Raw genomic sequence first — 71,775 nt, 5'->3', positions numbered from 1 at the left:
GTGGTTCTCAACCTGGGGCAGTTTTGCCCTCCAAGGGACTTTTGGCAATGTCTGGAGACACTTTTTGGTTGTCACCACTGGGTAGGAGGGGGATGCTACTGGCATCTGGTGTACAAAGGCCACAGGGATCCTCCTAATTATTCTAAGTGCACAGAACAGCCTTCCACAACAAAGAGTTGTCAGTAGTTGAAAATGTCAGTAGTGCTGAGGTTTAGAAACCCTGATTAAAATGAAAGAATCTTGAGCATGATTCTCAGATTTCAAAAGTTGGTGAGGTAACTCAATACATTGGGAAGCAGAAATAATATTCAAAAGACAGGCAGTGAACAATAATCAATGAAATAATGTAAACTCTTACATTGCAAGGAGATAAGAGAGAGGGGAGGGGAGGGACAAAAACATACTTAGAATTTGAAGGGGATTTAGCTCGACAGCAGATATGAAAAGGCTAGAGGATTTTATTTCATCAGAATCCTATGTAGCAGTATGCTGTAACTGCTACAGATACAATCTTAGGCTACTTTAAAGATCAGAATAGTTCGCAGATCCATGATAATAGTACAGTGGTTCAAGCCCAGCGATGGCAATAGCAAGTTCTCAATATGTATTGATATTTGTAGGATGAATGAATCAGTCAAGCTATATTTCAGTTCAGTATTGTGTTCAGTTCTGTATACTTCATTTTTGTAAACAAAACCAGTTTGCTGCTTGTGGACAGTCAGGATTGTGAAGGAACTGAGATGTTTAACCCAGATACATGAGTGTTAACTTACATAGAAGAATAATATTAGAACCAATGGATAGAGGTTTCAAGGATGTATGTAGCAGTTCAATTCAAAGGATGATCATAGTTAGAGCTATCCAACACTGAGAAAGCATGTTTCACTTAGTGGTTATTTAGCACCCCAATACAGAGAATATTCAGAAAGGTCAAAGTTCTTGCCATCAGGGAGCTCACAGCACAGTGGACATGTAATAGCTAACCGCTTACATAAAACTTTACCATATGCCAAGCACTATTCTATATACTTTACATTTATTAACTCAGTTAATCCTCACAGCAACCCTCTAAGGTCATATTCTTTGTTCCTACTTTACTTTAGAGAAATCAGAGACTACAAAAGCATAAATTAAAATTTGAACCCAGATAGTCTCGCTGCAGAGTCTGTGTTCTTACATAATTCATTGCTAGTAATAGACATATAAAGTGCTAGACAGATGACCCGTAAGACTTAACAGAAGGGATTCTAGTATTGGGTAGAAGGTTACATACAGCTTTAAGTAAGTTGTTTCCCCTTATCACACAGCTAATTATGGGACCCTAACCTTCCTGTTCTTGGTCTGTTCTGTTCCCATTAAGACAGTGGGAAACAGCCTCAATCCTCATCCCTATTTGTTCTTTTCTACAGTTGTTCATACATTGTGTTCTCTTTAAAGAATAGGCTTTAAATTTGTGTAATTCCTACCTGTAGGGTATTGCAGGCAACAAGGATCTTTCACAAAGGGCAGCCAAGTCTTGCCCCTGTACCACCTCTTCCTGAATATGGAGGAAAAGTTCGTTTTGGGCTGATCCCTGAGGAATTTTTCCAGTTCCTTTATCCTAAAACTGGTGTAACAGGTGAGCATTTGCCCAATGTTTGATAGTATGTTTAGATGGTATGGTTTATGTTAATCTAGCGTTTTAGTGGTCTCTTAACCTCTTCCACGTGTACCAGAAAAATCAAGTCAGTTGTTTTTAAAGTAAAGTGTGGAAGTGATTCAATATAAGAATTGATTTGGTTGCTTTAACTTGTCTTTGGAATAAATTTGTTTGGGATTTTAACTTGATTTTATAACATTGTCTCCATTTCTTGTTACGCCAAATTTATTGACTGCCTGCTGTATGCTAGGCACTGTTCTAGGCATACAGTGGTGAACTGAAGTGCCTGCCATCATGAAACATACATTCTTTTGTAGGATAGACAATAAGAAAATGAGTAACTGGGGAATTCCCTGGCGGTCCAGTGGTTAGGACTCGGTGCTTTCACTGCAGGGGCCCGGCTTCCATCCCTGGTCAAGGAACTAAGATCCTGCAAGCCGCACAGAGCGGCCAAAAAAACCAAAATTGAGTAACTGTATAATACATTTTCAGGTAATGATAGAAAGAGCTGTGGATTAAAATAAAGCCAGGTAAGGCAATAGAGACTCTGTGTTGTATGTATAATTACGAAAAAAGAGCTGGGCCATGTTAATCAGGTTTTTTTTTTCCTTTTAAAAAGGCATAGGGACTTACCTGGTGCCGCAGTCGTTAAGAATCCGCCTGCCAATGCAGGGGACACAGGTTCAAGCCCTAGTCCGGGAAGATCCCACATGCCACGGAGCAACTAAACCCGTGTGCCACAACTACTGAGCCTGTGCTCTGAAGCCTGCACACCTAGAGCCCTGCTCCGCAACAAGAGAAGCCACCGCAGTGAGAAGCCTGCGTGCCGCAACTAGAGAAAGCCCGCGCACAGCAACGAAGACCCAACGCAGCCAAATGAATAAATAAATAATTTTATTTAAAATAAATAAATAAAAAGGCATAAACTGTACTGAAACCTTACATTTTTATAATACTATATGCTTTCACTTTATTTAATCCATACAACAGTTCTATGAAGACTTTTTTTTTTTTTTTTTTTTTTTTTTTGCTGTACTGTCTGGAGCACAGGCTCCAGACGCGCAGGCTTAGCGGCCATGGCTCACGGGCCCAGCCGCTCCACGGCATGTGGGATCTTCCCAGACCAGGGCACAAACCCGTGTCCCCTGCATCGGCAGGCGGACTCTCAACCACTGCGCCACCAGGGAAGCCCGAGACTTTCTTTTTTTTAATAAATTTATTTATTTATTTTTGGCTGCGTTGGGTCTTCATTACTGCTTGCAGGCTTTCTCTAGTTGTGGTGAGCAGGGGCTACTCCTTGTTGCGGTGCGCCAGCTTCTCACTGTGGCGGCTTCTCTTGTTGCAGAGCATGGGCTCTAGGCACACAGGCTCAGTAGTTGTGGCTCGCAGGCTGTAGAGCACAAGCCCAGTAGTTGTGGCGCACGGGCTTAGTTGTTCCGCGGCATGTGGGATCTTCCCGGACCAGGGCTCGAACCAGTGTCCCCTTCGTTGGCAGGTGGATTCTCAACCACTGTGCCACCAGGAAGCCCTATGAAGACATTTTTATTACCCGGAACTAGAAAACAAAGAATTTGCTGAGATTTATTCTCTCTTTAGTGACTGAGTTGGACTTAAACACAGGTTCTACAGTTAAGTTTAGTGTTCTTTCTACTACATGCACTGCCTCTCTTGCTGTTTCCAAATATTGCTATGACCATGAAACATTGAAAACCAAAGTTTTTTTTTTTTTAATCTCTCCAGGGAGTGGCCTAAGGTAGACTAAAATTGCAAGAAACATTAATTTCCTCAGACCTCCATAGCTGATAAAAATGCTACATGTGATAGGCCTTTCTTATCAATTCACATTTAAAATTTATACATTGAAGGCAAATTTTTTTTAAAAAATGAACTGTTGAAACTTTGTATGGGAAACTGGGTAAAATATATTTGAGAATGTAACCCTTTTATTCTCATAGTACATCCTAACATCCTTTGGTACCTGTATTGCTCAAAAACATTGTAAACTGCTTCCCCAAAGACCTGCTTTGACCTTACCTAGCATCTAATGAGGCATAGAGGAAAATCCTAAAGAAATGTACTTATGGTTTGTGTCCTTTCAGAATTCATGGCCTGGTTAAAGAAAAAGATGGCTATATTTGAAGCATTATAATAAGACACTACAGGAGTTGAGAATCCTGTTATTTAGTTCTTTTACATACATGCTTCATAGTTGTATCTGTTTTGTTTGCTTATTTCCAGTGTCAGGTTCCTATTCAGTAAATAGGCAAGAGTGGATAAATTTTATTCTGACCAATGTCCCCACTCAATAAATAGTATATTTTGCTGCACAAATTACTTCTGGAAGTAACTTGACATCTTTATAAAATACTTCCTGTTAGTTGAGCAATTGTACCAGATACTTAATATACATTATTTCTCAATTTCATCAACCCTATGAGGAAGGTACTATTCCCATATTACAGTTAAGGAAACTAAGCTCAGAGATCATCTATATTGCTCAGTGTTTTATAAGTTGCAGAGTCAGATTTCCATGGGTCCAGATCCTTGTTCTTGCAACCCTACCATACTGGTTCTCATCTAGTGTTCCGTCTTTGAATCTGATTATTTAAAATCATGATTAACTTTGCCTTCAACTAATTAAGTACGGAAGTATCTCTGTCTTCCCCTTTTAGACATAGTATATCCATCATAAAATAACTTTTTCTTCTTTTAGGACCCTACGTGCTCGGAACTGGGCTTATCTTATATTTACTCTCCAAAGAAATATATGTGATAACTGCAGAGACCTTCTCTGCCATTTCAGCAATAGGGGTGCTTATCTATGTAGTTAAAAAATATGGTGCCTCTATTGGTGAATTTGCTGATAAACTCAATGAGGTAAGAACCATAAACCTTATTTCCTATTTTAGACCGTAGTAATCGTGTCAAAGCCATCAAGTGATGTTTTTGGTACGAATGATAGGGGCAGAGCATATAGAAATGAATCTAATTATAATGATTTCGGTTATAAGTGTTAATGTTATTACTAACTTGAGATCAAGTTTTAAAAATCTACCAAACTTTCTCCAGCTTTTCCATAGTGTTGTTCATTCAACAAGATACTGCATAGCTATTTTTGGCAACTCTTTTCACGGATTTGTATAGTTCTCCCTATGTGTGGGTGTTTTCACAAATGAGGGGTATGACTTCGAGGAAGCATAAAATGAAACTTTTTTATTACCCTTGGTACTTTCACTGATCTTTGTTGTAAATATCATAATTGCAGCAAAAAATTGCCGAACTGGAAGAAGTGAAACAGGCTTCCATCAGACAAATCCAAGATGCAATTGATCTGGAGAAGTCACATCAGGCACTGGTTCAAAAGCGCCATTACCTTTTTGATGTCCAGAGGGTAGGTTTCAGAACTTTCTAAGGCAAGTGAAGTTACTCATTTGTGTGCATTTAACACAAAAAATTAGAATCTTATGAGGAATAGTTGGATAAGTTGAGCATATTTTGTTTAGAAAAGAGAATATTTGGGTGGGGGTCTAAATAGCAGTTACAGATATTAACTATACAGTGGACCTATCCAGTAGAAAAATAACTAGAATTATTACTCTAAAACTAGAAAGAGTAAAAAGTATAAAAGGACACATTTTGAGTCCACACAGAGGGAAAATAATTCATTAAGTTATAGCAGATTAAAAAATGGCATTCACTGTAAAATACAGTAGGTGAAATACATGCTGTGCATTTCATACATGCTCACTATAAGAAAGTCTTACTTAACATACTTGCTATAAGAAAATCTGATACCTTACATTCCAGATTCACAAAGCAGATTCAGATGGCCGGAGAGCTTTTTACTATGATCAAAGCATAACTAGATTCTAAAGTATTTAGTTTCTAAAACAACTTTAGGAACGTGTTCAAGCATTTTGTTGTTAATTACTTTGAGCCCAGTACTTTATGCCTGATATTTAAAGTGAGATGAGCTTATATTGAAATTTTATGTATAGAAACACCTATGAAATGAAAAATTAGGTGCTAAGGTAAAATAAGTATCTGAAATATTAAGGGTTTGGGCCAGTATTTCCTAGTGTAGTCTCGGTACCATGTGCACCAGTCATCTTTGATGCAAATTTTTGGACCCATTCCAAGACCTGTGAGATTAGAACCTCTGTTAGGAGCTATCCAAGAGTCTGTATTTTTTTTAAAATAGGATCCTGAGAGATTCTTAAGCACATAAATGTTTGAAATCCTCAGAAATTTTTAAAATATCTTTCCGTGCAGATTTAGGTTACAATCTAAATGCTTCCTGCCTCATAGAAACTATGTATGCACAAACAAAATCTGGCTTTTGAAGATGTAGCTTTTTTATAAGATTCAAATGATAGTCATTAAAATTTTTATTTATTTATGAAATATTTAATAGGTATATTTTATATGTGGACACTGGTCAAGGCAAGGTGCTGGGAATACAGCAGAGAGCAAAACAAAGTCTGCCTTCCTGGGGTCTCTCTCCTAGCCAGAGGTTGAGAGAAGGACAGGAGAAAAATAATTAAGCAGATGTGAATGTCAACTGGTATGAAGTACATGTAGAATAATGAACTTATGTTAAAGGAAAAGAGATTTTAGAAGGAGGGAGTTACTGTTTTTATTGGGCAGGCTAGAAAGGCTTCTAATGTGATATTTGAATAGAGACCTGTCAAAGTGATGGTTCAGGCTGTGTGGATTTCTGAGGAAATAGTATTCCAGGCAGAGGGAAGAACAATTGCAAGGGCCCTAATCCTGGAAGCTTGCTTGGTATAGACAAGGAAAAGTAAGGAAGCCACTGTAGCTGAAGTGGAATGAGTGAGGAGGAAGGTAAAGGAAGCAAGGCAGGGAGTGGCCAAGGGCTAGGTCATGTAAAGTCTTACAGGCTTCTATGAGAACTTTGACTTGTACTCAGAATGAGAGAGAAAGTCATTGAATCTTTTAGGCAGAGGAGTGATATGATCTTGCTCGTGTTTTGAAGGGCGACTCTGATTGCCTTGTTGAAAGTAGCCTTCAATCTTGTATGCATTGGTTCGAAATGCCAGTGAGTTAGCCAAATAGAGTTGTTAGGTAGACCATTCGATATATGAGTCTGGAATCACTGGGAAGAATTCCAGACTGGAGATGAGGGAATCATGAGCTTACAAGAGGCACAGCTGTAAGACTGGAACATGAAAGAAAATAACTGGAGGAAACAAGGATTATTTTAATTTGTAGTTGCCCTACTTATGGTCAAGTAGTACGGTTCTAAGAATTTGGCATCGGATTTAGCAACATGGAGGTTGGTGACCTTGGTAAGGGCTATTTGAGTAAGTTGAAGGAAAAAAAAAATGGAAGAAAAGAAATTGGAGTCTGAGTATAGATCACTGTCAAAATTGTGAAGGAGTTTTACTGTATTGGGCAAAGAAATGACTCAGTAGCTCAGAAGGTAGGATGTAGTAATCAAGAGAGATTTTTTAAAAGATGGAAAGTATAACTACATGTTAGCATCTGATAGAAGTTAGTAGAGAGAGAAAAATTGATGCAAGAAAGGGGTGGGAGTAGGGAGGAATTTGCTGGAGCCATGTCCTTCAGTAGGCCAGAGAGTTTAGAATACACAGGTGGAAGGGTTGGCTTCAAGAGCAGAGACAGTTCAGCCATAGTTAAAGGAAGGCAAAGTATGTGAGTATGGGTCCAGGTAGATTGGTTTATATGGTGGTAGAAGTTTGTGAAGTTCTTTGTTTCCTTTTTCTCAGTGAAATAGGAAGGTAGGTCATTTGTTGAAAAGGAAAGTAGTCAAGGAGATATACTAGAGATTTCAGGAGAAAGAAGAACAGGAGAGTGAATGGACTAAAAAAAAAAAAAAAGATGTACCTAGAAGTATTAAGGGCCTACTTGAGATTAATATCTGAAGCCTTTATATAAAATAGGCAGACCTATAAGCATTCTCATTACAGACTAGAAGATGACAATATACCGGTCACCATTACTAAATCAATGTTATTCTGGCAGTAGTAGCTGATATTAGAGAAGAGAAAGAAATAAGAAGTATAAAAATTAGATAACATAAAGTTATCCTACTTACAGATTACCTGATTATATACCTCAGAAAGCTGAGAGAATCAACGTAACTCTTAAAACCATAAGCAAATCAGTAAGGTATTTGGGTACAAAATTAATATCTAATAAACAAAATCAGTAGCCTTCTGTATATAAATATCAGTTAGAAAATATAAGAGAAAAAGGTAAACCATTTAGGAAGAGATACCTAGGAGTAACTTAACTAGAAATAGAGTCTTTTTACTTTGAAAAATGTGAAATGCTTGTGAGGTATAAGGTTCTGAGAACCTAGACTCAATAATATAAGGATATCAAATTCTCCCTACTTTAATCTCTAAATTTTACACATTCCTAGAAAGAAAATACTAATAGACTAGGAGTAGGGGGTGTTGGGACTTGAACAACTTGATTATTACTAGAAAAAGTAAAAAATATTCAGGAGTATTCTGAAAAAGAGAAGTAGTGAACAGTCCTACCAAATATTAAAGCTCAAAATTGTAAAGGAACTTTAAATAAATAGCTTGGCACACTACATGAATAGAAAGTCAGATTGGCACAGCACTTGAGAGAGAGGGTCTAGAGATAGACCTAAACTCATAAGGTAGTTTAGATCGGTGGCATTTTCATCTTAGAGGGGAAAGACAAACGGGTATCTTTGTAGGTACAGAGTTGTTTTCCTACTTTTTGCCTTATACCAAAACAAATTTAAGATGAATTAAAGATCTTTAGATAAGAAATGAAACCATAAAAGTAGAAAAAGAGAACATGAAAAACAATACAATACCCTTGGAATGGCAAAGCCTTTCTAATAAAGACAACAAAATGCAGAAACTTGTGTGGTGACGCATGTTAACTAGACCCATTGTGGTGATCATTTCACAATATATACAAATACCGAATCATTGTGTTTGTATGCCTGAAATTAATGTAATATTGTATGTCAGTTATACTTCAATTTTTAAAAATCCAGGAACTATAAGAGGAAAAATTAAGTTGATCTCATTAAAAATTTAAGTTTTACATGTAGAAGTTACCATAAACAAAGTTAAGAGACAAACTAGGAAGAACACATGCATTCCATATGACACAAAAGGGTAGTTACCTTAGGATAGACCAACATCCCAGTAGAAAACTAGGTGTAGGACATGCACAATTTATAAAGATGTAAGTAAATGTAAATGGCTTCTAAATATGTAAATTTTCTCCTTAGAGAATGACAATTAAAATTGATATTTTTTTCTGCTTATCAGAATAGTCGAGAGTAAAATGTTTTATAAACACCATTGGCCAGGGTTTAGAGTAACAAGCATTTGTGTTGCTGGTGAGAGTATGAAGCAGTACAACTTTTCTGTGGAATTGGACAGTGTTAATCACAAGTTAAAATGGATCTTTAAGAGCCTGGGCTTTGTAGCCTGACTCCTTGTAGTCAAGTCTTGGCTTCACAGTTCATTTGCTCTATAACCTTGGACAAATTCCTTAGCATCTGCCTCTGTTTCCTCCTCACTGTAAAATGAGTATAATAATAGTAACTATCCCATGGTGTGATTTTAAGATTTAATTGAATTGACACACAGTGTTTAGAACATAGTAGGTACTCAACAGTTATTAGCTATTATTTGACCCAGCAAGTATTCACACATAAGTGCAAAGACACATACAATATACGCAGCAGCATTATTTGTTAAAGAATTGGAAGCAACCTAATCTATTAATAGAGCTTAAATAAATTATGGATTATGAGACACCAAAATAGTAGAATCCAATGTAACTTTTAAAATTAAGGTGGGTCTTTGTGTCATAATCAGTAAAAGTGATGTTTGTGTGTGTACATATACCTATGTTTTGTTTATTAAATATTTCTGGGAGAAAATACAAGAAATAGAGGAAGATGGTAGCCTATGGAGGGGCTGGAGGAGACTTATTTTTTACTGCATATACTTTTAAATATATTTTTACTATATGCTGTTAGAATTTTTCTACCACATGCATGTGTTACCTATTCATATTAAACAAATGAATTTTGCATAAAATACAGGTAATGATGGGTATTCTAATGGGCAGAATCCTCAGAATGGAAGTGATCCTTTAACTGTGCAAACAGTTTTCATCACTTCTTAATTTTCTTCAGAATAACATTGCCATGGCTTTGGAAGTTGCTTACCGGGAACGACTGCATAGAGTATACAAGGAGGTAAAGAATCGCCTGGACTATCACATCTCTGTGCAGAATATGACACGTCAGAAGGAACAAGAGCACATGATAAACTGGGTGGAGAAGAACGTGGTACAGAGCATCTCTGCGCAGCAGGTACATGATGTTTTGAAGCTTCTGGAGTTGTATTGATATCTCTGACAGGATAAAAATAGCTCGTAAGGAGTCTTTAGCCTAGAGACATTGGGGTGGTCCTGGTTCACTTTTCTGGTTAGTGGTAACCTAGAAGATGCTGTACAACTGCCTTGGTAGGTTGCCTCCCTCCTCAAAGTTTGGCTTCCAAAGAGTCTCTCACCTCATGGATCAAGAGGAGTGGAAGGATGGTTGAGAACACTCGTTGAACAGACGTATGTTCAAGTTCCAACATTTGGGAAATATTAAGCAACATATTTCATTTCTCTGTAAAACAGAGGCTGGACAAGTCTTCTTCTGAGCCTCTTCCATTTTCTGAATAATTCCATGATTTCCATTCCATGCCATTTCCTCTTCCCAGCCACTTAATTCATTGGTCTTGAACAGAAATGTTTTCTATTTTTTACCTAAATGTGATTTCCTTTTTAAATTTTATGTTCTTTATTTACTTTTGACTTTATGTCTTCTTTCCTAGATTTATAGTATACTTAGGCATTTCTGATCATTTTCTGCATAACCATGCAGGACTAGAAAAACAGGGTCTGTCAACATTTAATGCCTTGGGTTTTTTAAAATAAACTGTCTTTTACATAAAAGTTATATACTTATTTAAGAAACTTGAAAAGACAAAAGTATACAAAAGAGACTAAAAGTTATTTTTATTCTTTCTTAACATTTCTCTATTACTAATGTTTGTTAGGTTGGTCTTTTTTAAGCAGCTGTTAGCTGTAAAACCTAACATCAGTGGCACATGGTTACAGGAGTATCTAGCTTCAACCTCTAAACAGGTTTCACTGATGAAAGCTATGAGCCAGGGGACTTTAAATTCCCTCCATTTGCTTAGAATAAATTTTGCATCTCCCCCATGTTAAATAATTAAATAATTTTTTGTAGTCTATCATATTAAGCCAGTACTCCATCTTGAGATTCCGAGGAACCTCTTATAGGAGGTATCCTTTAGAATTACAGTGTTTATACCCTTCCATGATTTGAAAAGTTCTAACCAGCTTTCTCTTTCCTTATCACAGGAGAAGGAGACAATTGCCAAGTGCATTGCAGATCTAAAGCTGCTTGCAAAGAAGGCTCAAGCACAGCCAGTTCTGTAAATGCATCTGTCCCAATTGAGACAGCTAGAAACAGTTGACTGACTAAATGGAAACTAGTCTATGTGACAGAATCTTTCTGTATTGCTCTATACTGAAGTTAGTTTCCCTTTCCTAAAAATGAAAAGTTTGAGTTTCATGTAATGAGAGAATTAAAACAATCTGTTGGCCAGGAAGATGTTTCTCTCATCCTTCTTGCTCTGCATTTTGAGTTGTTCCATGATCACTTTTGAATAAGCAGTTTGCTTTGAATAAAGTTTGGTACCTGACTAAAAATTGTCAAGTTAGAGTTTAAATTTGAATTAATTCAGCCATCTTACAATAAAATGACGGTTGAAACAAAGTTTTTCAAGATGCATAATTTTCTGAAATGTTATTTCAACATTTATTATATGGGTAAAAATTAAAGATGTCATTGAGCTGATAATATTGTTTATAAAACTTAGTGGTAAGCTATTTCTTGCTGACAGGTTATGGAGAATTTAAAACTTTTCAGTATTCTTAAAATAACTAAAGGAAATCTTGTATATCAAATTATATCATTGACTTTATTTTCATTTTAGTAGTATGTCAACAGAAAATATTATGGACTCAATGTGTCATAAAATCACTGTGAAGAATCCAGCAGATAGTTAGAAGATTCTGCCCTTCCATTGGTTTGTCTATATTTAATTCTCCCATACTTGTATAAGGATTTACTTGTAAACAGATGGATAACTTACATAATAGGAAATATTTGAAAATACGTACCATATGGATAATTGCCATTTTCATTGACTTCCTAAGGTTTTAATTATATAACAATCATTTAAGTCAGTATTTATTTATTGATGGCTAATGTATTCATCTTATATAGAAATCAGACTGATATTATTAAGATGTTACTTAAAGGAGATTTTGATAGGGTCAGCAGAGATGTTCCAGATTATTCATTATACAAAGAATTGCCGTGCTAAGCACAATCCTGCACTGGTCATACAGAGATAAAAAGTTCCTACTTCAGGGAGTTAAATATCTACTGGAGAGGCAGTAAGAATATGTGAAACAGTACAGATTTTAGGTGTTTTGAGAGTGTAATGACAAGCACCATTTTAGGTAGTCTCAATAACCTCGTCAGTGTCCTTGTACATAACTATCGGTCAGCATTCAGTCAGAGAAGCAGAGCTACTAGGATATATGTTTATAGGTAAGGGATTTGACTTTATGCTGTCACGGGAGCTGGTTAAGCCACCTCTGTAAGCTCTTAATCTTTGTTTCTGATGAAGGAGCTTGACGTGCATGGAGCAGGCATTTAAGAAGGGAAGGTGGATGTGAAATGGGAGCAGGTAGGAACAAGTGGAAATCACAAGCACGGACTGAAACCCTTGTCAGTTTTTATTACCTCAGGTCTTCATGGTATGATTGTCCTGCAAAACCCCAAGCCTTTCCTCACACACCTGGTCCAAAGGTTAGAGAAGCTGAAGGATGACCCAGAGAAGGGTTGGGAAGTTATAGGCCCAGCTACAACTGGTGAGTTAACAGATTAGCACCAGTATGTATAAGCCACAAAGTTGCTTCTTTGCATTCGCAAAGGCAGCTAGGCTAGGCATGAGGCTGTCAAAGTCCTCTGGCCAGTCACTTCATAATGAGAACAGTTTCATCTGGGTCTCCTCATAAGGCTATCAGATCCAAGCAGAGACTGACAGTGTGCCCCATAGTCCCCAGAACCAGGGAGCCAGATGAATGACATCCTGTACTCACAGCAACACTTACAACATGTTTGTATGGATAGCCAACACGATGCTGTGACACCTGGACTTTACTGTTGCAGCCAGCTGTAGAGCATATGCTGCTCCTTTTGGACAAGGATGTGCTGGAGGAGTTTGTTTACCTGTGCCCAAGGAGCATGGTATCACAACCCAAAGTGAAGCCAGTCAGGAATGAAAAGGAGGTAATAAGCTGAGCAGGTTTCCTAGAGGGGAAACGCCAGATCTTTACCTTCAGAATACCAGAAATTCATTTCTATGTGGTGGATGTGGTTTGGTATGTACAAATTGGCTGCATGGTAATTGGTTGTGCAGTCTCAAGAGTATGACAGTTATTTTTTAAATGTATGGTATGAAAAAGTTCAATTGATTTGAAGTATTTTCGTATTAGCAAAAGAAATGGATTACATTTGTCAATGATAAAAGGGAAATGTTGGGTTCTTTTGTCATAAATTTTGTAATGACCGTAAAAATAATTTCTAATCCATGATAACTAATAAGAATCTGAAGATCATTCCATCAAGTGGTCAGTTAAGTAATTCACTGGCTATTCTTAGCATCATTCATGGTGGAATAACCAGATATCTTTCCTGATCTGCTGAAATACGAAGTAGACAGTATCACCTGTGATGTAATCTAGCCAGACGTATTTAACCTGAATCTCTCAGGACTTAAGATGTAAATTCCAGTTTCCAGGAAATGCAGGAGATAGAGGGACATTATAAATGACACCAGGGGAAGTAATTAAATTAGGGATTATGCTTCCATTTATTGGGTCATAGTGTTTTTCATTAAAATTTTTAATGTTCTCTGTTAAGGTCCTGTACCTTTTTTTGTAAGATTTATTCTAAAGACTTTCTATTCTTTGTTAAGATTATAAAACGTACGTGGCTTAAAAGTAAATTTTCTGTTTGTTGGAGTAAGAAAATTAAGATTCAGATTCCTGCAACTTTGTTGCTGAGGTTAAATGCAATTAAGATGCAAAATGCTGTAACATTTGCTTCCAGTCATGGTAGACTAGGTAATTCAGACCAACTCTCCTACTGAAGAAATTTTTCACATCTGGGTGAAATATAAAACATATCTTAAAAATATTAAAGCACCGGATGGCCCTAGAGATTGTCATACTGAGTAAAGTAAGTCAGACAAGGACAAATATCATATGATATCGCTTATATGTGGAATCTAAAAAAATGGTACAAATGAACCTATTTACAAAACAGAAATAGAGTCACAGATGCAGAAAACGAACTCATGGTTACCCAGGGGGAAAGGGGGCGGGAGGGGGGGGATAAATTGGGAGGTTGGGATTGACATACACACACTACTATATATAAAATAGATAACTAATAAGAACCTACTATGTAGCATGGGGAACTCTACTCAATACTTTGTAATGGCCTATATGAGAAAAGAACCTAAAACGAGTGGCTATATGTATATGTATAACTGATTCACTGCTGTACACCTGAAGCTAAAAACACTGTAAATCAACTATACTCCATTAAAAATTAAAAAAAAAAAAATCTCTGCCTAACCTAGAAGTTTTGTAATTTTAGCTCCCACCGTAAGGATATGTTACATAATTTGTAGATGGTGTGAAATAAAGAGTTTAAGACTTTTTTGTTTTTCATATGAATTCCCAGTTGTTTCAGCACAGTCTACTAAAAAGATTATCTTGCCCCCCCAAAAAAAATAGAATAAAATAAAATAGATAATAACATACTGTATGGCACAGGGAACTCTACTCACTTCTCCATAATGACCTATACGGGAATAGAATCTAAAAAAGAGGGGACATATGTATATGTATAACTGATTCACTTTGCTGTACAGCAGAAACTAACAACATTGGGAATCATCTATACTCCAATAAAAATTAAAAAATGTTAAAGCACCAAGAGATCATGAGAAATCATCAGATCAAGAACTGAGAGAGAGTGGAAATTCAGAGAGGTGAGGTTAGCCCTCAGGACCATTTTTGTCCTGGGAGCATTTGCCCATCTGAAAGACATGGCTAAGACACTTAGTCGTGTTTTTGGTCGTTTCACAGGGCTAGAGGAACAAAAGATGGAGTTCAGGACCCATCAAGAATAGAGACCCTACATCATTAATCATTAGAGAAATGCAAATCAAAACTACAATGAGATATTATCTCACACCAGTCAGAATGGCCATCATCAAAAAATCTAGGAACAATAAATGCTGGAGAGGGTGTGGAGAAAAGGGAACACTCTTGCACTGCTGGTGGGAATGTGAATTGGTTCAGCCACTATGGAGAACAGTATGGAGGTTCCTTAAAAAACTACAAATAGAACTACCATATGACCCAGCAATCCCACTACTGGGCATATACCCTGAGAAAACCAAAATTCAAAAAGAGTCATGTACCAAAATGTTCATTGCAGCTCTATTTACAATAGCCCGGAGATGGAAACAACCTAAGTGCCCATCATCGGATGAATGGATAAAGAAGATGTGGCACATATATACAATGGAATATTACTCAGCCATAAAAAGAAACGAAATTGAGCTATTTGTAATGAGGTGGATAGACCTAGAGTCTGTCATACAGAGTGAAGTAAGTCAGAAAGAGACAAATACCGTATGCTAACACATATATATGGAATTTAAGAAAAAAAAATGTCATGAAGAACCTAGGGGTAAGGCAGGAATAAAGACGCAGACCTCCTAGAGAACGGACTTGAGGTTATGGGGAGGGGGAAGGGTGAGCTGTGACAGGGCGAGAGAGAGTCATGGACATATACACACTAACAAACGTAGTAAGGTAGATAGCTAGTGGGAAGCAGCCGCATGGCACAGGGATACTGGCTCGGTGCTTTGTGACAGCCTGGAGGGGTGGGATAGGGAGGGTGGGAGGGAGGGAGACGCAAGAGGGAAGACATACGGGAACATATGTTTATGTATGACTGATTCACTTTGTTATAAAGCAGAAACTAACACACCATTGTAAAGCAATTATACCCCAATAAAGATGTTAAAAAAATAAATAAAATATATGAAGAAAAAAAAAAAAAAGAATAGAGACCCTAGTAAACCACCACTGCCTACCACCACCACTACCATTCGCACAGTCAGCTGCACTCTAGGAATAAAGATGAAGACAAATAACCAGCCCTTGGGAGTTCCCTGGTGGCCTAGAGGTTAGGATTCCGGGCTTTCACTGCTGTGGCGTGGGTTCAACCCCTGGTTGGGGAACTGAGATCCTGCAAGCTGCGGGGCGTGGCCAAAAATAAATAAATAAATAACCAGTCCTTAATGAACAGTGTCCTGCTGTGAACAGATGACCCAGTAAAAACTCAAGCCCCGAACTTGGATTAAGGTGATCACAGATTGCTGGTGCCCCCAGGTGGCTGGCAAAAGCAATAAAAGAAACCTTGTTTGGAGGAAGATAACATGATTCTAGTCTTGCACTCCGATCACTACATTACGTTGTGTTAAGACTCCATCTTAGCAGGCTGGAGAGAGACTCTCCTGCTGGCCTTGAAGAATCAAACTGCCAGGTTGTGAACTGCCTGTGGACAGCACCACATGGCAGGGAACTGCATGCAGGCAGCTTCTAGGACCTGAAGACAGACTCTAGCTGACAACCAGGGCCCTCAGTTATACAGCTGAAAGAAAATTTATTTGTCCAGCAAACAGGGGAAGTGGATTTTCCCCAGTCAAGCCTCTGATGAAACCAAGGCCCCAGCTAATACCTGAACTGTAGCCCGGTGAGACCCTGAAACAGAAAACCCTATTAAGCTGTGTCCCAGCCTCTAACCCACAGAAACTGTGAGAAAAGCAATGTGTACTGTTTTAACCATCTACACTTGTGATAATTTGTTATACTGTGATAGAAAACTGATACAGCAAGGATTCCTAGCATTTCCATGCAGCATGATTTTTCCTGATTCACCCACTGTGGGTTCCCTTTCAGGGGGTCCAATCCAATTTCCCACTTTGGTGCAGGCTTTAGACTTGGTTTCCTGACCTCATACAAGGCCTTCAGACCCAATCTTCAGGTCACCAAAAATTGGTGGCTATTCCCAGAGCAAACCTTAGCTTCAGGTCTCACTCAACTCTCTCTTTCTGATCATTGAGGATTTCCAACATCTAGTTCAGCCATGCATTTTTTTTTATAAATTTATTTTATTCATTTTTATTTTTGGCTATATTGGGTCTTCGTTGCTGTACACGGGCTTTCTATAGTTGCAGTGAGCGGGGGATACTCTTTGTTGCAGTGCACGGTCTTTTCATTGTGGTGGCTTCTCTTGTTGCGGACCACAGGCTCTAGCCACATGGGCTTCAGTAGTTGTGGTGCTCAGGCTCAGTAGTTGTGGCACACAGGCTTAGTTGCTCCACAGCATGTGGGATCTTCCTGGACCAGGGATCGAACCCATGTCCCTTGCATTGGCAGGCAGATTCTTAACCACTGCGCCACCAGGGAAGTCCCCAGCCATGCATTTTTAAATTATGGTGTTTCAAATGTTTTATCCAGGATTTGCTGGTGTTCTTTAACGAGAGGATCTCTTTAAAAGATCTAATCTGCTGTAGGTCTAGGGATTTCCATTCACTCTTTAACCCACTGAAGTCTGACTCCCCACCACTACTACACCCCAAGCTGCTTTAGCAAAGGAGATCAGGATCTCTTCATTTCCAAATTCAATCAACTCTTTCCAGTCCTCATTTTACTCAGCCTCTCTCTCAGCAGCACCTGGCACTGTTGGCCACAGCTTTTCCTTCCTTCTTTTCCTCCCTGGCTTCTAGTAGCATATGTGTGCTGTTACTGCTGTCACTGTTTCCTTGCAATTTCCTTAGCTGACTCCACTTTTTCTGCCTTCCTGTTAAATAGTGGTATTCCTCAGAGTTCTAAGAATGTTTTATTCTCATTCTACAAACTGTACCTGGATGATCTTATCCATCCCCATGGCTTCTATTGATACTATCACGTGTATGCTGACGGCTTCCTAATCTATACCTCACATCTATTAGGCAGGGTAGGTTAGGTTAAGTGAGGTAAGAATCTATCCCAAAATCTCAGTAGTGTAACATGAAAAAGTTTATTTCTTGCTCACACAGAATCCACTGCAGGTCCAGGTGACCCTCCAGAGAAACTATCCTCCATACGGTGACTCAGTGATTCAGATATAGAGCTTGCAACCTCACCTTCTCATCACAAAATCTCCATAATCACCCTGAAGGGGAAGGGGTCAGAGGAGGTCTTCCTTAAGCAATTAAATGCTTCAACTAAAAGGGAAATACATCACTTTCATTCATAGACCATTAGCCAGAGCTTATCACATGGCACTACTAAACCACAAATGAGGCTCGGAGGCCAGGAGGAGAGGAGCTCTGGTTAGCGTTGAGAACTAGTACTCCCTAGCACACAAATCTAGATCTCTTTCATGGGCCCCCAACCTGTGCATCCAACATCCCTCTCGACCTCTCTACCTGAATGCTCCCATAGGCACCCTAGACTCAATGTGTCCAAAAGTAAACTCATTATATATGCCCAATCCTACACCCCCCTTCTGTATTCTCACCATCAGCTGGTGATCCAAGGCAGAAACCTGGGAGTTATCTTGAGCTCCTCTCTCCCCCTTACCTTCCTCTCACAACTGAAAAAAGACTAGATTCATCATCTTTTTGCCCTACCTCCTCTTTCCCACAGCCTGTGCCTCTAATCAGATCATCCCTGTTTCTCACCTAGAACTCTGCCATACTAAAGGACTCCCTGCCCACTCTCTGTCCCACTGCCCCTCACCAGTCCCTCCTACACTCTGTTGGCCAAACCCAAATGTAATCATGTTACATCCTTCAGCACTGTCTCCATTGCCTCTAAGGTGAGGGTTGTTTAGGGTCCTCCAGCATGTGAGCTTGTCCTTCCTCTACAGGCTTTCTCTTTCCATTCCCCATCCCCACCCACCCTCATTCCCTGTAGCACCAGTGACGGTGAAATACTTGCATTTCCCTGAACATCACAAACATGACAAAGCATGTGTTTGCTCAGGCTGTTCCTCTGCCTGGAATATGCTTCATTCCTCTGTCTGCCTACAAAATGTGATTCATCTTTCAAGATGCAACTCAAACATCATTTTTTCTATGATGATTTTCTTGACACCCACCCTCTCTCCTTTTTTTTTTTTTTTTTTTTTTTAGAGAGAAGGCTTGAATTTTTTTTTAAAGAAGATGTTGGGGGTAGGAGTTTATTAATTAATTTATTTATTTTTGCTGTGTTGGGTCTTCATTTCTGTGCGAGGGCTTTCTCTAGTTGTGGCAAGCGGGGGCCACTCTTCATCGCGGTGCGCGGGCCTCTCACTGTCGCGGCCTCTCTTGCTACAGAGCATAAGCTCCAGACGCGCAGGCTCAGTAGTTGTGGCTCACGGGTCTAGTTGCTCCACGGCATGTGCGATCCTCCTGGACCAGGGCTCGAACCCGTGTCCCCTGCATTAGCAGGCAGATTCTCAACCACTGCGCCACCAGGGAAGCCCCACCCTCCCTCGTTATTGTGCAACCTGAGCCCTTTCTCTCTGAGTCCCACTCCATCCTGTATGTCTGACACAGCATCTACAACATTTCATTACACTTACTCCCAAACTTAACAGTATGTTTGGGTCATAGTAGGTGCTCAGTAAATGTCTGATTAATTAATCCTCACTCTAGGTCTGGAACTACGCTGTTTCCTTCTCTGGCTGCTCTTCCTCCTTCTGCCCTTTGGAGATATCTCTGATCATAGTCTTCGACTTTTTATCCTCCCTTGTTTTTTCTACCACGCTCCTAAACATCTCTCAAGTTCATTTATATTTCTTTGTCTCTCCACTGCTACCTACCACCCTAGTCCAAGTTAACCTATTATCCCTCAACTGGATCGCTGTAATAATCTCTTAACCAGTCTTGTCATATCTATTCTGGCTCCCTTCCAATTTATTCTCACCCCCCCACACCCCCAGTTTTCGTGATTGTTTAGAAAGCAAGTCTGATCACATCACCCTTGTTTAAATACCTTCAGTGCAGATAAGCCCACCTCTCTTGTCATAAAGACAAAAGCTCTCAGGGAACTGGCCCCCACCTGGTTCTTAAACTGAATCCCCATCATACTCCATACCCACCCCAGCACCCCAGCATCACCTCACACACTTCCTTGCTCTTTCACGCCAGCCTTTTTTTCAGGGGGCACGGGGGGACACTTCCTGCCCTCCTTTCTTGCACAGAGCTTTTGAATTTCAATGTTCTCTTCCCTTTGATCGTTACTACCACCACCAGCACCACCCACCCCCATCTTGGCCTAGTGGAACTCCAGCTCACAAAAGATTTTGGCTTATTCTCTTCCAGGAAGCTGTCCCTCGTTCCCTGTATCATAGGCATATACAGCCAGGGATCCTGCACAAAAGGCTGTTTTTTTGCCCACCATTATGTCCTCAGAACTTAGAACTCAGTACATGGCACATAGTAAACGTTCAGTAAGCAATTTTGGAGTGAATGAACAAATGAATTCTCTTGGCCACTGAGATTCAAACACTTGGAGTAATCATGGACTCATTCTGCTATTTCATTCCCTGTATCCAGGTCCCAAGTCTTAGAACTTCCAATCTTATTATACCTGTGGATGCCTCCCCATTCCTGATGCTCCTGCCCTTATTAAATACCTGAGATATTGCCATACTCCTCCAGCTTATTTCCTTGTCTCTTTCTTTACCCACAATTTGTCTTATTTGATGTGATATAATCTTCCTTAAAGGCCATGTTTATCATATTATACCCCAATTCAAAAACCTTTATTTGTTTGTCATTAATGCTTAAAATATATTTTTTGCTTGGATTTAAAGACCTCCACAATATGTCTCAAATCTATCTATGCAACTATTTTCCATGTCTCACCCTTTACCAAGGCCCCACTCTTGAACCATGCTGATATCCCAGAAATCCATCACTCAACGCCCAGCAACCAATCCTGGGCTTGGGCACTTCCTCACACAGTCCCTTTCTTCTCCCCCATCCACCCTCCAGGTCTCCCTGCACACAGTCCTGCCTGATTCTGCCAGCTCTGCCAGCCCTTTCCTTCTTCCAGGACTGCGAGTTGCTCTGCCCTCGGCCTGAAGCTGTCTTCCCCAGGAGGTTCTTTGCCCGGCCAGCTCGTTCTCATCCTCTGGTTCTCAGGGTAAATATCACTCCTTGGACAGGCCTTCCCTGGTCATCCATTTTATCTAAAGATGTTCTCCCATCATTTACTCTCTGGCATGCCCCTTTGCTTCTTTCCTTCATGGCCCGTAACACATCCGTGATTAATCTGTTGTTTTCTTGTTTGTCGTTGCTCTTCTCAAATAGATGGTAGGCCCCATGAGGAGCTTTTCTGCCTTCTCTCTGAAATACCCACAGCACTTAGCCCACTGCATGGCCCACTGTGTTTATTTAATAAGCATATTTATTAATACAAGGTATTAATACAAGGTAAATGATTCGCCTTCCCTTTGAAGAGATCTCCATGATCTTAAAACACTTAAAAGTCTGTCCAGCCCTCACTAAACTCTTAACACCGTTTGCTCTTTGTTTTTCTTTATCAAGAGCATTTCCCTGGCTAGAATAAATGGGACTATGACATACCTGATGACAATGATAATGTCACACCACTGTGACCCCTACTATATCTGGCATGGTGGTCACATATTCAATAAATACTTAATTAGAAATAAACTTATCTCCCTGTGTTCTGGCATTCATGTGTCAAAAGATATAAAAGCAGCTCTCTGCTTATGGAATTAAAAAAATACAGTGTTGGCCACAAAGAGGATGTCTGCTCTGGAGTTTAGACAAGATCTTTGTGACGCACAGCTTGGTGTAGCCGTGCCAGTGAGTGGCAGTGGCAGTAATCACTATTTCATCATTCTGAAAAATAGGGGTGGTAACAGAAGCAGCAGGTGAAAAGTTCAGTCTCAGACAATGACATCTTAGGACCAGACTTTTTCTTAAAAGGTAAACGTGTTTACTCCATGCTTTTAATCTAGACGAAATAATCACCAAAAGAAAATGCTACCTAATTTATAGTGGCTTCTGTAACTTTTCTCTTTTTAACTTTATTTGATGGGGGAAGGGTTGCATTTGAATGGCTGAATTTAGTTGGTAGATTTTATGACAGTCAGTAAGGTTCACCAATGCTGGACAAAATATGAAAAAGTATACATATATAGCACTGTTTCTATTTTAATTTATACTTCTATCAAATGTTTGGAGTGTCGTTTTCAAAGGGAATGTGTTTCCTGCTTTTTTTGGCCTGGATCTGTAAGTAACTATTTCCCTGTGGCATCATGTGATGGTTTTGTCTTTCAGGGTGGGGGACCGAGCTTTTGTTTCAGATGGCTGTGCTAACGTTTCTTTGGGATGGTTGTAAATTCAGAGCCACTCATGGGAAGGTTAAGATTTTATGGAAACCTATGATCCTCCCCTCTTCCACCTCCCCAGTGATATAGTCTAGTAAAAGTTCATAGGATATGTTTATACTATGTTTAGTGTAAAACGTGTATTTCAATATTTTAAAAATACTATATAAATATTTTACAGTGCTCTACAAAGAACACCGTTGACTTTTATATTAGAAAAGGAGCAAAAAGTGCTAGAAAAATTGTCGCCACTGTTGATTCTGCCATGGATGACGGACTTTCTATTCTCATGGCTCAGAATTCTCATCAAATTTCTCTGTTGGCACCTTTCTTGTTATCTTAGATTACATGCTCTTAAAAAGTTTGTTTGATTGTAAGGCACTTGATAATGTTGCTGTTGCTGTTCTAACTGGTACATGGCAATGAGGTGTCCTCCTCCCAATCCTCTCTATGTCCAAGGACTTAGAAACTGATTCACTTTGGAGAGCTGAGCAATTAAACACAAATGATCAATGGCATTTATTGTCTAACTAAATTACCTTAAAACACGGTAGATATAGCAGAGCCAAAAAGTCTTATCATGGGTTTGCCTAAGTATAAAGTAAAATTGTGGGCTCCTAAAATTTTTTGTTATTTGATTTTGTTTAAATAAAAGTGGGAATAATTTTTATCAACAAACAGGAAACTGTAAACGCAAGCTATAGTACATAGCTATAACAGAAAGACCTATCACCACTAAAAGGCTTAAAGAAATTTTCAGTAAGATAGGAAAATGTTTATGGTAAAAATCATAGTAAAAAAAAACAAAACAAAACAAGGAGATATGAAAAAGTATCTCAACTAGCTTTTTAAAAATGCATGAAGTACAACACAAAGGAAATACACTAAAATATTAACGATAGGTAGTGGAAGTTTGAGTGATTTTACTTTTCTGCTTTTAGGTACTTAATACTTTTTAGTATAAATAAATGAGGGAAATACAGAAAGCTGAACGTAATAGAACTATAGCTTAGATAAGGGCATTTTCACACTCGAAAATATAATGTGTGAACAAAATAGAAGTGTCTGATGCAGCCTAGAGGAAGGACCTTCAAGCACAAGTTAGTCGGTTTATCCAGCGCTGCCAGGGAAGAGTGAAGCAAATGCATCAGACCTAGATGGCACTCAGTGTTAAAATCAGCCATTCTGCTTCTATCATACTTCAGTTCGATGTTCATCAAGCAAAATTATGGTTTTAATTGGCTTTCTCATACATTTTGATAGAATGCACTGGTTATACCAACTTGTTTCTTATGTTATTCTAGTTCACACAGCAGTCTCCTGTGAGTTGGTTGGTGTGAGTCAGTTCTGGAGCAATCAGTCAATTCTTGGTGCCCTGATATGATCAAATTTATGAACCTGCAAAGCTGAGGACTGCCTGCTGAGCTACAGTACTCACACTGTAAAGTATGTGACCACTGATCTCACTAGAACACCCACCCACCACTTGCCTCTCTCCCACATTACGGCTCTAATTTTAAGATCACAGTCTCAGAATTGGCCACTCTGCTGCGTCTCCTTTCCAAGCTTTCTAAGAGGTACCTTTTTTAATTCTCAGGAAAAAGCAACATGGGAAGTAATATTTCCAAACTTGAACCAAACAATAGTAAGTCCAGGACAGAACCCATTACCTGCCTCACTGCTGAGTTAAAAGGGAAAAGAATCACTAGAAACTGCTGAAGGGCTGTAATGAGACATTTCCGAAGTTGGAAAAATCAGATTTTACCATGATGCAGGGTCTAATGCCAAGAAGAGTGAAAAGGGGAGCAAGGAAGAATTATCTGATCCTCCAAATTTGAGGAAAGGGTATCTCTGTGCTCAATATTAGACCATCTGGGTAGTTTATGAGACTCTGGCTCCCTTCCTTAACTGCTATTCTACTTGTGGCATAAGTATTAGAAAAGCTCACTAAGGCTGCCTTTGGCTAGCCACTGTTAATAGCTTTCCTGAAAAACAAATGAACAAAAATAGGCAGCTATTCCCAAGGTCAGATTCCCCAGGACTTTGGCAAATGCTAGTTCTGGGTTTCACTTTTGGTTCTTTACCCCCTGGCCTTGAAATTCTCTGCTTAAGTCCCAGGAAGCATTTGTCCCTAGGGTCTTATTAAAATCTTTAAGGGAGCACCCTGCAATGTCTTTATCAAAGGGACATATGGGGCTGCAGAAATACTAGGCTCTTCTTTCATTTGTGTAGCTGATTTTTGTTTAAGTCCTGATCTAGTTTTCACGTTAAAGTACACAATGTTCTCTCCTTTTGAGGAGCTGTAGCCCTGTCGTTAGTCTCCACTGGTTGCTTGGATAAGGTGGGATATGTGGGTGCCCTTAAGCTGGAGAGAGACATGGCAGATGCACTAATGTCCTTTGTGTTCTCTCAAAGACAGACAAAGCACCCACTCCACAGCAGCCCCGGCAGTGACCTCTGCACCCTGCTTCTCTGGCCACCCCGAGTAAGCAAGCATCCTCCCACCCGTTTCCTCTCATACCGCATGATATTTGACTTTGCGTTGAATGCTTTGCCTTATGGACTTGGGGAGGGAGGTCTGAGGAGAAGGGACCAGAAACAGAGGAGGAACTAAATCAGTTTTTTTACCTTCAGAGTGTGTTTCTTAACCTGGGGTCCCCCAAGCCTCGAGAGACTCATGAATTCCCTAAGCTTATAGATAAAATTTGCTCTGTGCAGTCCTGTGAACATTTTTAAGGGGGAAGAGAGCCAAAGCTTTTATTGAGCCCTCAAATGGATCTGGAACCCCAAAGCCAAAAGTTGAAAACCCGGGGGTGAGATTGAAAGTTAATTAAACACTGTGAAAGCTATTTCAGGGATTTACCCATAGGTGGGAAAGGTTACCCTCTGGTCTTTAGGAAAGGACTTCAAAAAGCCCAGCGGGTCATCTGCTCATTTTCTTCACCACAACAGCAAAGAATATTTGGTCTTAACCTTTCTTGGTGGGGTTCTACTGACACTGCTGCTGATGGCCCTTGTCTTCCTCATCATAAAGAGCTACAGAAAATGTAAGTCTCCAAGAGCTGCGACAGCCCTTCTTTTTCTGTCTCCGAGAATAGAGTTAGCTTTAAGGGGGAGTAAAACTTGCATAGCCCACCCTTTCTACAGACCGAGGACTCAAATCCCTTTACTTCTCTCCTGGCCACTCCCACCTTCCACCCGCCCACCTCCAACACCTCCCCACAACCCCATCCCTTCACCCAAGATTGAAGAAAGCAGCTTCCAATTCCTCCAGGCCCCATTGGTGAGACTTGTCCCTCTTCTTCCTGGCACTTGTGGCAGGTCACTCCAGTCCCGGGGCCCTGGATCCCCTCTCAGTTCCTCCAGCCGAGGTAAGATGACCACACTGTTTCCTGGATATGGAGGCCTGCTGCCAGGGGAATTTCCTTCTATCGACTAGAGTAGTGTTATTTCTCTGGACACTGGACAAGTGATTCTTTGAAAGGCTCTTCTGATCTCTTTAAGTTGTTTCTAAATGTCACTTGCTTCTAAGAGACACCTTCCTCCAAATTGAACTCACTCATTCCTCCTCCTTCTTCCTGTGTAGTTTTCACCCCCAGAGGAAGCACTTACCTATGCCAACATGGCTTTCAAAATCTCGAAAGAAAATAGAAATCACCTGACCGTGAACCATTCTCAGACTCGGACTCGTTGTCTACGCTCAAATTAAAGTGACAAACTCACCTTGCCTTTCCAGTGAGGCGTGAGTCCCATTCCTCTCATCTCAGCTCCATTGTCTTCATACATCACTTTCCCTTTTAACAAATTTTGGACTACGACCTGGGTGAAACCACAGTCGGAGTTGTCTGGGTGTGATTGGGCAATGCTAGCCAACAGTTTTGAAGACCAAGGGTCAGTCTTTTTCCTGGCCTGAGAAAAGATTGCTGGCCCTCTCACTTGGATGGACAGCGAGTTAGCCCCTTGAGGGCTGAGACGGCCTTCCTTGTCCCCTTCCAAGTGTGTGGTACAGAGCTCAGGGCACAAAGAGTATTCCCTCAGCATCATTGATCAACTTGGGACAAGTCAACCAAATGAACAATCTAGAGAGGATTACAAATAAAAGCAAACTCTCTGCAATGCTGGCTCCTTCTCCATCATTGGTGTGTCTTTCCCCATCACCTCCAGAGGTGCAGAGCTCATCCACAGCCAGAAAAGCCTAAGGAGGTGATGGTACTCTGGAACTAACTCAGGATCGATTGGGACACAGGTCTCAAACTCTATCACTAACTAGCTGCCTTCATTCATTGCGGCAAGTATGTTAAACTTTTGAAGCTTCTATTTCCTCATCTTGAAAACAGAACTAATAACACTTATCTCTTAATGTAAGAATAAATGAGATATCATATATGTAAGTACTCTGTACATCCCAGAGCTCTATGCAAATACAAGGTCCCTATTGGCTAAAGCACTATTCAAATGTGGATATCCATCTCCTTTCTATAGCATATGATATATGCCTAACACTCTACGGGAACTAAAGATTAATCTAAATGTTAACCACCTCTGCCAAATCCCAATGAATAACCCCATAGACGATCCTAGTAAAAATATGAATAAGATTTTTTTTACTAGGTAAGATTATTCTAACTCTCCTATGTGAACAATAAAAAAGAAAGCAAATCCAGGAAAATTCATAAAAATAAGCAAATAAAATATGGGAAGGCTGGCCTTAACAGCTAACTAAAAGTACTGTTTTCTTAAGAATGTCTAATTAAAACATGTTAATGGTTCATGAATAAATAAATAAAGGGATAAAATAGCAAGACCAGAAATAGACCAAAAACACATGAGGAAGTTTAGAGTATGATGAAGATGGCATATCAAATCATTTGGGGGAAATTAGTTTATTCATAAATGGTGTTGAGACAATTAAGTAACCATGTAGATGAGAATAAGATCAGATCTATATCTGACTCCTTGTATCAAAATTCCAGATGTGTCAAAAAAATTTTTTAAAAATCGTAAAAGTACTGGAAGAAAATATGGGAGGACTTTTAAAACAACAGAGTGGAGCATGACTTTGAATGCAGGACACCTGTTCAATAAACCAGAAAAGACTAATTAGCTTTACTTACAAAGTAACATTCAAAAGACAAATGACATGTTGGGAAAATACTTGCAGAGCATCTTGTAGACAAAGGGCTGATCTTCTTAATCTATTAAGAGTTCCTATAAATCAACAGGGAAAAAAATCAACAACTCAATAGAAAAGAAAAAGGACAATGGATAATGTTGGGCTAGTCACAGAAAAGGAAATATAAATGCCATTAAACATATGAAGAGAAACTCAACTTTACTCATATTAAGAGAAATCATAATTAGAACTACAATTAGATGATATTTTTCATCAATAAGATTAGCAAAATTCAAAAAGTTTGCTAACAAAACGTTTGGGCAAGATTGTGGGGAGCTAAGACACACATATACTACTGGTGGGAGACTGAGTTGACACAACTACTGTGAAAGGCATTTTGGCAACAGCTAACAACATTTCCAATTCTATTTCTAAGAATGTATCCTACTTAAACATGTGGGGAGTGACCTATGTAATTTGAATTGCAGCATTCATCAAACTGACTAAAACTTAATGAGTCTTGTTATACTCCAATCACTATTCTGAGCGCTTGGCGTGTGGTCATGGAATCCCCACAAAACACTAGGAGGTTACAGTTATTATTATTCTCATTTCAGATACAAAAATGGAGGCACAGAGAGGTCAAACAACTCGCCTGAGTTCACACTGTTACACACTATTACTGAGTTTGCACCTGTATTTGTATTTATTCAGTCTGTCTCTAAAAGAAAACACCACTAACTGATCTTAGTAATTGCCCCAGGGGAGAGGAACGTGATAACTGAGGGACTGAGGGGCAGGGATGGGAGGAGTTATGCTTTCCCTTAAAAACATGTTTGTAACTTTTGAAGTTCTTCATTGACCTTGTTGAGGATTTTCAGGGAGCCTGATACCTAGTGTTCACATTTCCCACCTGAATTCTAGACCAACTGAGAAACAAGAGGACTCAGGAGATGGAGAACAAAATAGTATCTTTATTACAAACATAGGAGAATATAAGCATAAACCATGGCTGCCGAGAAGTGGGCTCCAGAACCCTGAACTCCATGCACCACGGCGAGCCCCCGCCCCTCCCGGCAACCCAAACAGAGGCTCACCTGCCCACAGAAGCTGAAGAAGAGACCATGTGCTCTTTGAAAACTGCACACAAGAGATTTAAAAATGAAGAGGAAGGAGATGGGTTCAAGATGGCAGAGTAGAAGGACGTGCGCTCACTCCCCCTTGCGAGAGCACCTGAATCACAACTAACTGCTGGACAATCATAGGCAGGAAGACAATGGAACTCACCGGAAAATATACCCCACATCCAAAGACAAAGGAGAAGCCACAGTGAGATGGTGGGAGGGGCGCAATCACAATAAAATCAAATCCCATAACCGCTCAGTGGGTGACTCACAAACTGGAGAACACTTATAACACAGAAGTCCACCCACTGGAGTGAGGGTTCTGAGCCCCACGTCAGGCTTCCCAACCTGGGGATCCAGCAATGGGAGGAGGAATTCCCAGAGAATCGGGCTTTGAAGGCTGGCAGGATTTGATTGCAGGACTTTGACAGGACTGGGGGAAACAGAGACTCTAATCTTGGAGGGCACACACAAAGTAGTGTGCACATCGGGACCCAGGGGGAAGGAGCAGTGACTCCATAGGAGTGACTCCATAGGAGACTTGCTGATGTTGGAGGGTCTCCTGCAGAGGCAAGGGGTGGCTGTGGCTCAGGGTGGGGACAAGGACACTGGCAGCAAATGTTCTGGGGAGTGCTCCTAGGTGTGAGCCCTCCCAGAGTCCGTCATTATCGCCACCAAAGAGCCTGTGGCCTCCAGTGCTGGGTTGCCTCAGGCCAAACAACCAACAGGGAGAGAACTCAGACCAACCCATCAGCAGACTAAAGTTTTACTGAGCTCTGCCCACCAGAGCAACACCCAGCTCTACCCACCAACAGTCCCTCCCATCAGGAAGCCTGCACAAGCCTCTTAGATAGCCTCATCCACCAGAGGGCAGACAGCAAAAGCAATACAATGGAGAAAAGACAGCCTCTTCAATAAGTGGTGCAAGGAAAACTGGACAGTACATGTAAAAGTATGAAATTAGAACACTCCCTAACACCATACACAAAAATAAACTCAAAATGGACTAAAGACTTAAATGTAAGGTCAGACACTATCAAACTCTTAGAGGAAAACATGGGCAGAACACTCTATGACATAAATCACAGCAAGATCCTTTTTGACTCACCTCCTAGAGAAATGGAAATAAAAACAAAAATAAACAAATGGGACCTAATGAAACTTCAAAGCTTTTGCACAGCAAAGGAAACCATACACAAGACCAAAAGAAACCCTCAGAATGGGAGAAAATATTTGCAAGTGAAGCAACTGACAAAGGATTAATCTCCAAAATTTACAAGCAGCTCATGCAGCTCAATAACAAAAAAACAAGCAACCCAATCCAAAAATGGGCAGAAGACCTAAATAGACATTTCTCCCAAGAAGATATACAGATTGCCAACAAACACATGAAAGAATGCTCAACAATCATTAGAGAAATGCAAATCAAAACTACAATGAGATATCATCTCACACTGGTCAGAATGGCCATCATCAAAAACTCTAGAAACAATAAATGCTGGAGAGGGTGTGGAGAAAAGGAAACCCTCTTGCACTGCTGGTGGAAATGTGAATTGGTTCAGCCACTATGGAGAACAGTATGGAGGTTCCTTAAAATACTACAAATAGAACTACCACACAACCCAGCAATCCCACTACTGGCCATATACCTTAAAAAACCATCATTCAAAAAGAGTTATGTAGGGGCTTCCCTGGTGGCGCAGTGGTTGAGAGTTCACCTGCCAATGCAGGGGACACGGGTTCGTGCCCCGGTCCGGGAAGATCCCACATGTCGCGGAGTGGCTGGGCCTGTGAGCCATGGCCTCTGAGCCTGTGTGTCCGGAGCCTGTGCTCTGCAACGGGAGAGGCCACAACAGTGAGAGGCCCGCGTACCACAAAAAAAAAAAAAAAAAAAGAGTCATGTACCAAAATATTCATTGCAGCTCTATTTACAATAGCCAGGACATGGAAGCAACCTAAGTGTTCATCATTGGATGAATGGATAAAGAAGATGTGGCACATATATACAATGGAATATTACTCAGCCATAAAAAGAAACAAAATTGAGTTATTTGTAGTGAGGTGGATGGACCTAGTGTCTGTCATACAGAGCCAAGTAAGTCAAGAAGAGAAAATCAAATACCGTATGCTAACACATATATATGGAATCAAAGAAAAAAAAAAGTCATGAAGAACCTAGGAGTAAGACGGGAATAAAGACACAAACCTACAAGAGAGGTAATGGGGAGGGCGAAGGATAAGCTGTGACAAAGTGAGAGAGTGGCATGGACATATATACACTACCAAATGTAAAATAGATAGCTAGTGGGCAGCAGCCGCATAGCACAGGGAGATCAGCTCGGTGGTTTGTGACCACCTAGAGGGGTGGGATAGGGAGGGTGGGAGGGAGGGAGATGCAAGAGGGAAGAGATATGGAAACATATGTATATGTATAGATGATTCACTTTGTTATAAAGCAGAAAATAACACACCATTGTAAAGCAATTATACTCCAATAAAGATGTTAAAAAAAAAAGAAGAAGAACTAGAATTCTACAGCCTGTGGAACAAAATCCACATTCATAGAAAGAGAGACAAGGTGAAAAGGCAGAGGGCTATGTACCAGATGAAGGAACAAGATAAAACCCCAGAAAAACAACTAAATGAAGTGGAGATAGGCAACCTGAGCCCACATACCACAACTACTGAAGCCTACACGCCTAGAGCCCGTGCTCCACAGCAAGAGAAGCCACTGCAATGAGAAGCCCCCGCACCACAACCAAGAGTAGCCCTCGCTCACCACAGCTAGAGAAAAGCCCACGCACAACAACGAGGACCCAAGGCAGCCAAAAATAAATAAATTAATTAATTAATTTTAAAAAAGAGAAAACAATAGCAAAGATCAGTAAAACTAAAACTGGTTCTTTGAGAAGATAAACAAAATTGATAAACCGTTAGCCAGACTCATCAAGAAAAAGAGGGAGAGGACTCAAATCAATAGAGTTAGAAATGAAAAAGGAGAAGTTACAACGGACACTGCAGAAATACAAAGCATCATAAGAGACTACTACAAGCAACTCTATGCCAATAAAATGGACAACCTGGAAGAAATGGACAAATTCCAAGACTGAGCCAGGAAGAAATAGAAAACATGAACAGACCAGTCACAAGTAATGAAATTGAAACTGTGATTAAAAATCTTCCAACACACAGAAGTCCAGGACCAGATAGCTTCTTAGGTGAATTCTATCAAACATTTAGAGAAGAGCTAACACCCATTCTTCTCAAATTCTTCCAAAAAATTGCAGAGGAAGGAACACTCCCAAACTCATTCTACAAGGCCACTATCACCCTAATACCAAAACCAGACAAAGATACTACAAAAAAGAAAATTACAGACCAATATCACTGATGAATATCGAGGGAAAAATCCTCAACAAAATACTAGCAAACAGAATCAAACAACACATTAAAAGGATCATACTCCATGATCAAGTGGGATTTATTGCAGGAATACAAGGATTCTTCAATATATCCAAATCAATCAATGTGATACACCATATTAACAAATTGAAGAATAAAATCCATATGATCATCTCAATAGATGCAAAAAAAGTTTTGACAAAATTCAACACCAATTTTGATTAAAAAAAAACTCTCCAGAAAGTGGGCAGAGAGGAAACCTACCTCAACATAATAAAGGCCATATACAACAAATCCACAGCAAACATCATTCTCAATGGTGAAAAACTGAAAGCATTCCCTCTAAGATCAGGAACAAGACAAGGATGTCCACTCTCACCACTATTATTCAACCTAGTTTTGGAAGTCCTAGCCATGGCAATCAGAGAAGAAAAAGAAATAAAAGGAATACAAATTGGAAAGAAGAAGTAAAACTGTCACTGTTTGCAGATGACATGATACTATATATAGATAATCCTAAAGATGCCAACAGAAAACTACTAAAGCAAATCAATGAATTTGGTAAAGTTGCAGGATATAAAATTAATGCACAGAAATCTCTTGCATTCCTATACACTAACAACGAAAGATCAGAAACAGAAATTAAGGAAACAATCCCATTCACCATTGCAACAAAAATAATAAAATACCTAGGAATAAAGCTACCTAAGGAGGTAAGAAACCTGTACTCAGAAAACTATAAGACACTGATGAAAGAAATCAAAGATGACACAAACAGATGGAGAGATATACCATGTTATTGGATTGAAAGAATCAATATTGTGAAAATGACTATACTACCCAAAGCAATCTACAGATTCAATGCTGTCCCTATCAAATTACCAATGTCATATTTTACAGAACTAGAATTTAAAAATCTTAACATTTGTATGGATTCACAGAAGACCCCAAATAGCCAAATCGATCTTGAGGGAAAAAAACGGAGCTGGAGGAATCAGACTCCCTGACTTCAGACTATACTACAAAGCTACAGTAATCAAGACAACATGGTACTGGCACAAAAACAGAAATTTAGATCAATGGAACAGCATAGAGATCCCAGAAATAAACCCACATACTTATTGTCAATTAATCTATGAAAAAGGAAACAAGGCTATACAATGGAGAAAAGACAGTCTCTTCAATAAGTGGTGCAAGGAAAACTGGACAGTCACATGTAAAAGAATGAAATTAGAACACTCCCTAACACCATATACAAAAATAAACTCAAAATGGATTAAAGACCTAAACACAAGGCCAGACACTATAAAACTCCTAAAGGAAAACATAGGAAGAACCCTCTTTGACATGAATCACAGCAAGGTCTTTTTTGACCCACCTCCTAGAGTAATGGAAATAAAAACAAAACTAAACAAATGGGACCTAATGAAACTTAAAAGCTTTTGCACAACAAAGGAAACTCTAAACAAGATGAAAAGACGACCCTCAGAACGGGAGAAAATGTTTGCAAACAAATCAACGGGCAAAGGATTAATCTCCAAAATATATGAACAGCTCGTGCAGCTCAATATTAAAAAACCAAACAACCCAATCAAAAAATGGGCAGAAGGTCTAAATAGACATTTCTCCAAAGAAGACATACAGATGGCCAAGAGGAACATGAAAAGCTGCACAGGATCACTAATTATTAGAGAAATGCAAATCAAAACTATAATGAGGTATCACCTCACACCAGTTAGAATGGGCATCATCAGAAAATCTACAAACAACAAATACTGGAGAGGGTGTGGAGAAAAGGGAACCCTCTTGCACTGTTGGTGGGAATGTAAATTGATACAGCCACTATGGAGAACTGTATGGAGGTTCCTTAAAAAACTAAAAATAGAATTACCATATGACCCAGCAATCCCACAACAGGGCATATATCCAGAGAAAAGCATAATTCAAAAAGCCACATGCACACCAATGTTCATTGCAGCACTATTTACAATAGCCAGGTCATGGGAGCAACCTAAATGCCTGTAAACAAACGAATGGATTAAAGAAGATGTGGTACATATATACCCAATGCAATACTATTCAGTCATAAAAAGGAGTGAAACTGGGTCATTTGCAGAGACATGGATGGACCTAGAGACTGTCATACAGAGTGAAGTAAGTCAGAGAAAAACAAATATGGTACATTAACGCATATATGTGGAATCCAGAAAAATGATACAGAGGAAGCGGTTTGCAAGGCAGAAGTAGAGACCCAGGTATAGAGAACAAATGTACGGACACCAAGGGGGGAAAGCGCGGGGGCAGGGGCAGGTGGTGGGATGACTGGGAGATTGGGATTGACGTATATACCCTAATATGTATAAAATAGATAACGAGTTAGAACCTGCTGTATAAAAAAAAGAAATAAAATTCAAAAAAAAAAAAATGAAGAGGAAGGGCAGAGTAGGCACACCTGGTTCCTACCTCCAAACTCACTCATCAGACAGACCACTCCACCTCCGCTGGGGTGTCACTGAGGAGTGTCCCCGCAGTGGAGCTCAGTCCATGGGGAAGGAAGCTCCCTCCACGAATCTCTCTTAAAAAAACATAAGTAACATTTTTGAATACCAAGGTAAGGAAATTAAAGTGCAAAGAGAGATGACATAATTTACCCAATGTCTCCCAGCTAGTAAGTGGCAGAACAAAATTTAAATCGAGTCCTCTCACTTCAAATTCCTTGCATCTTGCCTCCACCCCAAGTTGTCCCAGAGTACGTATAGTGGCAGAGAAACTAGAAAGGTAAAGCCAGGGGATGTGTTCGAGAGAGCATGTTCACTCTGAGATGGAGCAGCTACTCCTGACAGCTGGACATGAAGGGGAAGACAGAGGAAGACAGAGTTGATAAATGAGCCCCCATCACCACCCGCAGTGCAGCCAGCCACACAAGGTCAGCAGAGCGCCAGGAATGCCCTTCTCCCCCCGCTGGCTGTGGTGCGCATCCTTGGGTAGGACTCTCTCAGTTTCAGCTGAAACTCTGAGCCGACATCAAAACAATTCTACCAACATTGAAGCTAGAAGCCACATCAGCTTTCCAGTTCAGGGCCAGTACCTTATGAACAGCTGCAAGAGGAGATGTAAACATCGTCCTATGGCCACACAATACGTGAAATATCAGATTAATTGCTCTTCCCTCTGTTTTTTTGAAGCTTCCCAGTTTTAATAGCACAGCCTTGTATTTACAAAGTCTTGTTTTTTTGTCTCTTTATCATGAAAACTGGTGCGTGACTAGCCTTGCTGGAAGAGGAAATGAGTAATTAAATAATTGACCACAGATTCAACAAGTCTTTGCTTGGTGTGGGAAGAAACATGGTTGTGGATGCTGGATCATGGAACCAGAGCAAACCTGTAGGATTCTCAGGGGAAATAGTTTTCCAGATAAGTAAGTGTAAATCTTCCAAGACGTCTATGGATGTCTTCATCTGTTGTGGAATATTGCTGTCTACTATCTTGCCTTGTGTAGCCAACTTGTACATCCAGTGTACAAGGCCAGCCCAGACTGGATTGCTATTTGCAGAACTGGTGGGCTAGTGGCTTCTTTATGCAAATTTAATACATGGCCACAGGGGAAGGATTGGGCTTGTTTTGTGGCTGAGGCGAGAGACAGCACTTTTTTTTTTTAAAACATCTTTATTGGAGTGTAATTGCTTTACAATGGTGTGTTAGTTTCTGCTGTATAACAAAGTGAATCAGCTATACATATACATATATCCCCATATCTCCTCCCTTTTGCGTTTCCCTCCCACCCTCCCTATCTCACCCGTCTAGGTGGTCACAAAGCACTGCGCTGATCTCCCTGTGCTATGCGGTTGCTTCCCATTAGCTAGCTATTTTACATTTGGTAGTGTATATAAGTCCATGCCACTCTCTCACTTCGTCCCAGCTTACCCTTCTCCCTCCCCGTGTCCTCAAGTCCATGCTCTACATCTGTGTCTTTATTCCTGTCCTGCCCCTAGGTTATTCAGAACCATTTTTAAAAAATTTTTTTTAGATTCCATATATATGTGTTAGCATACGGTATTTGTTTTTCTCTTTCTGAGTTGCTTCACTCTGTATGACAGACTCTGGGTCCGTCCACCTCACTACAAATAACTCAATTTCGTTTCTTCTTATGGCTGAGTAATATTCCGTTGTATATATGTGCCACATCTTCTTTATTCATTCATCTGTCTATGGACACTTAGGTTGCTTCCATGTCCTGACTATTGTAAATAGAGCTGCAATGAACATTGTGGTACATGACTCTTTTTGAATGATGGTTTTCTCAGGGTATATGGCCAGTAGTGGGATTGCTGGGTCATATGGTAGTTCTATTTGTAGTTTGTTAAGGAACCTCCATACTGTTCTCCATAGTGGCTGAATCAATTCACATTCTCACCAACAATGCAAGAGGGTTCCCTTTTCTCCACACCCTCTCCAGCATTTATTGTTTGTAGATTTTTTGATGATGGCCATTCTGACCGGTGTGAGGTGATACCTCATTGTAGTTTTGATTTGCATTTGAGAGACAGCACTTTTGATGTTGCTTGATCTGAGACTCTGGGAGGGAGGGGGCCAGCTGTGTGGGAACACGGAGGATGACAGCAATGGAGTGGCATCCACACTCCCTCCTCTCCCCATCAGGGTTCTGAGTAGCTTTGAGTTCCCTACCTATGGAGAGAGGGTTTAGGGTGGAAGCTGAAGGAACTGTGCTCATAAACGAGTGAGTGAGAGCCTGGACCTACACGTGCAGGGCATGTGCAGAACCCTGTCCCAGCCCTGCTCAGACCAGAGGGCAACTGAGTGTCCTGAGTGCAGAGACCGGCCAGCACCCTACCAGAAGAGACTGGAAGAGCAGGGTTTTTATGAGGGCAACAGAGGCAGTGGTGGGGAGCCGCCAGGGTCTGAAATAGCAGGAGAGACACTCTACGGGAAGAGAGGGTGCAGACATTCATGTAGGAGCTAAGAGTTTGGGTAATTCTGGCATTAATGACAGTGTCACCTCACCTGCACCCACAACTGCTGATGCCCCCGTATTGATTTGTGTTTCCTGATGTGAATGAATATTTCTCTTAATTTATCACACCTTGGTTTCTCGCTGATCAGAAGCAGGTATGCATTCAGTCTAGTGGCAGTTTCCCATACAGGACAGTCTTCGAGCCAAGAGAACCTAAGAACCCCTGATTTAGCCTCTCTCCCTTTCTTTGGGTAGAACAGCATGTAATACCAATTCAGAAGTAAATTGGAATACTATACTTTAAAAGAAACTTTTCCAGAAATACTCTCCCAGTGATATCCTGAGAGAAGTTAGTCATACCTTGGAGTTCATTCAACACTGGGTCAGAAATTTATTGGCTAAGGAATACAACACAAGTGATCTCCTGGCCCTCTGACCAAGATCTGGCCCTTTTCTTCACCTCTGACAAGCCGAGTGCGTGAGAACTAAGATCTTGAGATGTTATCCGACCGTGGCCTTGCTTAGGCGTGGCCTAGCACAGCCCCTCTGGCTGCCACCGTTCTTACGTAACTGCAAATGATAGCTGGCAAGGTTAGAGGGGCCTTCGAATGCCTGAGATCAGAATCAGTCCCCAAGATGTGGGCCAGTTGTCATGGTGACTCTATTGTAGCATCATTTTATTTTTCAACTAAATAAAAGAAATCTTCAGATCCATCTGTTCAGTATGAGCCATTGCCTTTGGAGTCAGGACATGAGAGAGGGGCTTCAAAGAGTCGTCTACTTTGTTGGAAACAGAAAAGGAAAATTGAGTTGAGATTTGTTGCCTACTTCTGCTGGGTGTTTCTGCAGCAAAAGTGGCAAACTCTGTCATGGGTGCTCCATGGAGACCAAACACCGAAGTTTGTTTTCAGGGTGGAAATCAGACGTCATGCCTTTAAAGGTCATCCCTCAGTCAGCAGGAAAGTTTGGTGCGTGGGGCCTGTGTTCACCTCTCACCAGGCTCTGGTGACGTGAATGCAGCTGGACTCCTTCAGAGCCCATAAAGGACCCTGATTGCGGCTGTCACGTTCCCATGGCCTGAGTGTGAGGAAGCAGGCCGTGGCTAAACCAAGTTGTACAACTCCTTGCTAAAAAAGAACAGGGTTGGGTGCCATTGCTTCAACTTGCGTAGCACCACGCATCTCTCCTTCAGAGTACTTACTCTAGTTGATGATCTCACGTGTGTGTGTGTGTGTGTGTGTGTGTGTGTGTGTGTGTGTGTGTCTGAGATGGCTTGCCTACTTCCCACTCTACATTATATGCTCCATGAAGACAGATGCTATTTCTTTGGCTCAGCTGTGTACCCCAGAATCTGGTCCTTGTTTATTGAATGAATGAATGAATGAGTGAATTAGTAAAAAATCCTGGGGAGTATGGGGTCCTCAATTGATAGAGAAGAAAACAGGCCCAGAGAAGTAACAAGTTTCCCAAGGTCATGCCTTAAGGAAGTGACAATGGGTTTTGCAAAAACCTAGACTCAAATTGTGTCCCAAAGGGAGAGGTCTTGGGTAAAACCAAGCGAGATGTTGCCTTGTCTGCATCCCCCACCTCCACAGTTCCCACAGCTCTTAAACGGCAAAAGGCCAGAAATGCCATGGGAGCCACTGCTTTGATTTCTTAGGACTCCTGCTCTGCCCCCGGGGCCAAATTATCACAGACAGAGAATGAGGCCTCACAGCCTTAGCTTTGGATTTCAGGTTTGTCTGGCTGTAGACCCTGTGTTTCGTTAACAGGTGTTTCTGGTTTGTGTTCTCTCATTCTCTAAAATGTTCTTTCCTACATTTCCATACCCAGAGGAGGTTGGAGTCTGTTTTGTAATTATGCCTACAGTCTCTCCATTGCCCAAGGTATTTCTGTGGCTTCTGAGCATAAAAAGAAAACAATAAAAAACCTATTAGACAAACAGTGGCACTTGTCTGTGATGCTCTCTCTACCCTGTGTCCACTTGAGAGGTTAGCCAATTCACCACAGGGTGGCCTTCTTCTATTTAGGAATAGGGTGCCCTACAGACCAGGGAGTGGTGGGCACAGGGCCCAGGATAGAAGAGTCAAGAAGGGAACTTACCGGAAGCGTGGGGACCACAGAGGAAGCTTGGCTGCTTTTCTGGCTTCTGGCTAGGGCTTTACCTGCAATCGCCCAAGGGCAGAAGGAGGCACAAAGCTGAAAGGCCTCTCCTCCCACGGCTCAAGGCTGGGCCTGAGGCCCTTGGGCCTGTCCTCTTCCGATCCTGACCCTTCTTCTCAAGGAGACCTTTCTATGCCTGCTTACCCAGGGGCCCCAGAAGCTCCTCTGACGTCTCAGCCTCCCTCCTCGCTGGTCTACACACATCTCCACTTATGAGGGTTACAGTGCTCTCTCTGCCACCTCTCAGAGAGCATTTGTCACCGTGAAACAGAATTGCCCCTAGCCCATGGGCAGGCGGCACGGGATTCCAGGGGTCCAGGCAAAAAGAAGAGGGTCACATTCACCCATTTGAAAGCTGTTCCTTGACCCCTTTCATTTTCCCCAATTCCCACCCACACCACCCCAACTGCTACCTACCCCTTCTACTCATTTGGCCTCTCCTTCTTCTGGACAAATGACTGATGATAGAGATGGTCCCCAAGCCCGTGCTCAGCATGCAGATGATGGGAATGGTCATCCTGGAAGGAATCAGACACAATCCGTGTCCCTTGGAAGACACCATCTTTTGGTTCTCTGCTCAGGATCCCCTTTTCTGGGACCCGTCCCCTCTCCCTGCCCCTGCTCTTGCCCAGTTCCAGCAATGCCTGGCAACCTGGATTCCTTCAGAGCACCCGTCTCCTCCAGACCACACTTGATTGGACCTGGGGTGGGTGTCTGACCAAGCTGGGCCCAGCCCCCTCCTCGGGAACTAACATGGGACTGGAAGTGGGAGGATGCAGTCTCAGGCTGGCGAGTCTCTTGAACAGGGGAAAAATAAACTCGGCAGCTAGAAATGGATTATCTTCTCCTATGGCAAAAATGAAATATAAAAGGGTAGTGGGGAGAGAGAGAGGAAGCACACACACATAAGCGGAGCAGATTAGAGATGGAGATAAATCCTGATGACATTCAGACACTTTCTCAGGGCTATCACATCCCTGCCCTCTCATTTCATCAGCCATTGCTCTCTCCTTATGAAGAATTTCCTCCTTTAGTTAAAATAGCCAGAGAGCATTCTTGCTGCTTGTGATCAAGAGTCCTAAACTATATTCTTTTGAAAGGAAGCAAATAGTCACACTGAAGACAGTTCAGGAAGAGAAACAATACACTGCTGAAAAGGAGCAGGTGCAAACCCACCGTCATGCTGTGTTGTTACTGCCCACCCAAAGTCTGCTTGTCTCCTAAAGTCATGACTCACCTGGAGTGATCTGCCTTGTGGACAACTTTGGAAGAACCGCAGCTTCTATTCTTGTTGCCTGATAGGTCTGTGTCAGAAAGGATTTGTTGAGAGTCAAATAAGGCCCATCCCCAGGCCCTTCCTTTGCCTTCTGCATCTCTGCACCTCTGCCTGTCATTCCCTCAGTCTCCAGAGAATTAGTGCCCTGGGTGACTGCTGGGTCAAGTCCAGCTGTTTATGGGTGCCCTGCACAGGGCAGAGGTGGAGGGAACAAGCAGGGCTGTAATCCAGCCCATATACTCGTTTGCCAAGCCATGCACCTTGCCACTGGGCTCCATGCACCTGGAGGAAGGGGCATCTTTTCCAGATTTGCACAAAGGCGCTGTGTTGACTAGATATGGCCTGTGGTTAGAGAGTGCCAGGCTGAGTGCCAGTCCTATCCTTAAGGAACTGATCAGTAGGTAACATAGTTGCCACATCGTGCTTCTGACAGCCACCAAAACCCAACGGGAGAAGGGCCACTATGGTCACCCACATTGCCACCTGTGATAAGACTGGGGTGTGGGGTGTGTGTCTGTGTTTCATTTAAACTAAGGAGCACACTTAGGTGGGACTTCTCTCATCCTGAGCCTAAAACTCAGGACAGACTACACAGTTAAGTAAAAGCAGAACCACACAAAGTAGAAACGCTGCAGGCGTGAAGGGTATCACACATTCAGTAAGAGGCTTGCTGAACAAATAACCAGTTGGTCAAGTGTGAGCAAGGCCCTCTAGCACCAGGAGGAGGCTTCCCGGAGCTTCCCTTAAGTCCTCTGTTTTCCTACTGACACTGTGCTCTGGATTGCACTAGAAAAAGGCATCCCTTCTAGAAATGGAAATAATGAGAAGTCACTGGAGGAAAAGAAGAAGAAAAGAAAGATAGTACTTTCCATAAGCAGTGTGCCTGAGACAGGTTTTCAGCATTGGACAGAAGGATTTGGGGGAGCATCTGGAGACCCTATGCCTTCGCCCGGGCCCAAAGGAGCAACACACTGGCTTACACAGACTTACCCCTCCAGGCTGCTCCACCCACACCCTTCCGGCAGCTTCCTGGTGCAAACTGTACTCCTTAAAAGAAAGCACTGACCTCTGGGACCATATTTATCCCTGTAAATTATGAAATTATTTAAGTGGACAGTTTTTGAGGGTGCTTGTCTGGGTGCTTAGACCACTTTTTTTTTTTTCTTTTTTTCTTTTTTTTGCGGTATGCGGGCCTCTCACTGCTGTGGCCTCTCCCATTGCGGAGCACAGGCTCCAGACGCGCAGGCTTAGCGGCCATGGCTCACGGGCCCAGCTGCTCTGCGGTATGTGGAATCTTCCTGGACCAGGGCACGAACCCGCGTCACCTGCATCGGCAGGTGTACTCTCAACCACTGCGCCACCAGGGGAGCCCTTAGACCACTTTTTACAGCCTCAGTCACGCCTCAAGAAGTGAACCTTCAAGATTCTAGACCTGCAAGGCAATGCTCTCGCACCTGTCAGCCTCCCAAGTTCCATCTGCCAGATGGCTGTGAGGGGAGAGAGGTGCCAAGAGCACCCCAGGGCAATGGACCCTCCTCGTCCCCAAATTCCAAGTCAGTTGTCAGCAGCAGCAGCAGCTATCCTACTATGGAGGGAAGGAGAGGCCAGGTTACCCCAGAGAACCTAGGGGGAGCCCGAGTTGTTGCTCTCTGAGTATTTACCACACCAGCTAACATGCACTGCTGTGGGTTACCTGCAGCTGGACCCCCAACAGGCTCTTACCTCTCCCAGACCAAAAATTGTTGGCCAGGGCTCTTCTGTTGTCAGTGACAACCAGCTCTGTAAAATCCATGTCATCCCTGGCAAAGTCCCACTGGATGCTGCACCAGTGCCAGCCCGTATCCTCCTTGGTCAGGCAGGACACAGTGACAATAAGCTGGTTTCCTGTGTCCCTCAGGGCCACACGGTCAGTGCTGTTGGGGGTGAAGGCGATGATGTTGCAATAGTCCCGGAAATAGCCTCGGCACCGGTATTTGGGGTGGTCCTTTTAGTGGGCATCGTAGTTGCAGATGGCAGAAGCTGTGTCCAGCACAAAACTTTCCTTGACCTTTTCGTCCATGACCATAGCATCTGTGAAAACACATATAGACAAACACTATTGTTCTTTTAAACACATTGTAGTTCCTGCACCCTGGAGGAAAATTAATTAAAGCATTGGAGGCCGATTTTTGCCTGCTTTAGGGTTGGCAACTGTTATGGGCTGAATAGTGTCCCCCTAAAATTTATACGTTGAAGTGTTAACTACCCAGTACTATAGAATGTGACTACCTTTGGATTTAGAACCTTTAAAGAGGTAATTAAGTTAAAATGGGGTCGTTAGAATGTGCCCTAATCCAATCTGACCGGTGCCCTAATAAAAAAGATTAGGACACAGACAACAGAGTGATGACCATGTGAGGACACAGTGAGAAGGCGGCCCTCTGCAAGCCAAGGAGAGAGACCTCAGGAGAAAGCAAACCTGCCAACACCTTGATCTTGGACTTCTGGCCTCCATCACTGTAAGGAAACAAATTTCTGTTGTATAAGCCACACAGTCTGTGGTTGTTACAGGAGGCCTAGCAGACTAATACAGCAACCCTGGAGAAGACTTCTTCCCTGGCCTAAGACCGGGTAAAATACATCTCCCCCTCTGCACGAATTTAGGCGGCTTCTCATGTTGCTTGCAGGGGAGGGTAGAAGAGCCTGAGGCTTCCTGTTAGTATATCCTCTGACCCTAGCCCCCCACTCCACCTTGGTATCCTCGAGAAGAAAGTAAGGAGGTTTGAAACAGAAACAAACTCACAGACATAGAAAGCAAATTTATGGCTACCAAAGGGGAAAGGGCAGGGGGAGGAATAAATTAGGAGTTTGGGGTTAACAGGTACACACTACTATATGTAAAATAGCTAAACAACAAAGACCTACTGTATAGCACAGGGAACTATATTCAGTATCTTGTAATAATCTATAATGGAAAAAAATCTGAAAAAATATATATATGTATAACTGAATCACTTTGCTGTACACCTGAAACTACACAACGTTGTAAATCAAATATACTTCAATAAAATTTTAAAAAATAGAAAATAGGGCTTCCCTGGTGGCGCAGTGGTTGAGAGTCCGCCTGCCGATGCAGGGGACACGGGTTCGTGCCCCGGTCCGGGAAGATCCCACATGCCACGGAGCGGCTGGGCCCTTGAGTCATGGCCGCTGAGCCTGCGCGTCTGGAGCCTGTGCTCTGCAACGGGAGAGGCCACAACAGTGAGAGGCCCGCGTACCGCAAAAAAAGAAAATAATTATAGAAAAAGAAAGTAAGGTGGTTTAGAGGTTTCTGATAGATGTATAGGGCTGAAAACAGAGATGTCTGGTTCTATCTGTCCTCAGGGGCTAAGAACTTCATGTTTCCTCCATACCAGACCAGTGTGGGCACATCTGTCATCTCAGGATGTTGCATAATAAGGAAGTCATGTACTTCACATCCAGCATGATAGTGGCTGGGGAAGTGTCTGACCAAGGAGACGAGATGGGCAACAGAGACCACTCCTCAGCCTTCCAGATGTGCACTGGGGCCTCCTCAAATGCTGCCTCAAGTGTAGCTCACAGTGGGTGTGACCAGCCTACAAAGCAGGCTCACATCCTTGATATCATTTGACATGGTATGATATTTTGTTCTCAGATGGACCCCATAAGAAAGATTGTGTGATACTCAGTTTACTGGCCTGAACACTGACTCAGAGAGGTGCAGTGACTTTCAAAGGTCACAAGCCTGGACAGTGGCAGAGCTGGGGCCAGCCTGGTCCTCTGAGTCTCATCTTTGGGGTCAGGCATGGGCAGAAAGTGGGAAGTCCAGTCCTCATATATTAGCACAAATGTTTTTAAGGGGAGAAAGGGGAAAGGAAGGGGAAACTTAAACTGAGAGAGAGGATCCAGACCCCTCATTTTAGCTGAGGGCTTCAAATTCCCCCACAACCCCTTCATCAGATCAAAGAACAAGGACTAATTTAGACAAGATCTATTTCCACCTCCTTTTATTTTCCCATCCCACTCCTTAGGTGGTTTGAGCTAATAAGCAAGAACTCCAGGTAGGAAAGGAAAAGAAAATGCACAGTCTCTGGGAAGCTTGGAGGGCTGGAGATGTTCCTTCCCTATCTCTTACCTGAAAAGACAGTCAAGGAGAGCAGAATGAAGAGCCTCATGACTGGAAGGAAGTGAACCTTCAACTGGGATGACCAGATGGACCCAGTGGTCTTAGGAATCCTAGATCTGTTTTCAGGAAATAGGAATCTTTGAGTTTAAGATGGTTTTATCCTGTTTGGAGTGACCAGGGAAAAGAAGGACCAACCAGTTAACCCAAGAAGTGCTACTATGTATAGGTCCCCAGGTCGTGCACTGCACAAGGGTACCTCATCAGAGGGATGCCATTTGTGGACATCAACTTACTTATATAGTAATATGAGAAAATTCTGGGCTTCCTGGTAGAGCCCAGAACAGCAGTGAAGATCCCCCTCCTGGGTAAATCCACTCTGGCACACGAGGCACACTCAGAAGGGCACATGTGCACACACCATCACTGGCACACATTCGTCTGTGCGACAGTGCCCTGTTCTGCCAATGGTCCAGGTATCATACGAGGCCAGGCCTCTTGTCTGTTCACCACTCTTGGAAGTCCAATTCCTATTTAGCTGAGAGGAAGACTAGTAATGAGATTCATAACTATCCTGCCTTCTGAGTGGATAGAGGGTGGAGCCTGAAGCAGGTGGAGCCTGGCATCCGGAGCATGTGAGCAGGTGAAAGTGAGGGTTTTTGTGCATCAGTAGAGAGGCTGCAGCCTAAAGACATCTTGAAAGCTTTCTTGGGACAAAGCAAGGCTATCTGTCCATGCAGCAGAAGCTTCCCCTTATTCCTAATGGGACTCATATGGCCTGGCCACTGATTTTTAAAGTTTGAATTATGGAACCACCCTCAGTTGAATTTAAGCTGAATGCTTACTTATCACATCCCCGAGCTAGCACTTCTCATCAAGGGCTGGACGTGGGTGATTGTCCAGGTTTTCAATAATGTCCTCTCTTGAGGAAGGAGAGCCTTTCTCTAATTCACACCAAGTCAGTATATGGGCCAGCAGCAGGCTTGCATCATGGTACGTGTTTTACCTGCATCATGGTAGGTGTTTTGCTTATATTGCCTCATTTATTCCTTACGAAACATTTATGAGTTCAACAATTAAACTGCACAGGGAAAAAATGAAGCAGGAATCTATAGATTAAAAGGGGCTTAAGAGACATATTGATAAAATTGCAATATATGGAATTTATTTGGATTCTGACTGAAGGAAACAATTGAGAAAATTTGGACAGTGACTAGATAGTTGATGATATTCAGAGATTATTGTTGGGGGACAGAGTCAAGATGGCAGTGTGGGAAGACGCTGAGTTAGGCTCTCCCCACAACTAGGGCACCTGCCGGTCACTGGTGGGGGACCCTGATGCCCAAGTAGACAGGAGGAACCCCCAAGTGAACCAGTAGGACACGGGGGCACTGAGGGGGAAGAATTGGAAGCCAGACAAGATTGGTGCCCCTGAGGCTGGGGAGATCAGGACAGGCAGGCAGGAGGGACTCTCCGGGAGGAGCAGGAAAGGAGCAGAGGGCGATCGCCTGGCCCACTCAGGCCTAGGGAGGCTGCTGAGCTCCCAGGCCAGTCCTCTGTCCTCCAAGGCCCCCCCACCCCACCCCGGCCGCATTGGTCCTGGGGGCATAGGAAGGAGCCCAAGGGGAGAATAGGAGAGGCAGGCAGGAGGGGGCCTCCGGGACCAGGGGAGCAGGAGAGGGGAGGAAGGCATTTGCCCCACCCACTCAAGTCCAGGAAGCTTGCTGGGCTCCCAGGTGAGGTCCCCTGCCCTCTGAGACCAGGAGTGGGGGACACGCCTGGACCCCTTCTGTTCCTTGAGCCTAAGCCACAGCCCCCAGGGCCTTTTCCAGCCCTATGGGTCCTGAGCATAGGCCCCGCCCAGCACCCAAACCTCTCCCTTGCTTAGGCCCCGCCCTCCACAGCCAAGGCCTTCCCCTCCCCTTTTTTTTTCTTTTCTCTCCTCCTCTTCTTTACTATTGTGATACTGACGTACCTTCTAGTTGTTGATTCATCTATATTTTTATATTCTTTCTAACATATCTGTTAGTTTCCTAGTCTAATTTTATTTTTTACTTTGTTATTGTTCTCTTTTTTGTTTTTTTGCCACCCCATGCAGCTTATGGGATCTTGGTTCATGAGCCAGGGGTCAGGCTGAATCTCCTGTGGTGGGAGCTCTGAGTCCAAAGCACTGGACTAACAGAGAACCTCAGACCCCAGGGAATATTCATTGGAGTGAGTGAGGTCTCACAGAGTTCTTCATCTCAGCACCAAGACCCAAGCTCTACCCAGTAGCCTCAAATTCCACTGTTGGAAGCCTCAGGCCAAACAACAAGTAAAACAGGAACACAATCCCAGTCACTAAAAAAAAAAAAAAAAAATTTCACAGATGAAGGAGTAAGGTAAAAATCTACAAGACCAAATAAATGAATAGGAAATAGGCAATCTACCTGAAAAATAATTCAGAGTAATGAGAGACAAGATGACCCAGAATCTCAGAAATAGAATGGAGGCATGGATTCAGAAAATACAAGAAATGTTTAACGAAGATCTAGAAGAACTAAAGAACAAAAAAACAGAGATGAACAACACAATAACTGAAATGAAAAATACACAAGAAGGAATCAATAACAGAATAACTGAGGCAGAAGAACGAACGAGTGAGCTGGAAGACAAAATGGTAGAAATAACTGCTGAGGAGCAGAATAAAGAAAAAAGAATGAAAAGAATTGAGGACAATCTCAGAGACCTCTGGGACAACACTAAACACACCAACATTCTAATTATAGGGGTCCCAGAAAAAGAAGAGAAGAAGAAAGTGTCTGAGAAAATATTTGAAGGGATTATAGAAAACTCTATAATCTCTTCCTTGACATGGGAAAGGAAATAGTCACCCAAGTCCAGGAAGCACAGACAGTCCCATACAGGATAAATCCTAGGAAAAACACACCAAGACACATATTAATCAAACTAACAAAAATTAAATTCAAAGAAAAAATATTAAAAACAGCAAGGGAAAAACAAAAAAATAACATACAAAGGAATCCTTATAAGATTATCAGCTGCTTTTTCAGCAGACACTCTGCAGGCCAGAAGGGAGTGGCAAGATATACTTAAAGTGATGAAAGAGAAGAACCTCCAACCAAGATTACTCTACCCAGCAAGGATCTCATTCAGATTTGATGGAGAAGTCAAAAGCTTTTCAGACAAGCAAAAGCTAAGAGAATTCAGCACCACCAAACCAGCTTTACAACAAATGCTAAAGAAACTTCTCTAAGCGGGAAACACAGGAGAAGAAAAAGACCCACAAAACAACTCCAAAGCAATTAAGAAAATGGTAATAGGAACATACATATTGATAATAACCTTGAATGTAAATGGATTAAATGCCCCAACCAAAACACACAGACTGGCTGAATGGATACAATAAAAAGACCAATATATAGGCTGTCTACAAGAGACCCACTTCAGACCTAGGGACACATACAGACCAAAAGTGAGGGGATGGAAAAAGATATTCCATGGAAATGGAAATCAAAAGAAAGCTGAAGTAGCAATACCTGTATCAGATAAAATAGAATTTAAAATAAAGACTGTTACAAGAGATAAGGAGGGACACTACATAAGGATCAAAGGATCAATCCAAAAGAAGATATAACAATTATAAATGTCTATGCACCCAACATAGGAGCACCTCAATACATAAGGCAAATGCTAACAACCATGAAAGGAGAAATTGACAGTAACACAATAATAGAGTAGGGGACTTTAACACCCCACTTACACCAATGGACAGATCATCCAATCAGAAACTAAGTAAGGAAATACAAGCTTAAAATGACACAATAGACCAGATATATTTAATTGATATTTATACAATATTCCACTCAAAATCGGCAGAATACACATTCTTCTCAAGTGCACATGGAACATTCTCCAGGATAGACCACATCTTGCAACACAAATCAAGCCTCAGAAAATTTAAGAAAATTGAAATCGTATCAAGCATCTTTTCTGACCACAACACTATGAAATTGGAAATCAATTACAGGAAAAGAACTGTAAAAAACCGAAATACATGGAGGCTAAACAGTGTGCTACTAAATAACCAAGAGATCACTGAACAAATCGAAACAGAAATTAAAAAACACATAGAAACAAATGACAGTGAGAACACAATGACCCAAAACATATGGGATGCAGCAAAAGCAGTTCTAAGAGGGAAGTTTATAGCAATTCAATCTCACCTCAAGAAACAAGAAAAATCTCAAGTAAACTATCTAACCCTACACTTAAAACAAGTAGAGGAAGAAGAACAAAGAAAACCCAAAGTCAGTAGAAGGAAATAAATCATAAAGATCAGAGCAGAAATAAATAGAAACAGAGAAAACAATAGCAAAGATCAATAAAACTAAAAGCTGCTTCTTTGAGAAGATAAACAAAATTAATAAACCATTAGCCAGACTCATCAAGAAAAAAAGAGAGAAGTAAATCAATAAAATTAGAGGGGCTTCCCTGGTGGCGCAGTGGTTGAGAGTCCAGGAAGATCCCACATGCCGCAGAGCGGCTGGGCCTGTGAGCCATGGGCGCTGAGGCTGCGCATCCAAAGCCTGTGCTCCGCAATGGGAGAGGCCACAACAGTGAGAGGCCTGTGTACCGCAAAAAAAAAAAAAAAAAAAATTAGAAATGAAAAAGGAGGAATCACAACTGACACTGCAGAAATACAAAGGATTATAAGAGACTACTACAAACAACTGTATGCCAATAAAATGGACAGCCACGAAAAAATGGACAAATTGTTGGAAAGATACAATTTTCCGAGACTGAACCAGGAAAAATTAGAAAACATAAACAGACCTATCACAAGTAATGAAATTAAAACCATAATTAAAAATCTTCCAACAAACAAAAGTCCAGGACCAGATGACTGGACCAGGTGAATTCTATCAAACATTTAGAGAAGAGCTAACACCCATTCTTCTCAAAACAGATGGAGAAATATACCATGTCCTTGGATTGGAAGAATCAATATTGTGAAAATGACTATACTACCCAAAGCAATCTACAGATTCAACGCAATCCCTATCAAACTACCAATGGCATTCTTCACAGAATTAGAACAGAAAATTTTACAATTTGTGTGGAAACACAAAAGACTCTGAATAGCCAAAGCAATCTTGAGAAAGAAAAACGGAGCTGGAGGAATAAGGTTCCCTGGCTTCAAACTATAGCACAAAGCTAGAGTAATCAAGACAGCATGGTACTGGCACAAAAACAGAAATATAGATCAATAGAATAGGTTAGAATGCCCAGAGATAAGCCCATGCACATATGGGCACCTAATTTACAACAAAGAGGCAAGAACATACAACGGAGAAAAGAGCGCCTCTTCGATAAGTGGTGCTGGGAAAACTGGACAGTACATGTAAAAGAATGAAATTAGAACACTACCTAACACCATACACAAAAATAAACTCCAAATGGATTAAAGATCTAAATGTAAGACCAGACACTATAAAACTCTTAGAGGAAAACATAGGAAAAACACTCTTTGACATAAACCATAGCAAGATCTTTTTTGACCCACCTCCTAGAGTAACAGAAATAAAAACAAAAATTAAAAAATGGGACTTAATTAAAATTAAAAACTTTTACACAGCAAAGAAAACCATAAGCAAGACGAAAAGACAACCCTCAGAATGGGAGAAAATATTTACAAATGAAACCACGGACAAAGGATCAATCTCTGAAATATACAAACAGCTCATAGAGCTCAATATCAAAAAAACAAACAATCCAATTAAAAAATGGGCGGAAGGAAGACCTAAATAGACATTTCACCAAGGAAGACATACAGTTGGCCAAGAGGCACATGAAAAGATGCTCAACATCGCTAATTATTAGAGAAATGCAAATCAAAACTACAATGAGGTATCACCTCACACAGGCCAGAATGGCCATTATGAAAAAATCTGGAAACAATAAGTGCTGGAAAGGGTGTGGTGAAAAGGGAACCCTCATGCACTGCTGGTGGGCATGTAAATTGATACAACCACTACGGAAAACAGTATGGAGTTTCCTTAAAAAACTAAAAATAGAACTACCATATGACCCAGCAATCCCACTACTGGGCATATACCCCAAGAAAACCATAATTCAAAAAGAGACATGTACCACAATGTTCATTGCAGCACTATTTACAATAGCCAGGACATGGAACCAAACTAAATGTCCATCGACAGATGAATGAAAGAAGATGTGGCGCATATATACAATGGAATATTACTCAGTGATAAAAAGATATGAAATTGAGTTATTTGTAGTGAGGTGGATGGACCTAGAATCTGTCATACAGAGTGAATTAAGTCAGAAAGAAAAACAAATACGGTATGCTAACGCATATATATTGAATCTAAAAAAAAAAAAATGGTACCGATGAACCTAGTTGCAGGGCAGGAATAAAGATGTAGACATAGAGAATGGACTTGAGGACACGGGGTGGGAGGGGGAAGATGGGGCGAAGTGAGAGTAGCATCGACATATATACACTACCGAATGTAAAATAGTTAGCTGGTGGGAAGCAGCAGCATAGCACAGGGAGATCAGCTCAGTGCTTTGTGACCACCTAGAGAGGTGGGGTAGGGAGGATGGGAGAGAGGCTCAAGAACGTGGGGATGTGGGGACATGTGTGTGCATATAGCTGATTCACTTTGTTGTACAACAGAAACTAACACAGTATTGTGAAGCAATTATACTCCAATAAAGATCTATCAAAAAAAAATTTTTTTAAAGAAATTATTGTTACATTTTTTTTCAGATGTGATAATGATATTGTCATAGCCAGCCTCTAAGATGGCTCCTGACATTCATGCCATTGTGTAATCCCCTCCTAATCTGAATCAGGGCTAGCCCATGTGATCAGTAAAATATGGTAGAAGGGATGGCATATGACTTCCAAGGCTAGGTCATAAAAGGTGTGCAACTTCCACCTCAGAAGTCACACTGCTCTTTCTTTCTTGCGGAAGTCAGATGCCATGTTGTGAGGACTCTCAAGCAGACATGTGCAAAGGCCCATGTGGAAAGGAACCAACTTGCGACCCACCTTGGGAGTAAATGTACAACCCACCTTGGGAGTAAATCCTCCAGCTCCATCAAACCTCCAGATGACTACAGACCCAGCAACCTCGTGAGAGACGTCAAGCATGACCCACCCAACCAAGATGCTCCTGAATTCCTGACCCACGGAAAGTACAAGAGATAATAATTATCATGTTAAGCCTCTAAGTTTGGGAATAGTTCATTACATAGCAATCAAGAATTAATACTGACATTGTGGTTATTTTTTTTTAAGTAGTCCCTATTGCTGAGAAAGCTGCATGTAAAACAAACACTCAGTATTGCTCAGAGGTGGCACACCGTGAAACCGAAGAAAGTACCAACAGAAGGAGATTATGCACAGATATCAGGAAAATGCCCAAGACAGGAAAAAGTAACATTCTAAAGCAAATGACAGGCTCAGAGTTACAGAGAATAAACAGGTGTGTCTATTAGCGTTCTGAGTATTATCTGGTGTTATTAGTTCTGTTGCTCCCTCTTAAGGGTAGAATTAATTTTCACTCTATTTTGATGTGTAAATAAAAAGGTAAATGGGTCATAAGGATAAACCAAATTTTTAAAATATCTTTTAGAAATACAAACCGCAATGTTTACAGATGAAATAATTTGATGTGCAAAATTTCAAGATAATCAGGGTAAGGCAAGTTGGTGGGGTCATTAATGAAACAAGGCTGGCTGTAAGTTGATCATTATTAAAGCAGGACAATAGGTATATGAGCCTTCGTTATTCTAATCTCTCCACTTTTGTGTGTTTGAAATTTTTCATAACAAAAAGTAAAAAACAAAACGTTGACACAGGTATTACTAGTCTCCCATTTTACAGATGAGAAAAATTGAGGCTCAGTTAAAGTAACTGCTAAATTTAAGTTCACACAGCTAGTACAGCCGCCATGAGCTGATGCTAAATCTGAAAGAAAAAATTGTTCTTTCCATCGCTCAATTCTGCTTCCCCAGTAGTAACAATATCGCAACACTGTAGAGCACTTTAGAGTTGAGATTTTACGTTATGCCAGTCATCCGAGTGGTTGGGGCAAGATGCAGCCTCATTTTTCTCATTCCCATTGTACCCAGTATAGTATCTAAGGGCAGAGTTTCTCTAGAAAATGTGAATTTAATTGTAAGAAACTGAAGATACAAACGGACCATGGCCAGACCATATATAAAAATAGAACTCTGGCCCACTACCAGCCCAGGAAACCAGCCCCTTATCTATAGTAACTGGCCCAGGAAGCCAGCCTGATGTAAACCAGACTTATAGGAACTCAGGCCATTATTCCTAGTAACAATTCAGAAAGCCAAACAATAATCCCTGTAACAATTGGCCCTGAATGGCCAGGATCTGATGAATAACTGACAGCTTCCCTAATTTTTGTCCTGCTTCCATATACGAACCAACCAGAGAAAGTCAAGTATGCCCCCTAACCCATCACACAGGACGCCCCACTTCTAATTGGCCTGCCTACAGCCTCCCCAGGCCAACAGTCTCCAGTCGGGGTGTACCTGAAGCCTTCTTTTTTCTACTATAAAAGTGTCCCACTCTTCTGCCTGCCTTTAAGTCTCTGCCAAAAAGCAAAGGGCAGTGACTGACTCCTTTGCTATAGAAAGCTCAGAATAAACAGGGTTTGTTTGTTCTCATTTGGTTGGTCTTCACTTATTTCTACTGTTGATTTGATTTTAAAAATTGAGTAAATAAGCCCAGCTACTCAGCATCTACCTTTGTTCCAGTGAATCTGTCTGGAGGAGGAAGGAGCAAGCAAACCTCAGTTTTGTCTCGGTGGTCTTTTTTGTCTTATTCCTTTAAAATGAAAGTCCAACAGCCACCTTTGACAATGTTTAGCCGAAGGGAGCTAGCCAGGAGACAGACTCAGGGAAACTCCAGTGACATTAATCTCTAAACCTGAAACCAGGGTAGATCTCGCCACTTCCAGCCCAACTCCTCACCAGTGAGTCTTGGTTCATCTTTTTTGAGTTCACGCCAAAAGATGTTTCACTGCAAGGGCCTCTTCTGGGCTGGTGGAGCCCCCTAGCTCAAGAGATTCTCATTGACTCTCAAGCCCCCCAAATACAACTTCCTACAAGCCTTCAGTGGGTTTGCTAAGCCGTGACTGTCAGAAAGGAAAAGAGAGAGAAGGAGGGGAGGAGGAGAAAGGGAGAAAAAAAAAAGTTTTTCTGAAACTCTGGAGCTACAGCTTGTCTGATGACACCAAATGACTCAGGACAGACTGCTGTTTTCTTGTGAGGCAAGTGGTCCCTTTAAATCAAGTTTCCTAAAAGGGCACATGCCCAGTGTTGCTATAGCAACTGGGTTAGAGGCCAAGAACCAACCAGCACTTCCCTCAAGTTTCCAACTGGGCAAAGGTGAGTCGTGGGCAGAACAGTGTGCCAGGAGCACCCAATGCCCCAGAGTAGACCCAGGGCCTCGTCCTGGAGGGGCATTTTAACTAAACACAAAAATTAATTTGGGGGAAAATGCTGAAATCAAAAGAGGGGATACCATTAAGAAAAAATTAGAGGTGGGGGAGGCTTGTCTTTTGAAAGAAAAAAGATCCCCCAAAACGTTGATGGGGAATTTGTCAGGACAAAAGTCCCCTCCCACGTCCAGGGACCCCCAGGAATGGAGGGCGGGGGTGCGTTGCAGTCCTCTGCCTCTAACATAAGATTGTGAATGGCACCAGGAAGTGGGTGGGCGGGGTGACCAACGGGTTTGGCATCGGTAGAAAATGCTACGTGCGTGCGAGCTTTGCAACATCGCACATAGTGTTGATTACTCCTGGGCTGACAAGAGAAGACAAGAGGACATTTCCCTGAAGTGCAATGTTAACAAGATAAATAGGCTTATCGGGCTCTGGCCTAAGATTAGGATCAGGATAACCTTTCAAGATTGGCTAAGAATTAATTAGAAAAACGTTTCAGTACAGTTATCTTCTTTGATGTGGTTTAACTGAAATCCCCATCTTGCTGCTCTCATCAAGTTAATATATTTATTGTCTTGGGAGTGAGAGTCCACAGCTGCAAGTTTGGATAGCCCAATCAGAGATGCCACCTCAAACTTCCAGGGCCACACTTAAAGCCCGAATGACTTGACTAGAACGCCATCCCTGTCTGGTGTCCCAATTGGCAACAGCAGTTAATGCAAAAAACCCAGCAGTCTTTTTTTTTTTTTTTTTTTTTTTTTTTTTTTTTTGGCGGTACGCGGGCCTCTCTCTGTTGTGGCCTCTCCCGTTGCGGAGCACAGGCTCCGGATGCGCAGGCTCAGCGGCCATGGCTCACGGGCCCAGCCGCTCCACGGCATGTGGAATCTTCCCAGACCGGGCCACGAACCCGTGTCCCCTGCATCGGCAGGCGGACTCTCAACCACTGCGCCACCAGGGAAGCCCCCAGCAGTCCTTGAGTATACAAATCATAGTTTGTACCCATGATTCTGTTAATTGTACATAAGGTGGACTTAAGAGTTTGGAATTTGTAGAAATGCCAAGTCACTCTGCATGTCTAGGGATAGTTAGCAAGAATCTTGGGTTCTCCCATAAGGCAGGACTGCCTTGAAATCCTGGCTCTCATACTCGTTAACTGTGTGATCGTGGACAAGTTACTTAACACCTCTGTGCCTCAGTTTTCTCTTCTGCAAAATAGAGATGGTAATAACGGTGGTACCTAAAAGACTGTCAGGACCAAAAGAGAGAACGCGTGCAAAATAGTACATAGAAAGTGCTCAACATATAATAGCTGTCTGGTGTCTCTTTTTGCCCCACTCCCGCTATTCCTATTAAATTATAAAATACCAGAGGAGATGATTAAGACTCAGCTCTAAGAATCATTTCTTCTCTAACACTCGATGAATGGTTCATAAAGTTGACAAATGTTCTGATCAGCCCTGGAAAAAGGAGCAGGGTGTTCTGGGGCCAGGGGTGAGGGTCCTAGAATTTACACAGACGAACATGCCACATGGCATCAGGTAGAAGCAGGCTGAGTGCCAGGAGGAGCCAGCTGGGTCTTCAAGACCCAAGTGACCCTGACCCTCAGCAAAGAGCTACACAGCAATTAGTTATCATCTTTTATTTACTCAAATACATTTACAGGTGAATCCAGCAAGTTAAGTCCCTCTTAAACTCAGTTCACTCCTTGCATTCCATCCATCCTCCAGGTATCTGCTGAGAGCAGGGTTCTCTGCTTAGTTCCATAATGGAGTAGAACTGAGTCACCATTACGTCCATGTCCAGCCCAGTTGGGACCCTTTTGTCAGTAAGTCAATGAGGCATCCTTCAGATTCCATGACTTCTGTTTGGGAAGGAGGAACACAGGCAGTAGTAACAATAGACTATTGTCCTCAAGTCAGACACCCAGAAAATTGAATTAGAAAAGAAGGACAAGAAAAAAATTGAATTAGAGAAAGAGGGTAGTAGGGAAGATAAAATTGGAGACAGCCAGCCAAATGCATCCCACATCACTGGAAGGAATCAAACACGTGAGAGCCCATGGCCCGGGTGGGTAGGCCCTCAAGTGTTTGTCCATGCTGAATCTGAAGGGTAATGGAATGGAGAGTCATCTTTCATGGATAGCTACTCAGAAGTCTGCTCAGTGCTTGAGTCCAAGCAATTAGAGGGCTGGCAGATCACACAGGATTTGAGGATCAAGAGATAGGTTTCCTTGAACTTCTTTATTTTATAAGCATAGACGATAGGGTTCATCATGGAGTTAGCATGGGACAGCAGGATGCCCAAGTAGAGCACAACTTGTGGTACTTCACCATTAAAGTAGATGATACAATTGATGATGGATAAAGGCAGCCAGGACAAAGCAAACAAGAAAAGAACCAGAAACAGAGACTTGGCTGTCTTGAACTCCCGTCCATAAAATGCACCTGTCTCTTTGGAGTTAGAAAAGTTCTGATTGAGTTTGTTCCGGATTACATAGAAGATGTCAAGGTAGATGGCACACATGACAACTAGGGGAATGAAAATCCAAGTGAAGAAGCTGAAGTAGACCATGTAGTCCATCCTCATCACGGAATGGAATTGGCAGGAAAGGAAGGTGAGATTTTTGTGGTACTCTGAGTTCAGTTTCATGTTCCAGCCAAACATGGGAGTCAATCCCACCAGGAATGACACCAGCCAGCAAAGGCCCAGAGCCAACCATATTCGTCTTTGAGTGGTGAACCTCTTGTATCTGTTGGAATGGAAGAGAGTCAGTGAGTTCACAGAGGAATTGCTAATGAGTGGGGGGAGATGGAGCTGGAGGGTGTTGGTATTCTGTGGTGATTTCAGCTAAACTCTACTGGATATGAAGACAAGATGAGCAGACAATGATTAGAGAAAAATACAGCAAAGTTCTCTGGGAACTTTTCTAAAGAAGTACAACCTCCAAAGCAACAGGAGTACGTTGCCTAGAGTCAGGGGCTTGCGTACCCCATTCACAGTTCCATTTCCAGCCCAAGAATTCTTCAGTCCCTGGGAGGTAAGAGTTATCGATCAAAGTCTCCTGGGATCGCCTTACCTGGGGAGAAATAATCTGCTCAAAGCATGTTTGCCTGCTGTGCTCTGCACTGGTTTTTTGTTTGTTTGTTTTGTTTTTTGGCTGTTGTGCTGCTGTCCATACATTAGACTCTGCCTGTCCCACACTTACTCCCTACCTGTGTCTGCCCCTGCTTCTCTATTTGCACTACACTTGGGGTTTGAGTTAGACTCCACTCTCATGGAGTTGCAAACATCATGTTGAGGTGCTTCCAGGACCTTAAAAGACTCATCCAATCAAAAGTCACCATTTCTCCTTAAACCATTCTTCCTGACAACATTCTACATAGGCTATAAGAAGGAAGCAGATTTTAAGTACTGGCTATGTACTCAGTAGACTTTCTCTCAATAAAATCTCATGATAAACTGGAGATATTTTTATGACAATCTCCATTTCATTGATGGTAATGGTGAAAATCATAGTAGTTACAGCTACCATTTACTGAGCACAGACTGTGTGTTGGGCATTTTTCTAAGAGCTTTACGTGTATTAACTCATTTGATCTTATGGGAAAAGTACAATTATCATCCCCATTTTATAGATGAAAAAAATGAAACAGACAAGTTAAGCAACTTGTAGAAGCCAAAAGTGTTGGAGCTAAAATGGAATGGAGGTGAATCTGAGTTCAGAGCATCTTAACACTATGACGAGGAACTGAGACACAGAAAGCTAAATAACTTGCCCAAGATCAGGCCTCAAGATCTGGGATTTGAACCCAGGCTCGTTTGTATCAAAAGTTGTCTGTAGCTCCCTCACCATGCTCTTTCCCCAAGAGAAGAGAGGAGCAACAAGATACCAATGTAATTCAGGACACCTGGGGAATTCGATTTCTTCATTTGGCAATCTGTTCTGTTCACATGGTCACCTGAAAAGTTGTTACTACTTTCTGTAATGGAGAACTTTTGTGGTCCCCTTCTCAACATGGAAGAAGAAACAAAATTAAAATAACTTTAAAATAGCCTACATTTGCAAAGAAGAGAAACATCAGTTTATCTCCTTCTTTTCTCTCTGCTTATCTTATCATCTAGTATGTTTCTATCATTTCTAAAAGTCAAGAGCATTTTTCACTAATTAAAGATGCATCGAGTTTTTATCATCTTTAGCCCCCCAGGGTATTGAGCATATACTCCTGTAGTCAGTGGGGAGGGATTAGAGCGTTCCTCTGTTTCTAGTTCCCAAGTCTCTACTCATCGTTGTTAAACCCTTCACACACCAAGTGGTGAAAAGAACCTCTTTCAAGCTCAGAGGCCAATTTGGATTTGTTTCCACTCAAAAAGTCTGAGATCTGGAGGTTGTAGCCCCATTTCCCAGGCACCTCTATCACTGCCCCACACCACCCCTCTCCAAGCAAGTTACCTGACTGTGAGCTTGACCCGCAGGTATCGGTCCACGGCAATGGCTAGCAAGGACATGATGGAGGCGTGGGTGAAGATCAGCAGCAGGCAGGTCATGAGAAGGCAGCTATGAAAGTGGATTGTGACACCCAGGCTGATGACAATGGCCAAAGGCATGACCAGCACCCCGACAGCAATGTCAGCCAGGGCTAGGGAGACAATGAAATAGGAGGTGGTGTTCTGCAGGCTGGGGTTCAGTTTGACCACCCAGATGACCAGCACATTGCCCACTATGGCACAGAGCCCAATGAGAATCTCCACAGTGATGTAGGTAGCGTTGGCCAAGGACACGGCAGTGCTGTTGACAGGCATCTCGCTTTCCAGGTGGAGCCTCCCAGGTGACATTTGTGCCAACAAGATCCGTGTGGACCAGTCAGCCTAGCTCTTGCCAGGCATCTCACCAGAGGTCCAGGTGCAGCAGCCACAGTCCAGAGCTCACAACACGCCCATTCCTTCTCTTCTCTGTTGGAAACCCCTCTCCCCCCCTCCTTAGAGACAGTCCATCACAGGGCCATCACTTTCAGCCCCAATGCAGGCCGTACACCCCTGGGCTCCCAGAAGCCTGGAGGACAGTTCTATGTGGGCTGAAAGTGAAAATGCTGCTTCTGTTAGTTCCCCTGCCCCTGGAGGGCTACTTAAGCCCCATCAAGACAAGCAATGCTCTTCAGTGGTGTTTCAGGAAGTGAGATGGGCCAAGAGGAAGCACAGAGCCAGGAACACTCAGCAAGAAGATGGAAAGAATGAGAGCTGGGTGGGGGCGTGTTGGTAGCATGGAGAAGACTCAGCATTCATTTACTCAAGGACTAGATAAGAATGTCACTCTGGGTGGGAGAGGAGCTGGGAGCACTGACTAGTGACATTCTGGCTTTCTGATAGCTTATCAGAAAGATCGCACAGTAAGGAGGCAAGCAGAACCCACAGAAGAGAAAGAAGTAGCCTTTGGTGGCAGGCTCCTAAACTTAGCCAGAATGTACTCTTTCTAAAGAGTACACTCCATAGACTGACTGTGTCCCCCTAAAACTCATAGGTTGAATTCTGACCCTCAAGTCAAAGTAGTTGGAGGTGGTGGCTTTGGGAGGTTATTAGGTCATGAGGGTGGAGCCCTCATGAATGGGATTAGTGTCCTTATAAGAGGGACCCCACAGAGCTCCCTTGCCCCTTCCACCATCTATGTACCAGGAAGTTGGCTCTCACCAGACACAGGTTCTACTGATGCCTTGATCTTGGACTTCCCAGCCTCCAGAAATGTGGGAAATAAATCTCTCTTGTTTCTAAGTCATTTAGTCTTTGGTATTCAGTTATATCAGCCCAAAGGTACTAAGACAGCGCATAACAGTAAGGACTGAGAATTCAGCCCCATGAGTTGACTCTGCTGGGGCATAGCTGGAACACAGCCTTTGTATCAAAGATCTTTTGCCAAAGAGACAAACTAAGATTCCCTGTTCAGAAGAGCAAAACTTCAGCACCTCCCGTAAGCATCACATCTGCTGACCCTCATCTTCCCTTCTCAGCCCACACACCCACCATGCCCTCACACTAGCAACCAGCCTGTGTCAGATCTATTTGAGGGACAACAGGATGACCAGCCATGCAGAAAGGAGGGAAAGGGCAACATGTACACATGATCACACAGCATACCTCCTGCCCTCCGGCCCCAAGCCCCACCCCCGCCCTGCAGGAACAGCCATCTACCTGAAAATCAGACCCACTCCCTGAAGTCGCTCACCTGGGAACTCCTGGGAATCAGACACTTGAATGCAATTTTTATTTGGAGTTCCCCTGGTTCAGGGGTTTCTCAGTGCCGCCCAAAAGGGTTATTTAGAGAGACAGCAAAAGGAACAGTTGGACCTAAGCCCACACTGTGGATTGAAGGGTTGATAATACTTACCTCTAAGCACCAATCTACGTAGAGCCAAAAAATAAAATTTGACGATCACAGGAGTGCTGTTCTGGTGTTTACTAACAAACACCTCTCACTGGGGCACTGGCAAGATGCCTCAGCATGGGGCCTGCCAGGGTCTTCTTTAGTTGTTCTGCTTCGGCATCATCCGTCGACACCCCTACCCCCCCACTGCCCACCCCCACCGCATCCCAAGTCTGTCTGGTGTGCCTTGCTAATCCCTGCTAGACTTGCTCAGGGAAATGAGCCAACTCCCCGGATATTAAGTGGCAGTCCTCTCCAACTGCATTTCTGTCGCTCCAGCATTTCCCAATGTTAGCCCTGCCCACATCCCTGCACTTTGGGAACATGAAAGGTGTCACGAGCCTCCAACGTGACCTCTCATAAATGTCTCTACTGCAGCTGCTCTCTTTATCTCTGCTCGGGAGAAGGGAGATATAGAGAGCGATTTCTAGGAGGCTGCGTGCGACCGAAACAAGTCCTCCTCGCTGTAAAGCCGTTGTTGAATCTTGGTAATTCACTGCCAACAATGTACCCCGGCTCCTGACCCTCAGCCACCCAGTAGCACCAAAACCTTGTGGGAGAGAAAGACCCTCTGGGGTAGCAATGAGTCGTGTTGCCTGGCTGTGGTGATGGTATAGCTAAGGAACATTTTTCCTGGAGGGTTTGGTAACCCCGGGTCTGCCTGGGGTGGACGAGGACAGAGCAAATGGGCTCATGGCAGAGTGGAGCACAGACAGCTGCTCTGTGTTTGGGAGCTGGACAGACAGTGGACAGTTCCTGCATTTAAAGAAAAAAGCCTGTGGCCCTTGTGCAGCTGTGGGCCAGAAGCTTGGGGGAGGGAGAAGGAGGTGGAGGCCAGGGAAAGAACCACAGATCCATCCTACCGGAAGTGAGCCGAGCTGTTAGGGATGGAAGTGACAGCAGGAGCTGGAAACCCGACTGGTGGGTGTTTTCAGATTCCAGCCTAATTCCCCTCCTTTAAGACCCAGGTGAGTCCTTCCAGAATCAGCCCATCTCATCTGGGTTAGAGAAACCAAGTAGAAGGTTTTTGCTCAAGGACCAGTCACAAGGGCAGCGTGGTGGGGACAGGATAGCCTGAAGCTGTAACCCACAGGAACAAGGAGAGACAGGGGACACACTTGGGGCCACTGACCCAGCCACCGCCTCCCCCCGCTTCCCCAGGAATTGTTCCCAGAATCCTCTGCACAAACCTGGGGCATTTCCTCTCCATGAATGAAGGAAGCCCTTCCTTTATATTTTCTGAGTAGACAGAGCCCACCGATACTCAGGGGGCTGATGTGAGGGGTGAGGAGGAAGGCTTTCACAGCCACTTAGCATTTTGGTGTAAGACGGGGCCCTGAGTGTCCTTTTCATTCTAGACCAAACACCAAAGGGCAGCCAGGGAAAGAGGACAGAGAAACCAGGAGGAATGGTCCCCTTTCCCCATCCCCCCAACCCAGTCCACAGCCACTCTTAGTCAGGGAACTACCCTCATCACCTCTGAGCCCCCTAACCCAGCCCCAGGTGCAGCCTCCATGTTGCCCCCGCCATCAAGTCCAGACTCCTCGGAATGGCGTTGGAGGCTCTCTGTGAGGGGCTCTCCCAGCCCCTGCAGTCTCCTGTTGCCCGGTTCATCAGGAAACCATAAGCGCCACTGGGCCACGTGTCCCGGGGCTCAGAGCAAGCTCTTTCACTTCCTCTCCCCTACGCACATGCTTCTTTCTGGCTAGGAAGGCCCTTCTCCTGTGCATCCACACAGAAAACAAGCACTTTTCCTTCTAGACACTTCTCAAACTGAACCTTGAAGAAAAATTTTCAGACCCCACCCGCCCCTGTCCCATGCTGGGTTTATATAATCCCTCCCCTGTTATTCTTTGAGCTCCTGGAAGGCAGGGATCTACCCTTTTCATTTCTGCATTTCTATCCCCTACCACAATGCCTGGCAGCTACTGGGTGCTCAGAATATTGACAAATGAATGAGTAGGAACCTCAGTGAACCAGGGGGCATAAACTCAGCACTGGGTATAGAATACCAGCACTGGGTATAGAATACCAATCAGCTAGGACCTGTGAAGCACTTTCCATTATACCAGCTGCCGTGCTGAGCATTTTATACATCTGATCTCCTTCGATTCTCTCTGATGAAGTAGATACTGTCATTACTGTTGAGGCTCAGAAGGGTTAAGTAACTTGCCCCCCGGGATGCAGAGCTAGGAAGTGGCAGCGCTGGCATTCAAACCCAGGTTCCCGGCTTCCGTAAATGCATAAACGAGAAGGGCTTGGGCCCCAAGGGGATCTCTGTACCAGAAAGAAAACCTTTTGTTGGACCAAGGTGCCCCACACACAAAAAATTTAATAATAAAATAAATTATAAGTGAAACGTGGCTCAGCAGATTTTCCCATCTAAAAGAAAGCCCATGTCTGTTTAGGTTCTACTGAAAAAACCTGAAAATATGGAGGAGGGAAGGGTCTGGGAGGAACCATGAGCCTGAATCAGAGAAAAAGCAACCGAAGTCCTAGGGAAAGGCCTCTCGTGTCCCAAACCCTGGCCTGGAGCCACCATGGGCTGAGGCAACTGGACTCAGATCAACTGGAAGGCCACAACCTGGCCCTTGGGCTTCTGCTTAAAAGCCTAAGAGCCCAGCCAGAGATGGTTCATCTGATCCTTTGCAGCTTCTCAGAAAAGCCTGGGAAATCCCAGCACCCAGCCTGCAGCAACAACAAGACGCAGTGTTAGCAGGGGCCCAAGGAAAGGACTCTGCAGCCCCAGAACTGGTGCAGGTGGTTGCTGAGACAGGATGTCAGGCAGGCGGAAGGTGCTGGCTTCTGCCAGGGGCTGGCTCTCACTGACTCGACTGCTGCCTGCAGAGTTGCACAAAATCATTTTGCTCACTTCCTCTTGGCCCCATCACCACTTCCCCAAAGATTTATATTTTTATAGAACTTGATGCTTGCCAGCCAGCAGCAGAGGCTTAGAAAGAGCAAGTGCTCAGAGTCCCTCCAGGACGGTGGTCTGCTCTTTCTCCCCCTCTGCCAGCCCCGCTTCCTTCTCTGCCTCTCAATCAAGCCAGAGGGAGGAGGCTGTGCCGATCTGCAGCCACTGTCCCCAGGGGGCTTCCTACTAGGACTTCAGCTGTGACCAAGGAGCCAGGGACTCCCTATAGCCTGAGTTCAGCAGACTAACTGAGAGCCAGTGTGATGGGGGAGGAGAGAGGTCAAGGTTCCTTCACTCTGAGCAACAGGAAATCCTGCCCAGCTAAGGGGATCTGTTCCTGGCACCTACGCCCCACCCACCAGACCCTCCACCCACACTGAGTGTGTCAGAAGGCCTCTGGGCTCTAGTGGAGAATCCAGAGAAGGGTTCAGCTGACTATATTTATTCCAGGTTCTAGGCACTTAGGAAGTGAGGAGGTGTTCCGACTACCGGAGTCTTAGCAGGTAAGAGGCTTTTATTCCTGTGTCCCTGTTGGGGTGCTATGTGCAGCAGTGACCACCAGGTGGCAGCACATTTCCACTGCCACTCAGGGTGCAGGCTGAGCAATAAAATCCCTGAGAATTTAGCAGCACAGCCTCCGAGCACCACCTAGCCAGCCCCCTCAGATCGCGACAGAGAGAGATTGCCATCTGCCTAAATTCAATCCAATCCCAAAGAATATTCCTGGGCAGTGCCAAATTCCATCCTCTTGACTCAAGGGGCTGAGAAGCAGCTTCTCCTTTTAAACCCGTGAGTGTTCCAGTAAAAACAATACTTGGTGCCCTTCATAGCGTGCAAAACTCCTCACATGGTCCACGTCAGTAAATGAACACAACAACCCCGCAAGGTAGGTATCATTCGTCTCATCTCCCAGCAGGAGAAACTGAGGCAGAGAGACAGGGGGATCTACTCAAGGTTGCCCATCTGGTCAGAGGCAGTGTGAGGATGGAGCCATCTCTGGCCTCCTTGACGTGGGGGGAGGGCTGCGGGGGGGACAGAAACCACCCGGGGAGGTCCCACCGGGATGTTTCGCTCCCTATGCCTATGTCACCAGGCCCTCCCTCGGTGCCTGCCAGTCTCTGACCTGTCCTCTCCCTTCTATGGGCACAGGGCCCACTGGTCCATTTTCCCGGCCTTTGCTGGAATGCTTCCTGTCTTTTGGTGTACATGATTTCTCAAACCACCTTGGGTCTCTTCGCAATCCAGCCTCCTCTTCATCACAGCCCCAGGCTTCTGACCACCCATGCCGGGTGTCTCCACAGTCCCCGGGGTGGCCAACTGTACACCCTGCTCTTGATCCCCACGCCCTTTGTCTAAACACCAGAAGGTGTAAGAATGAACTCCGGAGAGAGCAACTGCTGATCCTAAACGTTTCCAGCAGGACCATGCCCAGGGCCCCGCTTTTTACCTTCTACCTAACAAATGTGATGACACTCCTGCAGGAATTGGGTGGGAATGCCCCTGTTTTGATGACATATGTGTCTTCCCCTCCTATACTACAAGGCCTCTCATATTTATGACCATGAGAGCTGCATGATTGGATGCCAACCAACCTGTGCCAGGCACTCTGCCAGGGGTTGTACAAGTCTACAGCAACCCTGCAAGTGAGTATTATTAGATCCATTTCACAGATGAGGAAACTAAGGCATGGTAACCAGTGAATGACTTGCTCTGGGCAACACAGCCAGTAAATGGCAGAACTGGGCCCAAACCCCAGTCTGTCTTGCCTTCAAAGCCCTGGCTCTTCTCAAGGAACCCCATGAGGACAGTTACACATCAATTATGCCAAAACCCCAATTGTCATTTGGGCAGAAATCCTTCAGTGTCCTAGTTGATAAGACTGGCTTCAGAGGTCAGGCCAGCTACTAGGGGCAATGTGTTACTGGGCCAATTGTCTGCGTTCCAGCACCTGTCAAAGCTCAGCTCAGCAGGGGGGTATCCTGGACCTCCAGAGCAGCCAGTCCCCTCCCCCTCCACACTCTCTGCGTGCAACTCCTACAGTGGGCCATATGAGGCAATGGCGTCCTGGAACCATATTACTTTAGTTCCCTGCTGAGACGCGTTCCCCGATAACCTCAGCCTCTGCGTTTTATTAAAGGTAAATATGGAAGGCTGTCAGAGGAAGTATGTACTGCATTTCATCATGACCAAAGATACTATCTGCTGCTATGTTCCCTATAGAAAGTTTCTCAAGATACATTTCTCTGAGGAGTTTAGTGTTAGGAAAAAAAAAAAAAAGTTGCTTCTCTTAATAAACTAGCCTGCTTTGTTGAACTGCTTAGTGGTAGAGCTTTGTATAATTTGGTTTTGTGTGGGCAGCCAAGAGGCTCCGCACTGGTGTTCTGTCTCAGTAACCACGCTCTGCTTAGGTATCCCACGGCATCTATAGGCCCCGCGTCAGCCCTTGGCACCTGTTGTGTCGGGGATTCCGTCGTGCCTTGTTCTTTTATTATGAACGGCTCCCATCGTTTTTGGAAGTGGGCAAGCTGTAAATAACGAACACACAGAACTGACATTAGAAGGCCCGTTAGTGTTTATTTTGAAGGCAGGTCTGCCGGTTGATTCACCCAGGTTCTTAAACGAAGATTCTTGTCAGTCCCCCCACGCCTTGGAGGGGAGGATTTTTTTCCCCGGACGAGTGATCCACAATCATATTTTAGATGATCAGTTTGGGCAAAAGAAAAAAAACGTCGACACTGGAAATGCCCTCTGGGGTTCAGTGAGCCCTTTGAGGAAAGCTTTCAATACAACACTTGAAGCATCAGTATCCAGCAGGATCTGGTAAATGCTCCCTTAGGAATGATGCTGTATAGAGCATAATATAATGATTCTCCAGGTGGAATTTATTTTTATTTATGTAACCCCACCCACTTCCACAAAGGACTGAAGTTACTCTACCAGGCTGAGTCAATAGCTTCCCCCTCTGTACTCCCACGTCATCTCACACATTCCTCTGTTTGAGCAATTATTACACCACTTTGTAGTTATTTAATTACATGACTGCTCCTCTCACTAGCTAGCAAACCCCAGTAACTAGTAAACTCCTTAAGTAAACTCCATAAGAAATTATACCTTATTCATCTTTATATCTCCCTCCCTCTCCCCTTCTGCCAAAAGTACCAAGAGCCTGAAATAGTACCTGGCACATAGGAGACCTACAATCAATTCTCATTGGATGTGTGTTGCATTATTCTCAGGTCTCTCCGCTCCTCACCTTGCAGGAATGCTGACCATATGTCTCTACGTCCACTGCGGAGTCAGGAGGGATCTAGGAAGTCCTCTTGCTCACCAAAAATAGCTTTTTGCATCTAACTTCAATTGCAAACCAGTACAGATAGAGAACAACATTTTTCTGGTCAAAGTTTGGGTCTGGTCAAAGGCACCCTCAGGGAGAATGTCTGCTATTTACATTACAGTTTGTGGTTTCAGCATTTTTATATACAATAGCCTATTTCATTCTCTCATCTCTGTGATTTATCTAAAATGGTGCCCTCTACACACACACACACACACACACACACACACACACACACACACACACGCGTGCGCGCGCGCACTCTCCGTCATCTCACTCTGTTTATTTCCTATGTTACCCCTTTCACAACCAGAGCACTTCATCAGAGTTTATTCCTTTCCTCACTTGGCTTGTCACTGCTCTGTCTGCAGGACCCAGAACCACCTCTGGTCCTGGCTAGCCCATTTAGTGTGACACATGATGTAGTGTGACAGATCACTGGGTTTGGTATGGGGTTTCCAGAATATGAGGATTTGGGGTGGGAGGGAGCAACAGAGGAATCTGATGCCCAGAGTGGCTAGTTCAAGGTCAAACCTGGAGCAAGCAGCCAGGGTTCTTCGCCAGCAGAAAGACTGGGAACCCACGTGGTTGGGAATCCCTAACGATGCGCTCCCCAGTTCCTGCATTTTCTTAGGGTTGATTCTCTCAGTCTCTTGCTGGAGGGGCTCTATCCATGTTCTGCTTCACTGGCTCCTTTGTCATTCTGGTCCCCCCTCTCTCTGAATCCGCAAACCGCCTAGGACCCTCCAACCAAGTCTGTGGTTGATTTTTTCTTCTTTCATGCCTGCACTTGAGCCTTGACCAGTCTGCCTGTCAACCCGTGCTGATGGGTGCAGTGGTGGGTGCTAATGAGTTACACCTGGAGCACCCCAGATGGGCCTAATGGACGTTCAGCTACAGTGAGATGCTTGACGGCACGCACAATCGTGCCTCTTCATCCAGGTGCCAGGCCCTTCCCACTCCGCCCTCACCTGACATGCTCCGGGGAGAGATCACTGTCCGGTCCAGGCCTGTGCTGCAAAACATGCTCATCTGTCTTTTTAAAACTCTGTTTCTAAATGGATGATGGCGGACAAGTTGTTCATTCTGTGTCTTCATTTTCCCCTTGATAAGTGACAAAGATACCTGACCGAGGGCTGAGGGAAGCAACGTGGGCCCGGCAGCTGGTCCACGGTCTTGCTGACCTCCCCCTCTACCAGTGTGTGAGCGCTACAGGGGAGGGTCCTGGTTGCACGGTCAGGGTCACGCCAGCGCCCGGCCACTGCTCCACCTAAGAGGTGCTTGATAAATATTGAATTAAAGGAAAATCATTTCACACCTACCAGCCTCCCCAAACCGTGAGATACAGGCTTTTGGGAATCCAAGAGGAAGGACTCCCCAGATGCTGGTCTCTTCGGCACTGACTCTCCCAGTTTCTCAGTGGAGCGGCTCTACTCCTGTCCAAATCCCCCAGCAGTGCTCCTGGCTTCTGAAACAGGAAGTGTCCAAAGGAGATTTGGAGGAGGCGGTATCATCTTCCTCTCCCTTCTCCACAGTTGCCAGGGTAACTTGCTTACCCCGTTCCAAGTGGTTTGTTAGCATTGGAGATGGTGCCCACCTACCCGGGGAAGCAGAAGCAGGCGACCTCGGTGGGCTCCCAACCGTCCCATCCATGACTCCTCTGTGAGCCTGGGGAAAGGCAGCTCTGATCTGAAGACGCTCAGTTCCAGACATGCTGTCTGCCAGGTCCCTGGCCCCTAAGAGCCACCCTGGCCCCCGACGTGCCCCAGGTGACACTCTCCCAGCACCAGTCTCAAGAGCAAGATTATCCCAAGCAATAATCGTAGTTTCCATTTCTCACATGTCATTCATTCTGGAGGGCCTGGCACGTCACTCGACACTATTCACCACTGGGAAGGGCCCCCTCCTGCGCAGGGTGTAAGGGTTGCTGAATATTACAGCCAACTCCTGCCGAAACAACTGCATGGCAAACCTGGGGGCACATGAAGCCCACAATTTAACTTGAATTACATCTATTTGTATTTGCTGTCAACCCTCAACACCAAACATCATCCAATCTTTCATTAACCGTGGAATCTTTCCTGATTTCAAGGCAACAAAGAAATAAGTTTGTTTTAGGTCGAGAGTTTAGGCTCAGAGCCGGGCTGTGGAGCCAACTCCAATCACTCCCGGCTTCCAAAATAGCATCTCATTCTGTCCTTGTCCCTCCAAGATGAGCCAACTGGCCTGCTCTGGCCATTCCCAGTGGAAGGCTAGACCTCGCTTTAATGACCATGACTTCAGCTGGGGCAACAGAACTCTAGGTCACTGCAAGACAGTCCAGCCCACGCCCCTTTGTCCCCCACCCCCGTGCCCTGCCCAGTGCCCATGACTAGAGCTTTTTATGTGATTCTGGAGTTGGCACACTCTCCCTTTCTTGCCAATAATGCCAGCTGTTGTTTCTGAGCAAATGGAACAAATGACCAACGTGAACTCCACGCAATCTATGGACTGGAAACAGCTACAGGGAGGCAAGGGCAGCCGCTGCCTAGGGTGGGACTGGGGGAGATGGAGGAGGGGTTTGCGAAGGAAGATGCAAGAACCTCAGGGAAGAGGGCAAAGGGCGAAGCCTCAGCAGAGAGCCACAGAGAGGCACAGGGGCCTTGGTGTAATGGCCCAAGACTGCTGCAGGCCTCACCACTCCTCCCCAGTTTCGCTTCCAAAGATGAACTCGGCTGCGTCTTGACCAGATGAACGGAGTATATGCATAGCCTTTTATAAATGCCATTTTAAATGTTAAATTCTCTGTTAAAGCTGAAATGGATCTGAGAAAACAATAGGTCAAACTCCCGATTTCACAGGTGATAAGAAACGTTCAAAGACAAAATAGATGTGTAAGTGAGAGGCCAAGTCTAAACTAGTACCCAGCAGCACCACTGCCCCCTGCAAGTGCGCACGCGCGCGCACACACACACACACACACACACACACACACACACACACTACACCACACCGCCTCCAAGTCAGGTAGATGAGGAAGGAAAAGAAAAAATAGTAAGTAGAGATTGCCTACTATGTGTCAGGAGCCACAGTAATACAGCAACAGCCACTAACCCTCCTGCGGGCGCCCTCTGGGCCTGGCACAATGCTTAGTGCTCTGTCACACGCTCTCCCTTGATCCCTGTCAAAGCTCTATCGCAGAACACATCCTTTTCATCACATCTGCTCTTTGCAGTAGGGAAGTTGCGTTTAGAAAGGTTCTGTAACTCAACAAGGTAGCACTGCTTGTAGACAGTAGAGCCAACATCCACCTGGGTCAGTCACCTGCCCAACCCCTGTGCCACATGCCCCGGGCTGCTCATTCAGTCCCGTTGCAACCTTGAGAGGTGGGTTTTGCCAGTCTCTGCAGATGAGAGACGGAGGTGAGCAGCTCGATTCCGGAATTCAACAGTAAGACAGCCCCAGGATGTGCTTTTCCCCTCAAGTGGGAACCTCTAGAGGGAAGCGCTAGTTCTTGACCCCAGACTCTAACCTGGAAAGGCCTTTCTGAGCATCGCACGGACTGGCTACCGGCACAGCTGGTGGGACATAGACTGGGTCACAGGGGCTGCCCAGCCAGGACTCCCACCGAGTAAGCCTGAGCCTCATTCCCTGGGTCTGGAAGAGGAAACACCAGTTTCCTAAACTGCCCCCTGCCAGTCCGCAGCCCTGCTTATTTGATGAAGGAAACACCAGCGGAGGGGAGTTTTCAGGTTCTGGATGTTGCGTGAGGAAGGGGCTGTGTGCTTCCTCATGGGAGCGGGTGACGCTGTCAGTCTCCCCCGCAGCAGATGACAAGGAAGGAGGTCCCTGCGAGGAACTAAAGGTGCCCTGCCCTGAGGCGATGGGCCGGGTCCTCACAGGCAGCTGAGCCCAGCCGTAGGTCTGAGAACTGGAGGGAAGCAGGGACAAGGAGGTGGAGCTCTTGGGGGGGGGCTTGGTGGGGGACGGTACTGGTTCCCAGGCATCCCCAGGGGGTCACTGTGCCGTCAGCTCCGCTGCTCTAACGCGGGGGTGGAGGGTGTGGAACTCTGGGGCTGATTCATCCGCCACACAATTTGAGGACGCTGGTGGTACACCCGGCCGGAGGTGCTCCTCTGGGAGTCTGCGAGCAAGGGATGCGAGAGGGAGTGTTCCCCGCAGACCTGAGCCGCTCTTGTCAGCACAGCCCGGCCCAGAGAGGGCGCCCCCATTAAGATCAGGTCCAGCCGTGATGCCCATGCTCTGTCGCGGGCGTGGGTACCCATTCACTTACACGCCCCAAGAGTCCCGGAACTGCAGCTTCTGCGATTCCCCCGAGGTGACTCATCTGGGCGCTGTGTCTCCCTCCCCAGCTCCCATCAGCGGAGCCTGAGGCTGGGATTCCTCTGACAGTCCTGTTGTAGGAGAACCGGGCTTGAGCTCTGCCTGCCAGGACAGCGCCCTTGGCACGCGCCTTGGCACACAGCCTGCCCTCACCTTCCACGATCCTGTACACATCACCTGGGCTCGAGCTGACCTAAGCAGGAAGGTGCTCCTTGCCACGTCAGTCATGACCAAGGAGCCAAGTTCTGACACCCGTGGCTCAGGGCAGTGTCAGAAAGGCCCAAAGCAAATCAGCAGACGCCCATCTGGGAGCAGAGCCTGTGTCCTTATCAGCCTTAGCAAGCCCCCGCCAAAACCCTGTCTCCTCAGAAACTTCCGCCCAGCCAGCAGCTGTTTCCTCTCCTATATTTAAACAACCAGGCTAGTGAACTTGAGAGAGCATTGCTGCGGGGGGAGGAACACAGCCTCCCATGGAACCCACGGGCATAGGATGACCCCGAGGCCTAGTGGCCTCTCCTAGTGGCTTGGCTTCTCCCCAGCTTCTGCTGGGTGAGTGTGGCCCAGAGTTCCCAACAAGGCCTCAAGCAGCATGGTCTGTGCAGTGAAGCAGGGGGCCTGCAGGTCTGCCCAGACGGGTGCAAGCAGCTCGTGATGCCTTCCAATAGCGATGGGGTGAAGGGGACCCGCAGGAGAGCCACGAAACACCTATCTCACAGCCCCAGCCCTGAGCACCGGTGGGTGCGACTCTCTAACACCATTACTCCTGGGGTACATTCAGGCCTTTTGGCTATTTTTAGGTGCCATTTCCACCCATATCTAAACAGAGCTGTTTGTTTAGAGGAAGGCCA

The 71,775-nt window shown here is 43.7% G+C and overlaps 3 protein-coding genes and 1 long non-coding RNA gene across 5 annotated transcripts in view; 2 read left to right on the top strand and 2 right to left on the bottom strand.

Annotated features, from left to right (window-relative positions):
• The window catches only part of ATP5PB (ATP synthase peripheral stalk-membrane subunit b), a 14,082-nt gene extending 2,599 nt beyond the window's left edge, over positions 1 to 11,483 (top strand). The window contains exons 3-7 of the mRNA XM_004328183.2: positions 1,473 to 1,618; positions 4,353 to 4,516; positions 4,905 to 5,030; positions 9,822 to 10,001; positions 11,066 to 11,483. Of these exons, the coding sequence (XP_004328231.1) occupies positions 1,473 to 1,618; positions 4,353 to 4,516; positions 4,905 to 5,030; positions 9,822 to 10,001; positions 11,066 to 11,143 (694 nt within the window). The 3' untranslated portion in view covers positions 11,144 to 11,483. The remainder of the gene's footprint in view (positions 1 to 1,472; positions 1,619 to 4,352; positions 4,517 to 4,904; positions 5,031 to 9,821; positions 10,002 to 11,065) is intronic.
• An 11,767-nt stretch (positions 11,484 to 23,250) lies between these two features.
• On the top strand, positions 23,251 to 25,309 carry LOC109547351 (uncharacterized). Its single transcript, XR_002173091.3, has 3 exons — positions 23,251 to 23,708; positions 24,678 to 24,747; positions 25,215 to 25,309. It is a non-coding gene; the product is annotated as an uncharacterized lncRNA (long non-coding RNA).
• Positions 25,310 to 37,245: 11,936 nt separating this feature from the next.
• TMIGD3 (transmembrane and immunoglobulin domain containing 3) lies at positions 37,246 to 44,723 on the bottom strand. Its single transcript, XM_019919127.2, is given in 6 exon segments — positions 37,246 to 37,653; positions 39,454 to 39,554; positions 40,274 to 40,340; positions 42,035 to 42,382; positions 44,448 to 44,575; positions 44,695 to 44,723. Coding segments are annotated over 6 exon segments (765 nt in total). The 3' UTR covers positions 37,246 to 37,561.
• A 10,851-nt stretch (positions 44,724 to 55,574) lies between these two features.
• On the bottom strand, positions 55,575 to 59,143 carry ADORA3 (adenosine A3 receptor). 2 transcript variants are annotated; one of them, XM_073809601.1, is made up of 2 exons: positions 58,395 to 59,143; positions 55,575 to 55,805 (listed from the first exon to the last, which is right to left on the bottom strand). In XM_073809601.1, the coding sequence occupies exons 1-2, from the start codon at positions 58,775 to 58,777 to the stop codon at positions 55,790 to 55,792; spliced, it is 399 nt and encodes a 132-aa protein (XP_073665702.1). In that variant the 5' UTR covers positions 58,778 to 59,143; the 3' UTR covers positions 55,575 to 55,789. The 2 variants fall into 2 exon arrangements, with proteins under 2 accessions (XP_073665702.1, XP_019774735.1); XM_019919176.3 differs by having other exon boundaries at positions 55,575 to 56,693; positions 58,395 to 59,122.
• Between the last annotated feature and the right edge of the window lie 12,632 nt (positions 59,144 to 71,775).

The sequence above is a fragment of the Tursiops truncatus genome, chromosome 1 (genome assembly GCF_011762595.2).
Source record: "Tursiops truncatus isolate mTurTru1 chromosome 1, mTurTru1.mat.Y, whole genome shotgun sequence".
Lineage (NCBI taxonomy): Eukaryota > Metazoa > Chordata > Mammalia > Artiodactyla > Delphinidae > Tursiops > Tursiops truncatus.
The sequence above is the reverse complement of the archived record's forward strand: the minus strand, read 5'-3'. Positions and strand labels throughout refer to the sequence as shown.

Bases quoted from the DNA above. Each gene is read 5' to 3' on its own strand.
- ADORA3 (XM_019919176.3), bottom strand. From the start codon at position 58,777: ATGTCACCTGGGAGGCTCCACCTGGAAAGCGAGATGCCTGTCAACAGC. The intron at 56,694-58,394 runs GTAACTTGCTTG...CCATTCCAACAG, and splicing joins CGGGTCAAGCTCACAGTCAG to ATACAAGAGGTTCACCACTC.